The sequence below is a fragment of the Nicrophorus vespilloides genome, unplaced genomic scaffold (genome assembly GCF_001412225.1).
Source record: "Nicrophorus vespilloides isolate i.1.1-1 unplaced genomic scaffold, Nicve_v1.0, whole genome shotgun sequence".
Lineage (NCBI taxonomy): Eukaryota > Metazoa > Arthropoda > Insecta > Coleoptera > Silphidae > Nicrophorus > Nicrophorus vespilloides.
This window is the reverse complement of record NW_017099948.1, coordinates 1-68,382: the sequence shown is the minus strand read 5'-3', so window position 1 is coordinate 68,382 and position 68,382 is coordinate 1. Positions and strand designations below refer to the sequence as shown.

The window sequence follows — 68,382 nt, the reverse complement described above, 5'->3', positions numbered from 1 at the left end:
AATTTTAATTATTAACAACAAAAAAACAAAATTAATAAAATGCATCTTAACTTTCAGAAAGTTTTCACAATGAGTTTTAATAAAATTAAAAGTTTAAACACAATATTTCATCTATCAAATTGTAAACTTTGAAATAATTCCAAAAATTACTTTGGTAATTAATAATTATCTTAATATTTACGGATTTAGATTTCATATAATTGACATAATGGAATATTTGTACTCTCGCCCTAATTGAATCCAGGCTTCCCTTAATTTATTGGGCAACTTATTAAGACTTGAAACTTCGCGCATTCTTTTTTCGCTGTTTTAGAAACTATTTTGCCTACTATTCTCTATTTAGCAGACTTAAATAGAAATTAATGGATTTCAATTATAAAACACATAAATTTTAACTATTAACAACAACAAAAAAACAAAAAGTAATTTATAAAATGCATCTTAACTTTCATATATCAAATTGTAAACTTTGAAATAATTCCAAAAATTACGTTGATAATTAATAATTATCTTAATATTTATGGATTTAGATTTCACAACTGTTTTTTTTAATTCTGAAAATTAATATAATTGACATAATGATGCATTTCCAAAATGTGCTATTCCCTAAGTAACGTATGGAATATGCATATTATGAAGCAAATGGAAATGTACTATGACATATCGAAATACTAAAACGTTTGTCAATTAAACACAGCGATCCATGGAAATGGAGGGTTTCACGCTACGGAGAGTAATTACATTACAATGGCAATTTTTCCGTAATGGATCCTCTCATTCTCTTCGGCTCGGCCGAGCCGAAATGTATGTGATGCATGTACGTATTTATATTTCTCTTCGATTGCCGTTCGGTGGAAGGAACGTAGGGCAATGGAATAGAAAACGCCAAGTGCCCTGGGGGGGCTAGTGTTAAGGGCGGAAAATTGGATGCTTTATGAAATTTCATGTTTGATGCCATTCGCCCCCAGGACTCCTACAAATTGCAATAAAGTTAACCCGTATACCTGAAAGCAGGAGAGAGAGAGAGAGCTAGAGAAATGTACTGAACAGAGAGGGGAAACAGCGAGTGCGAACAAGCGTTAGACGAATTAACTAAACCGAAGTTTATTATTTAATCAATTTGAATTTCCCGCGAAAATGTTTCGTACTTATTAGTGGATCCCTAATGCCGTAAGCATATTTATTTTTCATATGCATACAAGTTATGAATAAATATGTTTTGAGTCAATATTATTAATTTAATAATTTAATATACAAAATCTTTCATATAATATAAGATTGAAGACTCAATGCTAAGAGGAAATTAAATATTCATTTAAGAATGGACGAGAAATCTTAAATGTAATTTTTTCGGTTGGGTTCAGTTTATTTTTTAATAAAGAAATATTTGAATGGAGGTTCCTGCGGCTGCTGAGGAGGCGAAAATTTCCGTATGTTTCATTTAGATTTTCTGCTTTCCATTCGGCGAGAAATTGCTTTTTCCTTCTCCCATTTTCGCCGGCATGAATCAATATAAATGTGGTTGTATTATTCAATAAGTGCTTTCCATAAGGAGGGAAAAGCGAACTCAATATAAGAGAAAGAGACTTCTCTTGCAGTAGATGTAATTGCGACATTTACATTGTGCAATAAGAAATTTGCAAAGTTTGATTTACAACTTTCTGTGTATATTAGGAGGTAACCTAATCTCTAACCCAAACTAACCTAAACTTATGTTTTACCCTAACATTATGTTTTGACAAGTTAATACTAAACTTTTTGTTTGCTCATTACTAGTAGAGGATTAGCATAAATCGGTTATGCAATTTGAATAAAATTAATCGTTTTGCACGTAGATATTTCGGATTTAACGTGCAAAAAAATGATGTATATGCGGATTCCTGGGAATACGTATTTGGAGAGCATTATGTAATGCGTATTTTCGGCTTTGCATTCCGAATTACTACATATTATATTTGCACACAATATAAATTCACAGCATAATTATATCCTTCGGGCAAACATCCGCGCGCGCTTTATTTATCCAAGAGATTATTAATTACAACGAAAATTCGTTATTAATTTCATAGTTGGAAATTTGGCTTTTCACAATATTTTATATATGAAACGAATTCGAATTTAATCTGTATTTCAATTGATATTTAATATACGCCAATAATTATTTATCAATTAGTCAACGTGTGCAGATATGCATTAATATCATCCAACATATTTGCTAATTGCTTGATTTTAATTAAAATTTATTTACTTTTACATTTACTTAGAAGTAATATTTTATTAGTTATAAAGTTTATTCAGTTTTACCATCGCAGTTAAATGTGTTTATTTATTATGCAACATCTAAAAAGAAACACTCTTTTTCAAGCTTGAAACGCAATCTTTTCAAATTATATTCTTTGATATTTCTTAGTTAACTTCTAATTTAATTACAATAAATTTTTCAAGAAACTCATAGTTTCTCTTAAGTTAATATTTAGTGTAAATAATAATTTTCGTTTGCAAAACAGGTGTAGTTTAATTTGTTCCGAGGCGAAAATGGTTGAAAATATATGCGCATTCATCCCTCTTGCTAAATTAAGCTTCGCGGCCGTAATTCATATTCATAAAAAGGAAATTATGCGTCCTTACTTATTTTTTTTTCCGTTTTCTTCCTTACTTTCATTTACATTTTGGCGGAAAGTATAATCTCGTTCTTGGCGGGGGCCTCTGGCCAGTTTCCTCCACCTTTTCCACCCCCTTGAAGCGATGTAAATCACGTATATTAATGACGGTTATAACTTTTCACCAGCATCTCTGCTCCTTCCTTCATCTTCCTCCATTCTATCTCCTTAATGATTCGTCCCTTTTTCTGTTTCTGCCCGCGTCTTCAAACCTCCTCCTCCTCATTTAATCCCCCGTTATTTATTGTAAAATTTTACGAGGCGGATCAACATCACTGGGCTGTAGCAAAACGGGGGGTGGTATCTCGGTTGGGGGGTGAAAACGTGACGTGACTTTATTAAATTTCAGAGATTTAATTCAACACACCAGACATTTCATAAACCCGAAGTGTATATTAAAATTTGCCTGCATTCATAACATAATACGATATTAATCGATAAATTCGTATTAAGAAGCTTAATTTCGCTTTAAATTTTTCAGCAGCGTGAAAGATGAAATCCCCTATTATAATATTACGTAATTTTGATCCAATTAAATGTTGTTCATACCATACGAAAGTTCTAGTGTTGTAATTGAACAATTTAACTTTTAAACAAGATACATATCGAAATGATCTTTAAGAGCTCACGGTTATCGTTATGTAAGGTCACGTTCCGAGCGGATTCAAATATGATCTCCAGTGAATTGGACGGAGGCGTTTCGCTCGGGTAATTTAAGTTTGGAAAGCAATTTCGTCTGGGACAACAAGTAAATTTTTCCAGATGGAAAGAAGTGGAAGAATTCAAATCACCGAGCATAGAGGACATATAAAAGAATTATAGATCTCGATTACCTGTAGAGCACTAAAAATACACGAATCCTCCAAGTTTATTTCATTTTCAGCCTGAAGTACAAAGGGGTGGAGCGTTTCGGGATTAATGGAAATCGTGTTTAATGTTCCGCAGCAAATGTCTTTAGCAGTTCTAGAGGTGATTAGCTCGATAAACCGCATAAATCAATTTGCAACAACGCTACGAAACAAAGTACTTTATCAATGTACCGAAATTCCAAATACAATTTATAATTGGCACAAGCTTCAAATTGGCATCAAGAACATACTTTAAAGCATTTATATAAATGTATGGGGATAAAAAAGAAAGTTGTGATACTTTGCACCTCACTGGAAAAGGTTATAGTGTCTCATCACGTCAAGTTGTTTCATCATTACTACGTGGAGCTCTCATCAAAATTAATGTCGTCGGGGACTTCTTACGGCCCCATTCGCCTCAGCCAAGCTACATCTTCACACTATTAAAATAATGTTAACGGCACCGCACTCAATGTTTCTTTTCTTATTATATAATATTCATTCCCCGGGCTAAATGGCTTTCGAGATGGTGGCTTTAAAACCCTTTAAAAGTTACATAACTGCAACGAAATGCGCACAATTCGGTGATGGTGTCCGTCATCATCATCATTATTGCATTATCTCCGGCATATCTAGTTCTCGCCTAGACTGTTTAACAAAGGACGGGCCATTAATTCGGTCTGGATTTGAACTTCGAACCCGTAAGATCATTGTTTCCTATTGATCCAAATGGATTGTCTGTGGGGTTTGTGTATGTCTTGTATAAATTCCTTTTCAGGCATTCCTGAATCCCCCCGTCTCTTGCGCGTTTCGGATTATAATGGACCGACGATCCGGTCATCATCCCTTAATTCACTATTCGCAGTAATTAGCGGCCCAACTCGAAAAGTTCTCTGACATCTGTCATTCCGTACTCGACGTTCGGTTACATTCAAACCCTTTACAACATTCAAACTTTTATTCTACTAAACCATTTAAAAAAAAAAAGAACAATACAATTATAAATCGCAACAGTTTTAATAATACAAATACAATTTTATATATTTATACACAATTATGAAATATTTGTTGTATATTCTGAAAAATGCAAATTTAAAACGTGCATTTTAATAATTCATTGATGTTAAATACTTGCTGCAGCTTCCTATTATTTTTTCTTTGCCATTTGCAAGCTTCTTACCTATTTTTCTTTAAGTTCGTTTTAAATCCAGGAAAGAACGGTCACAGATCTCAAGAACAGAGCAAACTCATTGAAATATTCTTTTTTTTTTCTTTCCAGAGAATTGCAGATACACGAAAGGACAGTGGTCGGAATGCGATTCGTCGAACAACATGCGCTCGAGGACATTGACGCTGAAGAAAGGAGAACAGACATGCGAGCCGGTCAAGACTATGCAGAAGAAGTGCAAGAAAGGTGAGTTGCATATCATCCATCATACATACCACTCTTTGTATACCATGAGGTTGCATTTTCAATATAAAAGTAAAAAAAGATTTTGCTTTTCTTTGTAATAATTACTTTGTTTACCACTAAGAAATTGATGGTTAAGACTACTATTGAAATATGCAATGTACCGTTAACCTCGATTTCTCAGATGAAATCAATATCTTAAGGGAACTGCGTTTCTGCTTCCTCCATTGAATAATAACATGTCTGGTTGGATTTCCATATTAACTGGATGCTGTTTATCGGATGGAACGTAGATGTTTGATCCATTTCGCTATGCAGATGTATCACGAGGTTCGGCCCCAAAAGGTTCCACTCGAATGATTATTTCGTTCACGTATTTACTTATTACGCGATTATTGCCAACAAGAATAGTGAATACTCCCAATTCCAGATTCAATTATGGTGGAATCGCAGCACCGAATTTCCCCTCATCGGTATTTGCATTATCTTTGTCATATTAGTTACAATCCACTGGGCCGGTATTTCCAACAATTGTTTCAACATGAAAGCGATTATAGCACTCTAAAACTAAGTTCCAATAACGTTTAAGAATATTTTTACATACATTTATTTTTTAATATTTAACTTTTCGTCTTTGCTCTTTTAGTAGTTTAAGATTATAACGTCTGGAGGATTATTGATTCTTGTATGTTCTAAGAATACCTCAAGAGACGGAAACAGATGTTTCTGCGATGTTTTCTCTGAAGCCATGCAAATACTCGAACAATACGTAATTTTAAACATCCTACTGGAACATGGTTTACAATGGAGCACATATATGGAATAGTGATTAATGTTAATGTGAACCTCAAAGTGCAAAGTTCAATTATGTGTATACTGAATAGTTGTGATATATATTTGATATATGAATTGTGTACAGCTTCCGTCAAAGCGATACTAGTATAATAGTAGAATACAATTAATATAGATCAACCAATATATCAAAGTCCTGAAAGAAAAATTGATTTGAATTGCAATTTACTGTTTATGATGATTCCAAATATCGATTTAATTATAAGAATAGAATGCAGCTATTGACATTTATTCATTCATAATTTAATCAAGATCAATATTTCATATTTTTTATACTTATACATTTATATTACAACAATAAAAAATACACTTTCTATACAATATTAATAAAACAAAAAGTTAATTGCTGCAAAGGACAATTGACCATAGATTAGAAATTAAATTTTATTTATTACAGAAAAAAATAGAAAATTTTTGATAATAGTTCAAAATCTAAGTAATTTATTATTTTCTACCGCATTATCGTATTTTTTTTATATGAAATATTAGATGATTACAGTTGATAATAGTTTATATATTGTTGAAATGGCATCTGAAATGCGGAAGTTTAATTGTGCTCTACCATTTGTTCCATATATTTGATAAATGAATGCTGTGGGGTTTCAGTTTAGACAGCGCAATAATACCAGATTTCAATGTATATAAACTTTCGGGAACAATATATCAAAGTTCTGAAAGAAAGCAGATCTCGATTGCGGAGAATCTGTATTTATGGTGAGCTTAATGAACTTTGCGTCCAGATCTGGAGATAGTCGGAGAGAGGAAGATATTGGAAATTTGCATGCATTACAATGGTATCAATTCCGAAACCCGTTTCAGGTCGGTTTCAGATATCGAAACGTCGATCAGGGTATGTGCTGTATGTGGCGGAGGTGTTTGTGCGTGGATAGCCGAAAGGGGTTGGCTCCGTGGTCGGGGTTAAACCTCCCCCCGTGCAAATGCAATTACCATCTCGATTAGTATGGACTTTATGCGATTACCGTGTGCTAAATTACGTGTCTTGTATCATGCATTGGAATCCCTTGTTCAGTCCTTCCTCTTCCTTCCTACCTCTTCCTTCTCCTCCACCATCCACAGTTTGGGCAATAACTCGCTAATATTTAAATTAGTCCACACTCAGAACCAAGATTATACACACAGTTGTGCAACCATCCAGACCGATCGATCCTCATCGCATTGCACATTCATTACGGAATGCCACCAGGCTCCGTAATTATTAAGTAAACAGTTAATTGCGTTCGAAGCCGCCGATGGCAATGATCCCACCAACCCCAACTCCTTTCGCCTACGAATTGCATTCGAATGAATATTAAGAGATCGTAACAGGAAATTACCCGAACTCACGAAACTCTCCCGCCGTTTACACAACTCCTCCTGGGCTTTTCTTTCATTTTCTTTATTCCCATTTACGTAACGATAAACGTTAATTAGCTTCTTAATGGGTACAAAATTTGTCTGCATTTTTTCTCATTATTTTTTCATTTATTACAAAAAAAAATCTCAATTAACTTTAATGCCTTTAATATTTTCTTTTACATGGAATAAATTCAGTTATTTTTTTATATTTTCAACAACTAAATTATATAGAAAGTTAAATGATAAATATCAAGTAACGAATCACGAATATACTTTTACCAAGATTAAATTATAAAGTAAGTCAATTAATACTTCAAATTCTATATTAATTAAAAGCTATTTCTATTTGCAAATTAAAACGAATTTAATTAAAATAATTTCACCCATTAATTACAAATAAATATTGGGACATAGAAACAACTAATTAATATTGTAATTAAATTTTCCTAATTATTACGAATTAATCAGTATGGTTCAAATGAAGTGCTCAAACGTTTGTGTATTTATTGCTAATGAAGCCTGACTAGTGATTAACCCAACTGAGTATATTTGCATAATTAACTAACAACTATTTTATATTTTAACAATAATTCATAGATTTTATATCGAAAAAACGATTTGTAATTATTTATTTCAATCAGATTTAGTACATAATTAATGAATAAAATAAAAATAATTTTATTGTACATGATAAACATATAATGAAACACAATTCCCAACAATAATTAATTATTATATAAAATATATAATTACAGAAAAGTCCGTTCAATGGTGACTGTTTTAATACAAATATAAAATAAATTAAATTTTAATTATTAATTAATTTTATACAAAACCAATTTATTTATTATATAAAATTAAATTGTCTAAAACAAACATCAGATATAAATTTGTAATGATTTTTTATAAATGAAACATGATTATGTCAAATTATATAATTAAGTTGCATGCATACAAAAACTCTATTATTCATCAACTTAGAAAAGTATTCTCAGACAGTTTTAACTAATTCTCCGTTTGTTTTCATTCAACGTCGAAAGAAACATTTGCGGAGCAACAAACAAAACGTGAATTTATTGCGCGCATTAAATTGCATCGAGAAAACCAAAAAAAAAGCAATGTCTGCACAAACAAACATGCTTCTAGCTAAATTTACCGTCGTCGTGTTGTTTCGGACATTTACACTCTTGTAAAACGGCTGCTATTTATTACACGATAAATCCAGACTTTTTGCACGAAAAAAAAAAATTTAAATATACAAGTTTCCTAGCAACAACACGAACGTGAAACTGAATTCCGTATTAATTAAAACTCTTGCTGTTGAAGTTATAATGAGTTGCATAAGCTTACTATATAATATTACATTATTAGTAAATTATATTGAAATTACTACAATTACTTACATAATTTATAAACATTTTTAAAGATTTGAAATGTTTCAATATTTTTTATAAAACATCGATGATCTTTAAGGATTTTTGAATAGGTTTTAGAATGATTTTCTATCTTACATTTCGTTTTCTTTCAAAACTTTTGAGTTTCCTAAACTTAATTTTAAGTTGCTACCTTTTCACTTCTTGTTGTAATTTTCCATATAGGTGTTTTACTTTGACGCTGGGCATTTTTGTTAAAAGTAGTCTTGTTCATTACTAAAATTTTTCTAAAAGTTTTCTATAATAGTTTCATATCGTTGTTTGAATTTATAGAATAGAAAGATTGTAATTGTATAAAATGTAAAATAGTTGAATAAATAAATGTATTTTTGTGAGAAATGCAATTATATAATTGTTGTATATAAATAAGTTTAAAGTGAATGTTATATTTATACAGGAGACGCAACGATACGTCTTTAAATAATTGCTTGGAATAATGCATAAACAAGCAATGAAGATACACATAAAATATGGCAAAAGGACATAAAAGCGGAAGCGCACAAAAATATTCATACATTTGAATAATACAAGTCGAGACTGCAGAAGTCCCCTTCAGTTTTCGCTTCCCCAATTCCGTCACATTGTATTTATCTTATTTCGCTCTTTCTCTCGAGGGTAATAAGTCATGGGTTGAGGAAAATGGGCCGAAAAATCTCCGCGAACATTGATTGATCCGATGGAAGGATCCATCCACTCTCCTCTCTCTAAGAAGGCAAACAAAGAACATTTTACACGAAACACAAATCTCGTCCTTCGAGGATAAATAAATCCCTGTTAAAAATGTGCTGGGTTTACACTCGTGGGTGTGTTTATTTATTTATTTTTTCGGGGGTTAGTAGGAAAGAAGAAAGTTTCAATCCCGTTTTGCGTCGAATAAATCGGACATGAATCGCGCAATAAATAAAATAGTCAAAGTCTCTTGCTCTCTGCCTCGCAGATAAATCAAACGGGCATCTCTTCAACCTCTTTTATCTTCTTCCCAGAGGTTACCGAAGGTGATCCGAGACGTCTGTATTTGTTCCCCATCAATCAACCGATGTAGTACTATCTAAAGCGACGCGTTGATAGATTCCGAATCAAGAATTTTTTATTTTACTCTTTTATCAATTCAATGGTTTATTCATTATCTCTGAACGACAACGCATAACTTAAATCGCTTCTCATTGACAACTTTTTTTTGGGTCAATAACTTCCTCGAGATACTCCATTATTTCATATTTAATTATATAAAACATCGCTACGCGATAAAATACAATTAAATTATAGTTACAAAACAAACAATTGTAGTCATTCATAATAAATACATACTAAAAAATATCGTACATATCGTTGGTTTAAAATTGGAAATTTTATAAAAAAAAAAACTGAAACTTTTAATATACTTTTCATAGTTAATATTTTATTAACTTTTGCTCAGGAAAGAATTTTGAAAAAAGAATGAAAAATTTTCAGAAAATATTAAGTTTAACTGCTAACAATGTTAAATAAAATAAATTATAAGAAATTTTCGAAAAATACGTTTTTTTTATTTAGTGCTAATGAATCCTGACTAGAAGTGAGTATATTTGCATAATTAACTAACAACTATTTTATATTTTAACAATAATTCATAGATTTTATATCGAAAAAATGATGTGTAATTATTTAATTCAATCAGATTTAGTACATAATTAATAAATAAAATAAAAATAATTTTATTCTACATGATAAAAATGTAATGAAACACAATTCCCAACAATAATTAATTATTATATAATATATATAATTACAGAAAAGTCCGTTCAATGAACGAATTATTAATTGATTTTATACAAAACCAATTTATTTATTATATAAAATTAAATTGTCTAAAACAAACATCAGATATAAATTTGTAATGAATTTTTATAAATGAAACATAATTATTTCAAATTAAATAATTAAGTTACATACAAAAACTCTATTATTCATCAACTTAGAAAAGTCTTCTCAGACAGTTTTAACTAATTCGCCGTTTGTTTTCATTCAACGTCAAAAAAAGGATTTGCGGAGCAACAAACAAAATATTTTCAGAAAAGATTAAGTTTAACTGCTAACAATGTTAAATAAAATAAATTATAAGAAATTTTCCAAAAATACGTTTTCATTCAATTTCACAGTGCAAAATGAATAAAGAAAATTGTGTACATGAAGTATTTAGTAGTGATTTAGTTCTATTGAACATCTTTGTTATTAATCAAATTATTTTAAAAGCTTCTGTTTTTAACAAATTCAATCAAGTGATAGTGCATTATTCTGAAGTTACTGACATCCGCAAGACTGGAAACCGACTCGGCCCATCTGTTTTGCATGCTGAATTACGTAATGTGTTTTTGCGTATTTTTTCTCCATTATAGTAGTCTGCGAGAGGAAATGATTTCCGGGGCGGAGGCGGCGCACTAGGGGGAATAGACGGCTCTCTCACATTTTCCGCCTAGGTTGGAAAGTGCAGAAGCACAGAGTGACGAAGAAAAATGGTACCGGAATGAGATTGGGCTTTGCTTTCGTCGTCGTCGAGGGGCGATATCGCGCCGTTGCAAATTATTGTTGCCCCATTTCCCGTTTCCATTCCAACGCCCCTTTTTCACTGTGTGTCTCGCACACAATGCAGGCAGCACATTCAACCCCCCAAAACCGGGGGCGGCTGTGTTCCATGGGACTGAACTGTTATTGGGCCAGTTTAAATCGTAATGCAGTGAAAACCGCAGAGCGTTAGGACGGACCGGAAAAAAAACGAAAGGGTTTTGTATGCATGCTGGTGATGTGTTGGAGGAGAGAAGTGCCGGAACCTAAACTGGAATTAGTTCTGGCCAAGTTTCAGACACGACCCCGGGGGGACCTAAAAGGGGACGTGCATCCCAAGTGGCGTCATTATTTCAAGGATTGTCTCCACCAAAAAAAAAGGGACAACATCTCCAGTTGGGAATTGCTAATTGAGAATTAAGATAGTATTATTTATACCTAATATTGGTCAAATTTGAACTGAAACTAAATAATAAGTATCAATAAATTAGCTAGGATTATACAACATTTTGAAGATGAAATGAAAATCCAATAATTACATCCTTTACTAAACATAAAACAACTATAAAAATGTTGTAAAAAACTCGAATTAAATAAATGAAAATAAATTCTGCTGATCACAAATATACATAAAATTTGCTACAATTATTTGAAAACTTGAAATGTGTGTGTGTTTTATAATAAGAATATAGCCAATTTAATTAATTTATAAAATGTAATTTCATTAATAATATTTATAGGCCAGAGATACATGTATGTAAAGAAATATAAATTCCAGCAAGTAAAAAATAAAGATTGTTTTTATTTATGAATAAATATTAATTTTGTTATTGTATTTTGTATGGAAAACATTTTTTCTAATGGTAAAACTTATAAGAGTATGTGAAAATTTGACAACTTCATTCGCTTATCTACGTAGTAACTTCAAAGCGGTTTCTAAAAATTGAATAGCAAATTCGCTTAAAATTATCAAAAGGCATCGCTCTTGCGTAAAAGTAATCTAAAAGGAAATTGCTGTATTTCGTCGGAAAGGGAGGAAGAGGAGTAGGAGAGTTCACATTGTGCTACATTGCGATATTAACAGTTGGCTTTCCACGCGAAATTCGAGAGGGGAAAAAATATGATTGTTATGCGAAACCCGTAATGGCGCCAATAACAATATCCACCCTTGTCATCCGTTGAAACATCCATTTTTGCGGAGCCGTCGACGCACGTATAGCATTTAATACCGCGTGAAATTGGAAATGATATATCATTTCGTCCGAAAAGTGGAGCGCGAATAAAAATATATACGTATATAGAAAGCTTTCTTCTCTTTCTTTTTTTCTAATAAACCTCTTCGCTTTCATTGAATAATTGAATTTATTTTTATGCAATTTTGAGTCGTGAATCGGGGAGATTGGAAAATGCGGTGAACGTCTATTATGTAAGTCCATACAGATGGAGAGAGAGGCTCTCTCTTCCTTTCGAAGTCCTTGCAGAAAGCCTCGGAGTGTGATTTTCCAATAGCAAACAGGATTTCGTCGCACGCTCTCCTTTTATATATCATCCCCTCAACGAAGATCCTCAACATGTGGAAACGTGCGGATCGATGTGTGATGCCTTTGAAAATAAATATTGCCGTAAATCTTTTTCGGCAGGACTATTTGTGTTGTACACCTATACACATCCGGTTTTCGTTTCCTCTCGAGGTGGCTCTTCGCCAAAGCGGAAAACATGACGGATCCAGAAATAAATCCTCCATCGAATCCTCGCCAGAACTGCGAACGCTAATAAACCGGATTTATGATCTAATTAATCCTGCATATTTTCGCTGCCGAAAATTTCGCGTTTACCTGTATTAGCTGGGATTACGATTAATCGTCTACCGCCCCTCGCATTTCATCTAAGCTCGTATATTTCATGCATAGATTTTAAATTACATTTGCACCAAAATGGGGAAACTTGATGTAATATATTAAATCATATATGAACTTATAAACAAGAAATTACTTATATAAACACGTTACGTCTCTCATTTTCACCATCAAATTTGATGTGCTACGAACAATTTCCATTATACATTATTAGGGTTATGCAAAACGAATTCCATTTCCATTGGAAGCACTTCATTTAAGCAAGAGATTTTTTTTTTCATGTCGCTCCGACCTTTTTCAATTAGGCGACTAAATTCAACCCTTAATTAAAAGGAGGAGGGAACTTCACTTCACTTGTACGTATATTTCGAGGAAAAAAAACGCGAAAAATGCTCGGCTCGGCTCAATTAGTCCTGATGTTTTTTCGTTTATGCATAAAAATATGTATTTAAATGACTACAGACTGGAAAAAAATAAATGAATAAAAATTGTGGGGCCTGGCGCATCCGCCAAAACTCGATTTTCCGCTTCTACGGTTGCGCACTTTTGCATTCAAATGCGAGACCGCATTTTTGTTCTCTCCTTCTTCCATCCTCGGCCACTTTCATACGAATGGGAATTATTTGCGTGGAAACGAGATTGAATCTATGGTACTTTTACCCTTTGACGAGTAAATACTACAACATTTTTCGCTCCGATTTCAAAGGCCGATGTTCCTTTTTTTTTGTAATTTTCACAGCTCACTAACTGAAATTTCATATTTATCCAGTTATAGCACTGAAATCCAATATTTTTATTTTTACAAAATTTTGTTTCAAGTTTTTTCTCGTTACCAACACTAAATTTACAGAACACTTGAATTTAACATATTTTTAATTTCTATAATAAAATTAATTTAATGAAAATAAATCTCATTTAATTATTTATAAACTATTAATTTTTACATAAATTATAAACAAAGAGAAGCAAAATCATTGACATTTTACTTCAAATGATTACAGACATACAAGTAAAAATAATATTTAAGAAAGCTATATTATATAACATTGTCCAGTTTCTTATATAAATTTCTTTGTGGTTGCAGCTTGTAGATACGAGAAGGGAACTTGGGGTCCTTGCAATGCCCAAAGCCAGATGACGCGGAACGACAAGTTGAAGCCCAACTCTGATTCTTCGTGCGAACAAAACAGGCAGGTCACGAAAAAGTGCAAATCGAAGGGGGGAGCCAAACCGACGAAAGGTAAAGGTAAAAACAAAGGTATTACACATTTCATTCATTCCATTTCATTTACACATAATCAAGCGATATAAATAACTTATTAACAATTACATATTTACATATATAAATTGATAAAAAAATAAATAATATTTATATTAACAAACACTTTCTATTTGATAAGTTATATAAGAATTTAGGAATTTAAAGGTCTTGAAGTTTTATTCAATTTAATGCTTGACCCAAAGCTATATACTAAATTTTGTAGTTCAGAATTTGTGGAGACCGGACTCTGTAGCCGTCTCAATTTTCTTGTCAACGCCTTTCACAGTGGGGTTCTCTACATACCGGAAAGATTAATGACCCATATATACGATCCCTTGAAGATCACCGACTCGAAAACATTGTCCTTGCTGAATTTCTGAATAGACCATCCACCCAAAACGCATTACACTCAATTGAATATTTATATCAATAAAGATTGACTTAATCCAAAAAAAGTGTAAATTCAACAAAAATCATTACAAATGCAATAAACTTTAACCTGTTTATATATATATTATATTTTGTACTGATATTGACGTTTCACATTAATTAATATAAATGAAAATGATACTCGATTGGAAAGATGTGATTTCCTGAAAGGTTCCATCAATTATTGCATTTCCCCTTTCTGTTTCTAAGTATGCCCACGCCCTTCATCACTCAATATCAAAGAGTGTAATTGCAATCCCATTTAAACGCGAGTATTTCTTTGCTGATCCTACCTCCTGTTTTTTTCCCGTTTTTCGTTTCCGTGTCGACTAGGAAAGAAGTAAATCATATCTGGATGAAAGGTCCCAGCACCGAAAACTGTCAACGAACGCCTTAATAGAGAATTTATTTTGCCTCCCTTTCATCCACTTAATGCATTCTTAAGCGTTTCCATAATTTAAGGGCTATCCTATACCGCTTTTCCTCCACGTAACATTTTCTTATTAAGAGTATCGATCGATTTTAGATATACACACTGAACATGAGAAATACAGTGTTTCATCTTGTCTTTGAAGGATTCTAATATTTAATTAACGCGCGTTGCCGGTGGAGAGGAAATGAATAAATAGCTTTGTTTGTTTCAGTTTGAAGCGAAGCTTTACAAGTTAATTTAGTTAGTTATAACATAAGATGGAAAATTCCCGAGAATCGTATTGTCAATAAGTTGGAAGATGCTGTAGGAAAGGAAAGCTCTCTTTCTCTATCGAGTATAACTAAATTACAACCCCTCGGGCGCGGCTCCCTTAAGATTTATTTCCCCATTTGTTTAATTGACGGAAAATAACGAATTTAAAATGCATTGGACTGTTGCTAGGCTCACGCTCCCTTAAATTGCTAGAGCGTACCTTACAGGAAAATTTACCGCCAACCTTCAATCAAGTTCCCAACCCCTATTAAATATTCAACGATTTTTTCAGTCTGATTAGACACGTTGAAGCTCTCTTTTTATTTCCAGGTATATTTCCAACATTTTATCAAATAATAGAACTAATAGCAAACTAAAAGAATAAGGAAGGTTAGGTTTATAATTATATTAAATTATTATGACGGAATTATACATTTAAATTGTAAAGCAAAAGATTCAAGTATATTTTCAATATTATATCAAACAAATATACATAATAAGAGAGCATTTCAGTCTGGATCAGGTGAACTTCTATCGATTTCAAAGTAAAACCAAAGGGAATAAGATGCAATATACTTCAATTAGAAGTGGATGTCCCCTTTGCGATTGGGTAGTTTTGAGAGCGCAGCGACAATGCCTCTGGTTCGTCGTAAAAGAGGGGCTCCCTTTCATTAATCGCTTCCTTTGAAACTCATCTTCTATTTATCCGCCAATGTAATTCAATGCATTTGCTCGAGTTCTAATTTAAGTTGAAGAGATTTAAACACACTTTATTTGCTTATAGTCTTTTCGCCTTCTCGTAAAAAAAAATCCTTCATCTCATTCGCTTCATCCATTAGGTGTTTGCAGGGAGAAACTTCTAACCCAGTTTTATTACTGCTTTCGCTATTTAATATAATACGTGGGGCGTGGGAAGTTATGTTTTCTGTCATCCAAGAAAACCGGAAATCGAGTTTCGATAATACCATAACCCCACGCCCTTCGCTAGTTAAGTTTTTTTTTCCGTGCCAGGAAGAGCTTCCACTCCTTGCCCTCGCAGAAGAGAAGCTCATTCATTATGACCCTACGTGATTTTCGGCGAGACGTGACGTCACGCCACCCTTAGCTCGCCTCGTCCTTCTCCTAATGACGGGGAGTTTTTCTATTTTTTTTTCTACCACCCCCCCTCGACGAGAAAAAAAGGGTGGCACTGGATCCCGAGAAATTAATGGCGGAAATATCCGACGATCGGAATTCATTACGGGCGATTTTTTTATCCACAAATAAGAAGACGGGAAAATAGCGAAACAGATGTGGATGAGAATACTGATTGGATTCATATCTTTTCCGTGACTTGCGTTTGGTATTTAATATTGAGATAGTTTATCTTGAGGAATAAATCTTACATCAAAATGGAAAGAGTCTAAAGTTTCTTTCAAAACATTTTTTAAGAAATTTAAATTCTTCATAAATTATTAAGAAAATATATCAAACTATATGATTAAAATATCAATAAAAAAAGGGGAAATAAAATCAATTAGTTTCGTAATATTTGATATTATTGAAGAAAAGTATATAAATCTTACATAAAAATGGAAAGAGTCTAAAGTTTCTTGCAAAACATTTTTTAAGAAATTTAAATTCTTCAAATTATTTAGAAAATATATCAAACTATATGATTAAAATATCAATAAAAAAAGGGGAAATAAAATCAATTAGTTTCATAATATTTGATATTATTGCAGAAAAGTATATAAATCTTACATAAAAATGGAAAGAGTCTAAAGTTTTTTGCAAAACATTTTTAAAAAAATTAAATTCTTCAAATTATTAAGAAAATATATCAAACTATATGATTAAAATATCAATAAAAAAATGGGAAATATAATCAATTAGTTTCATAATATTTGATATTATTGAAGAAAAGTATACAAATCATAGTGAAATATATATCTTATTACATATATTTGAGAATATTTATGGAACAAACGATAAGTTTTAAATCGAATGTCTACTGAGACTACAAAGAATACTTCGATACGAGCTAAAAAGCTTATATTATAAAATATTTCCATAACAATGTTTTATTTACAAAAGATTCCGCTTTTAACCTTTAAGATTTATACAAAGGCTTTACGTAATAAATTATATTTAAAGCAAACAAAAGCCTGGTTTAATGCACGTTTCTTTTTAGTTTCTTTTTTCTCCTGCTTTTTATTTACATCGTGAATTTTGTCTTTGAAATGAAACTATATAAATCCTCTTGAAATACAAAGAGTATTTCATTTCATTCATATATTTTTAAGAAACAAATTCCACCTACATCCTATTAAATTAATATTACTTTTACAACAAAAAATCATAAGATTAAATCACATAAATTTCTAATCTTATAGTAATAGATTTTTTTATTGAAACCAATATAATATAAAGTTTAAAAAAAAAAACTAGAAATAATGAACAGTATATATATATTATATACATACCAATATAAAAGGATGAAAATCTTATTTGTACTGTGTAGCAGACCGGATTTTCTATATTTTCTATACATTATATAATACCTGAGCCCTTCTGAGAACAAGAAACCCCACCGGAGTCGTTGCACGGTCCAGATTAAAGCCATATTCAACGTGTTCGGGTCTCCTATTTTCAGATTGGGGATTTACTTATATGGCTCTTTTGAACTACTTCTATCTGACACATAGTGCATATCGATATAGCATAAACACAATATCTTAAAACATATTTACTCTACATTTGTCGCAAAATCCTTTAATCCGTCCATTTAATAAATTTGATATCATCACTAAACTAAAACGTAAAATCAATAAAATGGAATTAAAATGAAATTAAATATATCTAAGAAGTAAAATATTGCTTGTATAATAAAGTATGTACATAAAACAAAATGTTTGTGAAATAGTTTTTTAAGCTTTGAAGATTCTTTATGTAATATATTTTTATAAAGCAAAAGTTTTAATAATTTAAAATGCATTTTCAGTAAATAAACCATGAGTTTGGCACATATTGCTTGGGAGTACAGAAAAATGCTGCTCGTCGCGAAAATTCGAAACAGATATTGATACCTTCCTGAAAGGCGGATGATAGAATTTTCATGCGACGATGATCGATACGACGTGGTTCTTATTTACATTCGAAACAAAGATGGGGTGGAGGGATGATGATTGATCTGAGCGGCACCGAGGGTTGTGGGTGGATATGGTTCTATTTTCCCTTGACGGAAATTGTTAGTTTTTCATTTTCTCTCCACGGCACGCTTCACCAACAAAGATATATCGCTTTCCAATATTTACAATACGAATTATACCCACATCATATCAACATACGCATACCCAATTTCATCCCCGTTTATTTTTTTCTAAATGTATTTCTTTCTTCTGTTTCAGCGGGACGTCGCAACAACCGCCAGTAAAGAGTCAACTTAACCAAAAAAAAACAACAACAAGAATATAGAACCGATTCCTGTTATCCCCAACTGTCTGGTATTTCCATCCCTTAACATCTACAACCTCCCACCCCCTCTCATCATGAATTAAACACACGGGACTCCATTTTATCGTCGTTTTCTTCCTGTGGGATTCGGTTCACTGCCACCACGTATTTACCATTCCCCAGATATCGCACGTCAGAGTTTCAAAAATAAAGAAATCACAGTTAATATCCAAAATAATAAATTTCACTCAAGCCAATTCCCAGCCTCCTCCCTGTATATACCAGTTTTTTGTTCTCACTACTTTCTACACTAGGATGGTAAAATCAAAAAAAAGAAAAGAAAAGATGATTAAGAATAAAAATAAACATATGCTATAACCACAAGTTTCTAAAATATGAATGTTTAGGGCGCGTATAAAGGAACCCGATCTACTAAAATAAACACTTCTCTATCTCTCTAGTTTCGTGTCAAATAACATATGTAGTGTGACCCTTGACCCAACCGCATTTAATAAGTGTATACCACCGAGTGGTCCTCCTAGACCACTCGCATTTAGTGTCTAAAAAGAAACCTTTGGTCTATGCTCCAGTCCCCCAGTTCATCCCCCTCCGATTCCCAACTCACATGAAGTGTATAGATGTTCTCGTTGTAGGGTGTACAATAGTATGGAATAATCATCGAAGCAGAATACTTACTATTATTATATTGATGTAATTGTTAGTTTTAATGGTAAAAAAAAATATAATAACACCCCACTCCCCATTTAGGATTTATTCTAGTTCAGATTTAGGAAACACGCATTTATCAAAGAATATACATTAGAAACAGAATCTTCTCCCATTGAGAAATAAAATAATAATAATAATAATATGTAATTCCCCTCACAACAGTTTATCCATTAATTGATATTTTTTACTTATATAAATGTGAATGTGGTTATTCATAATAATTATAATATAATAATAATAATGATATATCATGTATTTGACATATTTAAAAAGACTTTCGAAATAAAATAAAGAGATACAAAAATAATAATAATAATGAAGTTTCAAAAATCTAATCGATTCCCGTTCGTTTTTCTCGATTAACTCGTGGAATTTTAATTGAGCATTTCTTGGGGCGTCTCGATATTGTTTCATGCGTCCAATTAGATGGCTAATTAAAAAGTTTCGTGCTAATATTGATGGAGAAGTTTTTCCGCTTCTTCGGAAACTATGGACGCGGGCGGCGCGTTTTTGTACTTATTCGCCAACGCAGCACTTCGTAAATACTTCCTCCCATCCAGTCATATAAAGTTCTGCATTTTATATTGCGAATACTTGCAAATTGGAGCCCTTCTTGTAGCGGCGGTTGAGTAATGGGCAGCAGGAGGAGGGCAGATTAAATTCTACGAAATTATCAAGTTCATAATCTCATAAGTACACGTTGATAAAGTTATAATTACCAAAGTAACATTCAATCCTGTTATAGACTTAGTCGGAAGCACATAACGATGTGGTAATGATAAGAAGCACGGGCGCGGCCTCATCAATTCTTATTATTATCAATGGAATATGATGGAGAAGGTAAGTGATTACGTAATTACTGAACGATCATTTAGTATTATATAATTGTATAAACAGTACAAAATTTCCAGATTTTTACTCGTATAGTGAAACATATTCAAAAACACACATAATATGTGTACAACAAATTTTAAAAATGATGTAGCGGGAACGCAATCTGGGACTTCTCTTCTCATCCAATTTACTCTTTATGCGAAACGTCGCTCGTTAAGCGAAATGCTCGTTATACGAGGTACTCATTAAGTATTGTATACTGTTTATACACTTATAAAGGGTGTCCCAAAATTAACGCAAGATTTGAATGAAATAGAAGTTCTTAGTCTTCAGATTGTGATAAAAACTGTGTTTTCTATTTAATTCAAATTTAGCGTTAATTTTGGGTTACCCTTTATAATACTAAATGATCGTTGTGTTATTATAATTCCCAAAAAAAAATTGTTAAGGTCTGTCTACACATCTTCACTAAACAATAGTTACATCATTCTCATTTAATACTAAAGTAATCCAAATCTTAGGTGTTATTATTTCTGTATGAAATTTGTTATATACAACACACTACTAAAACTACCTAGCAGCGACCACCATAAGGAATACACATATACCAGAATTACTGAATAAAGTTTTTAGACTAAAGCTTATATTTAATATCTAGTAAAATCAAAATAGATAATTAACAATGCTCCTAGAAATAGATTTGAAAAGAGTAAGTATTGAAATGTAAACTAAACTAAATTCCTCAATGATAAAATAATTTTAAACAAATAATTTTGTTTTTGTATACAAATATATAGTTAATTGAAATTGTGTATAATAATATATGTTTGTTGAATTCCCATGATTTGTAATCACTAAAATAACAAACAACCCTATTTTTATTTACAAATAATAATAATAATAATGAACCGATTCGAATAATTTGCAACTGTTTGTTAATTGAAACCAGTATTTAGGAAAGTTCATTTTCCGAATTCCCGTTGTTGTTTGTTTGAAACCGCTGAAATAACTTTGTCGAATGCTGCGGATGCACGTATTTTTTGTTTTATATATAATTCTATCACAAAATACAGTTTCGTTTGCAGAATGTAATTAATTGAAAACGCATTATCGGCTTCACCAATTATTAATTAAACAAAAGTAATTACAACACCTTTTTCACTGTATCAATAGTTTATTAGTATTCATTAACAAACATTTTAATTTTAATTAATTAGTTATTTTAATTTAAATTAATTAGAATTATCTTTATTAATTTATTAAGTATACAAAGATTTGAAATATTTAAATATTTCATCCAAAGTTTTTGTTAATTTTACTAATTGTACATGAAAGTAATTATGTAACCTTTCTGAATTATATAGAAATTCTGAATAATTGTTACAAATAAATTAAATATTGCAAACTTGTTGAATTCGATTTAATTTACTAAAATGGACTAAAGTTTAAATGAATATTTATGAAAGTTTTTGTCCTGCAACATTTCTATTGTTATTGAAGAAATGTTTGCGTCTTCCAAGCACTAATACAATGTAATAAGAGCGACCGACTGTTTTTAAGTCCATCGTAAGGACCGATTTCAATCCATTAAAGTATTCTTTCGCAACGAATTGGCATTACATATTTCAACGTTCCGAGAGCCAATATAAACTTATCCAATATTTCGTCGGGATGAAATGGTTCTCCGAAAATTTATACACGCATTAATGTGGTAGCAAACAAATCCAGTTACTTGAGTTGCGCAATAAAAATGCAGATTCGAAGAATTTCGATATACGAAATAAAGATTTACCGTGACAAATGCATCTTCCACAAATGGTAGCTTCGCATAAAGCTTCATCCGACCGAATTTTTTATGTTGTATTTTACGTGTTAGACTCTAAATTTTAGGGCCGACGCTAATTCCGGACGCAATTTAATAATTAGTACCTTCTGCAGTTGGCGCCATTACCATACGAGAACTGGGGAAAACAGTTTCCAGTTGAAATGCGTTAATATAGCAGTATGTTGCTTACATTAGAGCCGGCATTTCAGAGGGAATACATAAATTAGAGCGTTTCAAACATTAATGTTGCCGATGTGATTAAAATTTAGGGGATGATAAAGAGGATGAGAGGCATAGACATCCAATATATGTAAATACTTTTGGAATGAATAAATTCTGTTGGAAAAAGATCATCCGTTCCGATCAGGGAATGTTGTTGAAGGAAAACTTTCTGTTTCCATCTCTTTCCATTTCACGTGCTATGTGTGTACATCTCGTTTCGTTGCCGGCAGCAGCGCAAGTCAATTAAAATCCAACACAACGAGGTTTGCTGAACGGATCCCAGCCACTTGCGAATCGAATTTGTAAAGGAGCAATTTCCCAGTTCCCTCTTATTTGAACAATTAGAGTTTCACGCCTGGAAAATCGATCTGTCCTTCTACTCACAGCAGACGCAAATTAATTTTTGCGAATGAATATACATATATAAAATATACATATTCAACTACAAAAAAAAAGGGATGCATGTACCCGGCGCATACGTCCGAGATTTACTCTTATTTTCTCCTGAAATTATTTTTTTTTTCTCCCCAAGCAAAATACGGTTTGAATTTTAATAACGTTTCGTATATCATGCTCGCATTAAATTCCGTCTGAAAATTGCCGTAATAAATTTTAATATTTATTGTATCATAAATAGGAAATGCGGATCGGCGCACTCTGTGCACGTCGCAATGTATTTTGCAAAATGGCGCGCGTTATCAATAATTGACGATAGTCTGCGCGACTTGAAAAGTGCTGTAATTGGTATACAGTGATTAATATTAATATGTCACGGGATGCGATGATCCTGCTGCTACTCGTTGTCCTCGTTCTCATATACGTACTCATCCGACGCGGATCGTTTCCTCCCATGCATCAACGTGTTTTCAGGTATAAATATTATATGGAGGGTGACTATAATGAGCGTATGGGGTGGTCCCAAGCGTGCACTTTGCGGGGACGTGAAAATTGTATCATAAATTGATGACCCGTGCTTCGGATTAAGCTTTGTCACGCTCAAAATTATCCTTGGCGAAAATATTTTCTATGCTGCTATATATAAATAGGATTCTTTATATAGTCGATGTCCCTTTACAAGAGCTTTGTATGTTGAAGATTAAAAATATATACTACCAACGACAATTTATACTTCAAACATTTTCACCACCAAGACCTAAATATATTAAAGTATCATCTAAACTCTTTCAAATATAAACTTCAAATTAATCCAATAATAACAAAAGTATCTAAAAAACAACTCATTCAAGAAACAATAATACTCAATTAATACAAACTATATAAGTTATAATAAGAAGAGGTTTCGACCTCTTATCACTTATCACTTTGCTTAAGAATTGTAGATAGTAAATGATCCTACCGATATGTGACTGGCAAACAGATCGACAGGACCCAGCTAAATGTGAAGAGGTTTCCAGAAGGAAGGTCATTACCGGAAGAAGAAGAAGGAAGTTATAATAAAATACAGAAAATTCATCCATGAAGTAAATGAGTTGTAATATGCAATAATCAACATTATGAAATATTATACGTGATGGGTCTATATCGCAAGTCCGACAACCGAAATCCCGACGTTCGAAATCCCGACTATATCAAAATCTCAACAACCATAATCCCGACAAACATAATCCCGACTATATCAAAATCCCGACTATATTGAAAATTTTTACAATAACATTTTTAAATTATTTCGGAGCGTAGTCACATTGTGCTACACTTTTATTATTAATAACAATAAATTATTATTAATTTATTTGATTTTGTTGATTTATTCATAATAAACCTTAACATTATGAAATAATTTCAAATACAATTAGATTATTAATTGTTATTATTTATTATTTAGCAATTTAAAAGTCACTACGCTCCGGAATAATTTAAAAATGTTATTGTAGACATTTTAGATATAGTCGGGATTTTGATACAGTCGGGATTATGGTTGTCGAGATTTTAATATAGTAGGGATTATGGTTGTCGGAATTTCGATACAGTCGGGATTTCGAACGTCGGGATTTCGATACAGTCGGCATTTCAATCGTCGGGATTTGTATACAGTCGAGATTTCGAACGTCGGGATTTCGATACAGTCGGCATTTCAAGTCGGATGATACGCGAGATTGATCNAGTTTATACAGCGATTTACGTCAGAATTTCTGATGTACGGGGGCTGCGATTACGATTGGATTTCGATACAGTCGGCATTTCAATCGTCGGGATTTGGTATACAGTCGAGATTTCGAACGTCTGGGATTTCGATACAGTCGGCATTTCAAACAGTCGATTTCCAATAGCGGGATTTCGATACATTCGGCATTACAAACGTCAGGATTTCGATACAGTCGGGATTTCGAACGTCGGCATTTCAAACGTCAGGATTTCGATACAGTCGGGATTTCGAACGTAGGGATTTTGTTACAGTCGGCATTTCAAACGTCGGGATTTCGATACAGTCGGGATTTCGAACGTAGGGATTTCGATAGCCGGTATTTCAGTTGTCGGGCTTGAGATATAGACCCAATGTGGTTGCAGGATTTTAATATATCGGGATTTTGATAGTTGTGATATAGTCGGGATTATGGTTGTCGGGATTTCGATACAGTCGGGATTTCAAACGTCGGGATTTCGATACAGTCGGGATTTCAAACGTCGGGATTTCGATACAGTCGGATTTCAACGTCGGGATTTCGAACGTCGGGATTTTGATACAGTCGGCATTTCAAACGTCAGGATTTCGATACAGTCGGCATTTCAAACGTCAAGATTTTGATACAGTCGGGATTTCGAACGTCGGGAATTTGATTGACGGTATTTCGATTGTCGAGCTTGCAATTGCCACCGATACGTAATGACCAGCAATTAACACTGAACCTAATGACACTTCACGTATACCTATTAATATCACGACCGTCTTCAAAACAACTTATATTTATTAATATAGAATAACAGTGAACAAATAAAGCTTCTTTTATTTAGAAGTAAATATTGTAAATTTTATTCGTTTATACCGCATTTTTAATTATGTTTTTAGACAATTGATTATTTTCCATTTAAGGTTAAAAATGTAATGGTTTCAATGAAAACATATATTTTTCAAATTTATTGAAAAGTAAATATATATAACTATTTGAAATAGTAATAGAAAACAATAATTAATTCTGGATAATTAATATTTAGATTTAATTTTATTGTAATTAGTAATACCATTGATTAAATTAATGATGTGTGTCGCATTAGATTGTAAAGTTAATTAAAACAAATCAATATTGAACTAATCAAATGTTCAGCATTTCAAATAATAAACCTATTTGATATTTACAATGAAAATCATACATCATACACATATTTATAAAAAAAATTGTGTGCGATGTTTAAATATCTGTATTATTTATTACAAATTGTATATTTTTATAACAATTTGTTTTACCAAACAGAAAATAATATTATCCGACCATTAAAAACTAACAAAAACTAATTGGGTAAAATAAATAGCGAGTTAAATATAATGTCCATACAAATAACGATAATAACATCATTCACAAAACAGAAAATTATAACTACATCAAACGAACCAATCGTATATTTGGAATGCGATGGTAAAAATGAGTTGCAATTATGCAACCAACGGCCCCCTCCTCACTTACGCGCAACATTAATGATGGTTTTAGTTCGGACGCAGCGCACTTCAGTAATGAGTAGTGAATATTTTATCAGAAGCAACGGCGGTTTTGTTTATATAAACGGGGATTTGATAGTGGGGTAGGTTCGAACCCTGGGTATTTGAATGAGAAATAATCAGTTGGCTATGTGTTTATCTCCAGTGGTAATCCAATGAGAGTGCATATTGTTTGCTGTTTTGGTTAGCACTGCATGACCAAAACGGCCTTACGCTGTGTAGCCGTGCAAACGACCGCCGTACAAATGCACAGTGGATTACAGATGAGAGTTCAGGTGTACTATTAATAATTACCGGTTTGCTGAATAATGCACAGATTTAAATGGGAACGCATTGTTTGCTTGCGGCCATCCCTATGTTTATTATTTCTATGTTTTACACGCTGTTTCTATGGAATATAAACAGAAGCGGCTACAAACAACAACGCGTGTCCCATAAACGCAGGATTTAATACAAAATCAATAGAAACTGTATAAATCCGCAGTGCATATTTTTTTTCCTCTATTTATCTGCAATATGCACTAATTCGTTGTCGGGTATAAACTTTGGAATATCGTTATATGCGGTGGCTGTAAACATTATTGGATTCATAAAGTGAACCACATAAAATATGGCAATTACTCATGTTTCACATTATTTTCTTAATCTAATTTGAATTTAATGATCATTAAACCATGTCTGCCTCATTAAATTTAAGTATAAAAATGAAAAATATTCTACATAAATTATATAACTTTAGTTATTATTATAAACATAACTTATAGGATATACATAGCAATCATAAGAGATCATTAGCTACTTATGTAGTGTAAAGTAACCGTTCTATGTATATTGTATCTTATGTTTCAGACCAATGATTAGATTTATAGCAACCATATTCGTTTAGTAATTGGTATATTCATAACAAGCGCAGCTGTCCTTATAAACTGTAAGAAGTCCATTTAAATAGAAGGCGTCTGCAGCAACTGTAGTCCATAACAATATAAGCATCCTTAACACCTGCCACTTGATCAATAGCAACCATAACGTATCCTTAGCAACTGGGATGTCATTCGTAACAATCAGAAGCATCCTTAACACATACCTTGCAGTCAATAACAACTAACATTCGTCCTTGTTAACCCAGAGGACAAATTCTGGTTGTTACACACGAATATTAAAAATTGCCATGGAGCTATGTTGTCCATAACAACTAAAAAGCTGTCTAAAAGCTATAATTAGTAGATACCAATCTACTTATAATATCTTTAAATAAAGAATATTTTCTATAATTATAACAAGATTTGAAAAGTTGTTTTAGAGACAAAAATAAATGTCTCAATTTTTAATATTTTTTCAAAGTAATTAAACATAATTTAACCATTTCTATTTGAAATTAAAGAATTTACTAAGAATTTTTTAAAGTTTTTAAATTTAAAGAAAAATCAATAGTTCATTTTTCTTGCTGAAGAAATTTCAGTTGGTAACATTTATAACTGCGGTAAGTTCGAATCATTGGGAGCGCACAGACGAGTAATTGAATAATTGAATTATCAATTACAATCCAATTGAAATCGCGATTTCAAAAAGGAAGTTATCATCTTATTAATTCAATCATTGTGCAAATATTAGTGGTTGGAAAAGCATATACATTGAGATCAGGCCATTATTCCACGTTGGCAACACACCGTTAGTGACACTGACAACTGGTGAGTTAACCAAAAAATATTTATTTAAATTTTGCATTAACGAAGATCGGATTGTTCATTTTGAAATTGAATAAGACTTGACGAATTTCGTTCGAAATGAATTCCAAACCGAACGACAATAAAAACCCGTGGAACAAGAACACCAAATCGAAAATACCCACTGCAAAGAACAGCAAGAATCCTGAGGAAAAATTCAAGGAGGCCCAGCAGAAGCTCCAAGCAGCTGTACAGAAATTTACCAAAGACTATGAATCCTCTGAAGAGGAAGAAGAGTTGGAAGTAGATAATGTTATAGGTATTTTTTTTATTTACTATTTTTTTTATTGATGAATTGAATAGAATGTGTACTGACTGATTCATGTAATTTTAGGAACAATTTTGAAAGACTATGATACAAGTGGTGCTGGAAAGGAATTGTTAAGAACCCGAGGATTCTTAGAGGAAGCATTTCAATCTGGAGCTTGCACCTGCCTAATATGTATTTCATCTATTAAAAGAACTGATGCAGTAAGTATAGTAATTTACTTTATATATACTGAGTTTTATTATCATTTGTCTTTTTAGATATGGAGTTGTGAAAAATGCTATTGTTTCTTCCATTTGATGTGTATACAGAGATGGTCGAAGGATACCATTTTCCAACAGAAACAGGCACTGGAAGCGCCAGTCCAAGTGCGTCGCATTAAATTAAAATGGGGTTGTCCTAAGTGCAGACACGAGTACGAGCCGGAACAAATTCCAAACGAGTATCGGTGTTTCTGCAAAAAGATCACAAATCCTAAGTTCCAATCACTGATAGTGCCCCATTCTTGCGGAGAAACATGTCGCAAGGATTTGCAGCCGTATTGCGGCCACGGCTGCTTATTGCTATGCCATCCCGGACCATGTCCACCCTGCCCGGTGATGGTTAAAGTCACCTGCTTCTGCGGACACTCCGAACCGAAAATCCAAAGATGCAGCAACAAAGAATGGAGCTGCTCGGCACCTTGCAACAAACTCTTGAGCTGCGGCAAGCACAAATGCTCTCAACCTTGCCATGCGGGTGATTGCTTACCCTGCTCCAAGAAAAGCGTGCAGAAATGCGTCTGCGGAAGTACTCAGAAACTCAGGGATTGCTCCACGCCAGTCTGGCAGTGCGAAAAGGTTTAGTTATTATTAACTAATTTATCTCAAACAAAACTCAAACCTTTGTATTTGTTCAGGTGTGTAGGAAAGATTTGAAGTGCGGTTTCCACAAATGCGACGAGATATGTCACACGGGCGTTTGTGGTTCCTGTAAACTTTCCGAAATTAGAACTTGCCCTTGTGGTAAGTCCAATTACCAGCTACCTTGTACCGAGGATACTCCGACCTGCGGCGACACTTGCGGTAAAGTTCTGGAGTGCGGTATGCACATTTGTAATAGAAGGTGTCATAAAGATAAATGCAGTCAGGTAAATATTATTCAACTCCCGGCATGAATAGATCTCCTTTATTGCATTTACTCTGCATTATATAATATAACTTTAATGGTTGCAGTGCCTTGAAACAGTTACTAAATCATGTAGATGTGGTTTGCATAAAAAACAGATCCAATGCTGTAAGCCTTATGTATGTGAGACGAAATGCAAGCAGATGAGAGACTGCAACAAACATCCATGTAATAAAAAGGTAAGTTAAAAACAATTATAATCAAGTATTTACATTTGTTTTGGATAACATATTTTTACCTCTTCTAAAAAAAATAATTAGAAATATATAGAAATTAATACTTGATGAATATACTACAAATATTTAAATTTGTTTGTCTAGTGCTGCGATGGTAAAGATTGTCCATCGTGCGAGAAACCTTGTGGAAAAACTTTGACGTGTCGAAAACACGCGTGTGCTTCGGTTTGCCATCGAGGTCCTTGCTATCCATGTAACTTAACAGAAACTCTGAAATGCTTCTGTGGAGCCACATCGATTGTAGTACCATGCGGTAAGAAGAAATCCACGAAGCCACCAAAATGTTCGAAGATATGTAAGAAATCTACAGAATGTCATCACAAGAAGAGCGTGCCGCATAAGTGCCATTTCGGCGACTGCCCACAATGCAAGCAAATATGCGACAAACCAAGAGATACTTGCTCCCACAAGTGTCCGTCCACTTGTCACTCCTCGGTTTTGATGAAATTCGAAGCTCCAAGAGCGTCAACCCCTTGGGAGCAGGAAGCTCCAACTATAACTAAATGTGCGTTACCATGTCCCAATTGTATCGTCCCAGTTCCTGTTACGTGTTTGGGCGGCCACGAAACCGCGGATTATGCGTGTTACTTAGCAATACCTTCGAGTTGCTACAAACCTTGCAAAAGAGAGTTACCATGTGGAAACCACACTTGCTCAAAAGATTGTCATACAGTTGAAGAAGCCCCAAATAGTTTAAAGGTAATAAATCTAACGCAACGTGTTATTATACTGATCGATGGTTATTTATGTTTAGGCTGGTAAGAATTGCGAAGAATGCAACAGTGGCTGTACCAAGCCAAGACCAGAAGGTTGCACTCACCAGTGCCCCAAACCTTGCCACCCAGGCTCATGTCCACCATGTCAGTTGATGGTCAGGATCAAATGTCATTGTAACTTGAGCCAACCGTACGTTTCCTGTAAAGACTGGACAACGGGAGATCGTGATGCTCTGCAGAGTTGCGGAAATCGATGCCCTAGCAAGGTTTGTATATAACAAAAAGAACAACTTTTATAAATATTCTGAAAAAATATTTGATGATTAAAAACTGTATTGTATTGAGAAACGTCTGCTTTTATAGTGTTTATATGTTTATTTTAGTATCCGTGCGGACATCAATGCAGAGCAAACTGTCACCAAGGCGATTGTCCGAACGCCGAAGATTGTAAAAAGAAAATGAAAATATCCTGTCCGTGCAAAAGGATCAAAAAGGATATCACCTGCGACGTTCAGAGAAAGACCGGAGGTGTCTTGGAATGCGACGAAGTTTGCGCCGAGAAAAAGCTGGAGGAGAGAAAGCTGAAAGATTTGGAGAACGAGAAGCGGAAGAAAGAGGAGGAGATAAAGAACCAAAAGGAGTTGGAGAAGTACGAGAAAATGATGCAAGGCAAGAAGAAATCCAAAGAGCGAAAAAACGTCGAAATCGTCGAGCAGAAAAGTTTCATGCAAAAGTATTGGATGTTTATTGTCGGTTTTGTTGTTGTGGCGATCGGTATTTATCTCAGTCTTTCGTGATACGTGCAGTGAGAAGGTCAGCTTCTCTTGTTAGACTAAAAATAATGGAGCAAGATTTATATGTGTTCGGTGGTAACTTTTCGGAAATACGTTATAAAAATGTAATACACGTTTATACTATTTTGTATTTGTTTTTTTTTGTTGTAATATTGATCTGTTTTTCTTTTTGGACTGGACCTGTAGTTTCTAGATTGGTTTGTACGAATTTCTGACATTAAATTACATTGGAAACATGAACCCAGCTATTTAATTGCCCAATTCGCGTTTATCTTTGGAGCTGCTGTTACAGCAATTCACGGTTAGTGAATCCAATTTTTTATTTATATTTTAATTTGCAAAGAGAGTTTATCCGCTTTCAGCATTTTCCAAATGCAACAGATTTAGGTATTTGTGGATAGGAACTCTTCTACATGGACTTGTTGTGGAATCAATGTCTTATTTAGTACCAGACATCGATAATTTCTGGCATTCGCAGACGCATGTTGTGTTTTTTGGACACAGACTTCCATTGCACATAATATTTTTGTGTAAGTAAAATTAGCATGCGATAAAAAGTTCATAGAGTGCTTTGAAATTCGATAACCGTAAAATCATTTAGTATCACGTATAAATATAAATTTAGACTCACAGAATTAATAACAGCACATTCCATTAATCTTGTCGCATAAAATCACTCAAACACTACAAAAGTTCGAAAATATTCTGATTTGAGCTGAAATCACGAAAATCAAATGTTTCATTCATAATCGCGACGTTTATAAACTTTCAAAATAGTAACTATGGAAAATAAACAAAAAAAAATCTTGCATTCTTTTGTTTAAAAAGTAATAGAGAACTTTGATCTTATGAATATTATCAATGATATTATGAAATACATGAATTATTTGCATCAAGTAATATTTTTACCATTAAAAAATAGATTTAAATTATTCGTTATAATATTTATGTTTTCGTCACAATCCCAATACAAATTAGTTATTGTTGTAAGAATATATATTTGTAATTGATGCTTTACTTGATTATCCTGAAATCCTTTTTGCAGATCCTTGCTTCATATATCAAGCATCTGTAGCTGTAGCCAAACTGAAACTACCCAGATGGGCTGAGCCTTTCGCCGTGGGTCTTTGCACAGTCCTAATAGACATACCATACGACATAATAAGCGTCAACTTCTTGCATTGGACTTGGCATGATACGGATCCCAATATTGAAGATCGCATGTTCTGGGTACCATGGAACTCCTACTACTTCCACGCCTGTTTCGCCGCCAGCTTCACATTCTGGTTCCATTTCATCCCCAAAACGATCTGCAAAAGCAAAGATAAATGGGATTGCCATAGGTAAATCAAATAACATTTTAAACTTGACGGTATCACATCAATTATTTTACAGTTTTTCAAACGAAATGTTAAGCACAGCCTTTGCCAGTGTATTAGGAACTCCCTTCGGCATTCTTCTGTTCATACCTATATATCATCCCTTGCACGATATTTACGGAGTGCACAGCTCCATCACTTTCTCCATAATCCTTTTGATTTTCCTTGTGGTAATTGGGTTTGGTTGTAAGAATATCGCGAGGAATGTTACGAATTTCGCTCGAGTAGATTATTTACTTGTAACACATCTAGTGTTGCATTACCTAACATTCTTAGTTATACCAATATTTTTCGATCCCAAGAAGGAAATTTCTGTAGGTCTTAAAGAACCTATTGGTCCGTGCGATGAAGTGGTCTCTGTTAAAACAGCGTTTGGAATGATGTTACAGAAGAAGAAATATTTGTGCGCCAGGGATTTCCATGAAGGGTACTTCAATTGGGATTGTTTGAGTGAAGTCCCGGCGGATGGTTCAATTTGGTATACCGCATGTGGAGCGGCGTTGAAAAATCCATTAGGAATGATGTTTACAGTTGTCCTGATGGAAATTCTAGCACTGATCGTCTTTAGGTTTTTGCATTTTCATTCTGTCGAGCAAAGATCTAGCAATTCACAAAAGAACAAACGTCGATAATAATATGAAACTGCTTTCATCTAAAACAGAAAATGTTAAAGAATTATCTGTATTTGCTTATTGGAAGACTTACTTTTTGCTACTGCAAATTATGTAATGCTTGATATTTCTAGATTTTGTTCTAAATTCCAACAAACATAATTGATTTGTCTTCGTTTTCTGCTTATAATTCATAAGGAAAATCGTCCTCAAGAAAAATATTAACAAAAGCTTGACAATACTTCTATAAAAACAAAGAAAATCACTTTAATCTTAATAAATAATGACTGAAATGCCAAAAAAAAATCAATACAAAACCATTACTAATTTCTTTAAAGAAATGAAGATAATTAAACAATGATAATTAATAAATTAAAGATTGAGCTTAAATAAGGAAGTAAATATTATACAGAATCCTTCAGGACAGTATTTTGCAACCTATAGTAACTTAAATGTTGATAGTCTTAAGTTTAGAAAGTTGTAAAATGTAATGAGTGAATAAAAGGATTTGGAGAAAAGCAGAGTTTCTAATGTAAAAATATTTATTGCAAAATAAGTCTACTTAAACATATTTAAAAAAGAGAATTTAAAAGTTAATTCTTTCATATTATCTTTTGTAATTCTTTCATAATGCATTTTTGTTTTCCATTACTTGTTTAATGTTTTTAAATAAAAAATAAATGTTACGGGGAGGTATTCCGTTTTCCATTTCAACGTTGACGTTCAATATGTATTATTTATGATTATTATTATTAGAGTTTCTTCTTCAGTTTTAGTTATATAGCAAGATAATCCTTATAATACAGATTTTTATACTTAAATTTACACATATGAGATTAACAATATTTAATATAAATTTTGTGTGTGTGTATTTTGTTTGTTGTTGTTGTTGTTATATTTTTGTTTGTGTGTTTATATTGTTTTATAATGCGTGGAGATGGAAACTGGGCGTCGTGTCTGTCGTGGCACGTTTTGTTTAGTAGTAGTAGTAGTGTCCTCCGGTTTGCTGTTGGTAGACTTCGATTGTATCGCCCTCCTCCATCTCTAAGGTAGTTGGTGTGTCAGTTTCGTTTATCGGATTGCCGTCGAATCGAAACCTCACAACGTTTAAACTCAAACCCTAAACGCAAAAAAAAAATTAGTAATTAAGGTAAATTGAAAATTATGTTTTATAATTGTTTAATTATAATACTTACAGCCCGGTCGCAGTACGCGCTCATTAGTTTCCGAAGAGGCGTGTGCTTTTTAATTTTAAACTGTACAACGGCATTGTCTTGACCTAATACTTTCAAATTGATGTGCTCAGAATCGGAGGCCTGAAAATACGAAAAAAAAAGAAGATCAGAAACAATACTCGCAAAATCTATAAAAAGTTAGTGGTTGTTAATTACAGAGTCTCTTGACTTGGTCATGATTCATTCATTTAGGATAAGCGAGAATTTGTTATCACTGTAACTTGCAGAAAGTATTCGTGATTTTGCTGTCATCTAGACATTTAAACAATCTGACTAGATTATTTGCATGAATTAAAAACTGCATTAAAGTAATCAATCATCAATTAATACTTTGTCTTGATCCTTCAATATTTACAAAACATTATTAATATTTGTTTAAATCTAATTTAAAGTGTGATAACTATAAATTGAGATTGTAAAGATTAATTGACAAAATTTATAAATTATGTAACAATGGTCATTACAATTCACAGCATGTAAAAATAATCATCAATGTCACAGAACAAATTTAAGTGCTTAAATGGAAATTATAAGCAATTTTAATGATGTACTGCATAATAAATTATGAATTGAAATTTGATAACTATCTGATGAATGATTACAATAAACTTTGACTTATCCAATGTGTTGAGAATGGTGCGATTAAATAAATAATTAAAAAGAAAATGTAAATGAAAACCAGAAGGGTTATCTTTGTTTACATTTCTTTTCATTAAACAATGTCGGAAGCAATTGCTTATTGTTTATTTTCTACTACCATTTGGCATTGTTTGAGCACGATTACTAATCCCCTCAACTCAATTGAGTTTTCCATCCTGATTTGGCATTTTTCAAATAAGAAACAATGGGTTGGTCTTATCACAAGAAAAATTGATATGATGGTGGGCAAAGCTTTGGTGGTGGTTCAAGGAGAGGGGGGGCCATTCCAGCAAGTGTTTATCCATGCAAATGAAGCTCTGATCCAATGAGTGGTTGAACCCAAATTGGGATAAACATCAAGATGTTGATGATGTGATAGAGGATAGAGATAAACAGGAAGGGCGAAGGTGTACAGAGATGAAGAAACAACACACAAAAAAAAAAACGTTGCTGGGCGCACGCTAATTTGGGTTTCTCTTTTTTTTTCCACTCTTGGTATACACACTTACACACACACACGCACATACACACATCGAATCCGAGTGTTTTTCTTGTTTGTTTGTTTCTTGTTAGACTGTAGCAAGCAATGAAATTAACGGATATTTACCTTCTTGTCGTCGCTCATTGTAACGAAGATTGGTTTTTTGCGAACTGATGAATCTGCAAAGGGGATTTCTGATGAATGCAATGCCTCGCCTGCTGCTTACGCCAACTCCAACCACAAAATATCAATAACGAACGAAACCGGCTTGATGCTACAACGAAGCTCTGGTGGCAAGAACAGAAACCAGAAAATCAATACGATACGCTGCCAACCTAATCCAAAACCAATTAGTTTCATACCATTCCTATCCTTGTATACCATACATTTATCCATTAATAACCACCAATTCAAATAAAAATAAATAATTTATCAATTTACTTTAATAACGTAACAAAATAATCATTATAAAGAATATTACTTTTAAAAATATTTAATCACTAAAGACCTACCAACATAAATCATAACTATTTAGTATGCGGTTGGTAATAATTGTTGATGTTAATGTTCTTAGTATTGTTCGCATGTCATTTTAAGTATTTTAAGGTTGTACTTTGTTGTGTGCTGTTCTAAGTTCATAAAAAGTACGTATTTTTTTCCAATTGTCGTTAATATTCATTGTAACATTTCTTTAATTTTAGCATGATCATCCCGGTGAGGTGTTTCACCTGCGGAAAAGTTATTGGCAACAAATGGGAGGCTTACTTGGGACTTCTCCAAGCAGAGTACACTGAAGGTGATGCTTTGGATGCCCTCGGACTGAAGAGGTACTGCTGCAGGAGAATGTTACTGGGACATGTGGATCTCATCGAAAAATTACTCAATTATGCTCCTCTAGAGAAATAATGTTACCAATACTATTATCTTGTTTTTTGTAATAAATGTGATTTTAAGATTTTGTATAAATATAAGAAATATAATAAAAAATGTTATAGAATGTAATACAGTTTGTATAGGTATTTTTCATTTTGATTGCTCTTCTACACCAGATCTTCAGGTTCTCTTGAACTGGTATTGAGAGTGAGCTGCTTGTAGCCTTTTACTTTAGAAATTCTACCAATTTGGTTTGAAATGCTTTCATTCTTGTTTCCTCTTTTACTTCATTTGGTAATCTGTTATATACCATTAATCCCCATTAATTATATAAAATGTCTATAGGAAAAAACTAAACTTAAGTTAATAGTAAAAAGTAATTTATAATTATCTAAAAGAATAGATTTCACTATGTTTTACTAAACTATTGAGCATTTGCTGAGCTAATGATCATTAGGATAAAGTTCAAATGATTTAAATAAAAAGTATTAATTATCAATTATACGATAAATTGGTAATAAAACAATGAATTTTTTTAAATCAACAAAATTTTGCGCAAAAAATAGGTAGACTTGGATCAGGCATTTGCATTTACAATTTGCGTGGCTAACGTCAGGTTGTATCCAAGGTGCGAAGTCTCAAATACTACAAATAGTAAGTAAAACCCTATGCCTTATTTGCACCAGAGTTTCTAACCATCCTGACAATTTAATTGATGGCTGATGATCAACTGCAATTAACTTACTAATTTGATCAACATAACCTCCAATCGACTAATTAACTAGATGGAAAACCCGGTGTTTTAATAACCTTTTTCGCAATGCAAACAATTAAATAACACAAACTTATTACGCAATGAAAATCTGCTATTTCATGTTTATTGTTGTGATGTAAATAAATAAGGCTGCATAAGGTTAATGAGATCAAAAGCTGCGTTAGGTCATTGATTAACTATTAATTATAAATAAACTATTGTAATTTAAGTCATTCATGACTCATTAGAAGTGGTATGCAACCATTTAGTAAACAAAGGGGATTCCCACTATTTCTTAGTATGTAATTATTTATTACAGAAATCTTCAATTTATATAAAATATTTACTAATTTGTTCATACAAATTTCAAAGTTTAGATGTAACTTGACAAATACAAATTAAAGTAAATCTTAGTATTTGTTTACTGTAGAGTAATTCTATTTGTTTCTTTTGCTTTTATATTATTAATAATAGTTAATGACTAAAAGCGTTTTTAAATGTTTTGTAGATTAAGAAGAGAAATACTGATGCGTCTGTTTCTATCGCAAATAAAGAAAGCAGTAGTAAATTCCGTCAACGCACGAAAATACGTCGCGTATAGCAGGTATTTAATAACTTCTAATCTAGTCAATTCCAATTACATAACATTGCACTCATATAACCGATGACTAATTATTGCGTCGTAGTCGCATGTCCTTATCTCATTCAGACTATAACATAGTATAAATAAAATGCGACGATTGTGAATCGAGTTAATAGTAAACAAACATTCGCAGCACTATGGCAGACCAAATGCAAAATCCTCAAGACCCAAAGAAGGCCTCCTCCATCTTCGAGTTCAACGCGAAGAACATCAAAGGCGAAGTTGTGCCTATTTCCGACTACAAGGGTCACGTGTGCATCATCGTAAACGTCGCCTCGCAATGCGGATTGGCAGGAAACAATTACAAGGATCTGGTGGATCTGCACGAACAGTACGGCGAGAGTAAGGGCCTGAAGATTCTCGCCTTCCCGTGCAATCAATTTGGAAACCAGGAAGCGGGAAACACCGACGAGATCTGCACGTTCGTGTCGAAGCGTAACGTCAAGTTCGATATGTTCGAGAAGGTGGACGTGAACGGTAGCAACGCTCATCCCCTGTGGACGTATCTGCAGAACACCGTCAAGGGTACGATCTCCAATAAAATTAAGTGGAACTTCACCAAGTTCATCGTCGACAAGGAGGGAAAACCGGTGGAGAGGCACAGTCCGACCACCAACCCCAAAGATCTTGTCAAACATCTTGAAAAGTACTTCTAAATTTAATTATATTTCTTCAAACGGGTTTAATTTATTGTAGCATTTAATAAAAATTAACTAGTTTCATGTACATGATGATGATTCACCTTTTTTACCTATGTGTATTCCCAAAAATCAAACGATCATTAATTTATTACTAATTACGAATGACAAGCATAAAATAATATCTCCTGACAATTACTGAAAACATTAATCAAAGTTTAATGAATCACGATAAATCAATAATTATTATGTTTACATGTTGTTTTGTACAAATCTCAAACTACTTTTTTTTTACCTATTATTCTTTTGTAATTACAAAATATCCATCCAGGTTGCATCATTGTTTTAAACGGACTTTGAACTTTGGAACGAGCATATAATTAGCGTAGACTTAATTAGACGTTAAATGAATCATTAGTTTATAAATATATCACAAATCTATGTTAATTAGATTCTATTTTTAACGTTTGTCCAATTTGTAACACAACATTTTTTCTGATATAATAATATTTACCATGTTAATCTTCTATTAATAAATATTCTATATTTTTTAATAATTTTGCAAAATTTTAGTCCAATAACTTCCAGTTATGTAATTTCCAATACTTCTATCAGAATTTAACATGTAGGTCATATACAGTATTTAGTTTTTTTTTAAGATTAGAAAAGGTTTGGATATCTAATAGATATTAAATAAATAAACATAATTTTGTATATGTCATTTAATTGAGCAAATCGATAAAGTATACATAAACAATCAAGTAAAACTACACGGCCTAACTAAACAAAAATTCATTAAATCACTTAAAGTACAGTAATGATATGTAAAAAAATGTATTTGATTTGATTATAATAGCTATATTAATTCATTTTCTTTTCTTTTTGTACTTTATTTAATTGCCGTATCATGATTTACACTAATATCAATTTAAAATCAAAATTTATTGCACTGTAAATTTAAACTAAATAATATTTACCTAAACGATGATCTCAATATTAGTGTAAATAATATAGTATGCGTAGAAGCCTCTTAAATATACATATTTCTTTTATTCTTAAGATCAACTTGATTGGTGCATTAAGGTATCACGATTATTATATAAATTTTTTCCTTATCTTCCATAAAATTTTAGAAATTACAGACAATCTTTAACCAATAACAATTTATAATTATTTGATACGACTTTTAACTTAACAATTTCTTTAAACTTTCTTCAAATTTTTAAATAACGATTGTCTATAATCATTGATAAATGATAACATGCAGGGGCGGGCGAATGCCTTTCATTTAATGTATTTGTAATTCTATTATAGTACCACTTTACAATCGCAAATACTCATAATATTAAGAATTTTTAGGACAGAAAAACTATCAAATTATTAGGGCCAAAATGATCAAATATTTAAACTATTACTGAAACTAAAAAACATGACTGTTTGTTGTTAAAAACCTGAAATGTTAAGTTTTAAAGACAGTCGCCCAGCCTTGTATACAGCATTTGATTAAAGTTTAGATTTAGAGTCGTTTATTTTAATAGTTTTTCAAAGTTATTATAACGAGTCTAATTCTAACTTGAGGGTCAAATGCTGTATAATAAATAACTCTATATATATATTTTTTTTATATAATATACAGTGTACACTTAATTTATATATGTATATACTTATATAATTGGAGTTATAAAGAGGTGAGGTGATGTAGTAATGTTGTATATGCATTTACGCCCCGATCATCTTCTTGACGGAGTATCCGGGGATGGCGTAGATGAAGAGCAGAATGATGATTGCCAATGCGAGTATGATGAAGACCTTCAGGATCTTCCATTTGTAGTTGTGCCAAATAATGTAACGGATAGATTTCAGAGGATTCAAGAACCACATGAACGATGCGTCTGGTCGGCTAGATTTATTATAAATTTATTAGTACATGAAATAATATTTCATTCAAAAACTGATAAAAATCTTTACTAATTTCTTACTTTGGTTTTTCCAATGCGTCTGGTTCGCTTCTGCCAAGTCCGACGGGATTCTTCTCGGCTTCCTCTTTTGATAGCAGATGTATTTCGGCTTCGACTTTTCCTGTGAGCTCCAGGTCTTCGTTGTCTTTTTTCACAAAGAAAGGCCACCAGCCTTTGACGCGTTTCTGCTTGAAGATGTTGACCATCGGAACGGATCCATCTGATTTGAGCATTTCCAGCGTGCAGAGTTTGGAGGATTTAGCGCCTCGAGGGAAACGGTTCAAGTCTAGAGTGATTGCACCCAAGAAATCATCTGCAGAGAAATGATCGGCGTCCCAGACTTGCAGTTCTAGTCGAGCCGGAATCTTGCATTCGGTTTCGTCCCAGGAGAAGAGAGATTCCTTGCGAGAAATGACAATCTTCTGCTCAGCAACCATGTAATCGAACGGATAGACGAAGCGCCAATTGAAATTGCCTTCTCCTGTTAACGATCTGTAATGGATATCGGTGCATTGGCAGTCTTCAGGCCCTTTCAGCCACCTGTAATTAAAGTCAAGTTTTAATTGAGTTATAGAGAAAAGCGTGTCTCGTGTCTACCCTTTCACGTAGATGTCTGACATCTTTTCGCCGGTGAAAAAGGCGTCGTCCTCCAAGACGACGTCGTCGGTGTTCCAGATGATAATCCTCAGCTCGTAGCTCTTAGGTTTACGAGGGGAGATATCAAGAGGAGGTCCCGGTAACGGCATATCCATTGGGAACATGTCCACCCACATCTCAAGCTTTCCCTGCTCGATCCCCGGTTTATCGGGATTATAGAGCGGTCTCGTCTCTATGTGCTCAGGGATGAGCTCGCATCCGATGCGAGGGAATTCCTGCCATCGGTGCAGCACGCTCAGAGCCATATGCTCCTCGACATCCTTCGTCGTATAGAAATCGTAATCGTCCATCTGCAAATGGAACGAATGTCTTCCAATTTTCACCTCGCCGTCCGAGTAAATAGGAACGTCGACTTTCCCATCCTTGCACAGCTTCGCCAATATTTGCGTCGGCTTCGTCGCGTCCCTCCAACTGTTGTAACCGCTCCTGCAAAAAACAGTTTATTTATTATATTTACCCTACAAACCCAATAGTTCATCCTCACTCTTCATATTTGAGAGGTAACCCGCATATCGCCCTATGTCTACTGTAAAATCTATTCTCCAAATCGATTTTCGTTTCGCCGACCATATCATCAGATCCGACAAGGTCCCAATCGTAAATCTGCACGGTCAACAGAGAGTCCTGAGGGAACGTGGCCTCGATCTCGAAACACCTTGAACGTATAATCATATCATTCTTTAGATGCACGCTAAAAAAAATTCATTGTCCTTGCTTACTTTCCGAAGACTGGATTCAATTGCTTCGAAATGTAATTGTCCTTGTCGCTGATGCGTTTCGAGCCTAATTGCAGGACGACGTACGGATCTGCTTTTCCATTCAGGTCCATCGGATGAAGGTCGTTCGCTTTTACCACGTAAACCCTTACGAGAACGCGGATCGGATCGTTCGAGGGTAAACCCTGGAAGAATCCGTATTGGGGATCGAAACCCATTATGGTGTGGTCCTCGATATCCCGGGGCAAGGGCCATTTGTACACCTTTATCGCACCCTAACAGAGACGTAATTGCATTGCTTCAATAAATATTTACAATGAACGAACAGAGAAAACCAGCGTTTTTCAACATTTTTAAACCAACGACACCGGCGAAAATATGAAGAAAATTTTGTAAATAATTTAATGCCATAGAATTACATTTTTCGCGAAAAATTTTACCTAAATCGTAACTAAAAAAAATCTTTCGTTGATTATTTAATGTAAGCTTTCAATTTTTAAATATCATGAAATTATATTTCTAAAGTCTACATTTACAATAAAAATGTGCACAAGCAAACATTGATTGTTGATGTTCAATGACGATTATCTGCATTTCTGAATAATTGTAGACGCTATCATAAATTGCCTTGTTTTATGAATAAAGTAATGAAATAAATACTATGATTCTTACCTTAAACAGCCCTACTATTCTGCTATCATCCTCGGTTTCATCTCCAGTTTTCTTGCCTCTGTATAGTTCGAACGATTGCAGCCACTCTTTGAACCCGTTAAACTCGGAACGCTGCTCCAATTCCGTTGGAAATATCTGCGGCAAAAGTAAGATGAGACGTGACGTAAAACATCAAAAGAGATCAACGAACCTTGCAGAGCGCGGTTTTCTTCCTCAATCTCCGTCTCATACTTTTCGGGCTGATCCTCGAAACAAACTTAGAGGCGTTCGCCGTAGTCTTGAAGCCAAACCGTCGCTTCGGCTGTTCGTTAGGACTGACGCTATTCGAAACGATGCCTCCTTGCACCTGCAGATTGGCCTCATCGCTGGAATACACTTCTTGAATAATATGCTTTTTCGCCTCTTTGCTTTCCGTGATCATTTCCTCGACTGATTCGAAATATTTGGTCCACCAGTCTTTGCTTCCCTCCTCGTCGTCCAGTTCTTCCTCCAAGCTGAATTTTCGTTTCCGTTGATCCATTCTGGGCCGCTTCATATCCTGAGTGCCGTAATTCACTGCGATTGTGATGTCTTTTGGTAGGAGTGGGCTTTTCTCGCGAAAATCCGGCTGCCCGAAATGGTTTGGTATTGTTTGCAATTCGCCTCCGTCCAGCGGCTTCAAGTTCATGGATCTCTTTCGCTCCTCCGCTTCTTTTTTAGTTAAAGGCGTGTAGATGTATTTGTGGATGGAGTTGATCATGTGGGTGCCTACCAGGGTGTATCTGCCGAAGCTCCTGCAATCCACAGCTCTGATCGTTAATGGTGGCCTATAAAGTTCTTGCTCCGGTAAATCCAGCTCCAAGAATTTAACAGGAGTACTGAAATTTGGATTCTTCCTTGCGTTCTGTATGATTGATGAGTACAAGATATGCCCGGCGCATTCTATATCCACCCTTGGTTTATCCACCGTTAACAGATGGATTCGTTTCAGGTCCCTCAATCCCCAAAAGAGAATCTCTATTCTGTAACGAGACAATGTAGGCCTGATTCCTCGAGGGACTGGAAGGATGGGTCCAATCTCTTTCACGTCCGTCTCTTTGTAAACAGGTCGTTCCTTCGCAGGCGGTAGCTCAGGCAAAGTTCCTTCACCTGAAGGAAGTTCGAGTAATTCGAACGCGGCCAGAAGCTCTCCAGCGTGATCAGTCCCTCTAGTTATATCGAACCATTCCAATTTCGTTGGAAACTTAGGTTTCGTGTACGGCTCTTCCAAGAGTTTAACTTGCGGTTTCGCTATAGCTCTGCCGATGAACTCCGATTTACCTACTTTATCCTGATCGAAGATTTCGATAATCACCGTTGGCGGATCGTTTATGATTTCCGCTCCTGAACCGTACACCAAGATCTCCTCGAAGATGAGCAGCTCATCCCAGGTGGGGCTCAATGTTTCGTCTATTACCTGCGTGATTTTGCTGAACTCTCCGGCGATGACACGAGCAAACGGATCCGAAAGCCCCGAGGCGTCGGAACCGATCAAAGAGCGAGCTTGATAGATGTTTGCACGTAATTGGAATATCTGCGAAACCAATTTGTTTAGAGATTACGAACATCATTCAAACAGTTCACGATTTGAAGTGGTTGTATAATTGAAATCTTCAGTGCGATAATATGATGCATATGTAATTTGCACTCATGTATAAATTGAAGCGATTTGTTAGCAAACGATTACATAATTACATATGTTTACTTCAAAATGGAATTACTATAGAATCTTGTTTGAATAGTAGAAGGAATTAGTGTTGAAAATTACGTGTTTTTCGGTGTAGTGGATGACGCAGGGCGGAAGCGCTCGAGGCCTCTCCGCATTTCGAATCTCCTGAGAAATTTCGTAGCCCTTCGGAATTCCATTAACGAAATACTTCTTGTGTTTCAGCATTCCCATCCACAGGTAAATCTCGAGTTTGGCTTGGATGGCCCAGCCGCTCGGACCTTGGCCTTTCTTCCCCGGCAACTGCACCCAAAAAGTCAATTAGAACTACTTGATAATCTTGAGATTTACAACATTACTCTCAAGAACATGGTCTGCACTTTTCCGCAATCCCTGCCGCTCTCCTCGTCCACGATGGAATAAATGATGTCCCTCGCCGGTATCCTCTGATAGGCCTGTCTCTTGCCTCCGCTTATAATCCACAGGAAGACGTCCGGGAGTGCGTGCTGGGGCTGAAAATAAAATTCAATTACGTTGCGAAGGCCTCGATAAAATTACAAAACGCCAGCGACGACTCACATCCTCGATCAGAAATTTAATTTTCCCCAAGTAGCTTTGAGCCGTTTTGTAGCGTTCCTTCGACGAGTTCTTCGTCACCAGAGCCCTCAGATTTCGAGCTGAATTGCCAATGTTTTCCTGAAAATTATAATACAAATCTCAACATAATAAAGTAGCATTTTCATTACATTTTAGTAACTTTATCAACTTTCAGAGAATTATAAATCACGTTAAAATTGTAAGAATAAACGTTGCTTCTTCAAAGTATTTGAGAACTTTATTAATCTTCTGAAAATTATAATACGCGGCAATAAACGCTTCATTATCTTTCAGCATCTTTATTAAAGTTCTAGAAATTACAATTCGCAACTAATTGAAGCAAAGTAATTGTATTTTCAGTGTATTTGAGCATCACAAGTACTGCTTTATGAAAATTTGATCACGAAACAAATCACGTCAAAGTATGGAACAATAAGCGGTGCATCTTCCGGCGAACGTCGATCACGTAAATCTTTCAGCCACTTATCATGACGTAAGCGACGGACGAACTTTATCGCCCGCAATAAAGCGTTCCATTATTTATTGTTGCGAGGTTTCAGCTCGGCAAGAACTTTTCACTTTACGACTCTTTTATGCTTCAATTTGTTTTTACTCTGCTGAGACACACACAAATCTTAAGCTTCAAGAAGTAATTGCACAATATCTTTGGAATTATATCAAAGCATTATATAACTTTCATCATGCGAATTCAATTAAAGCTTTTTTGAATTTTCTTAATCTTAATTAATAAAATGCATAAAAAAACACATCCGAAATGGAATTTTCGATCAAAAATTACTGATAGTGAAAGAAGAATCAAATCAAGTTTCGGAAAATAATAATTTGAAAAATAATAGAATAAGGACCTAAGACTTAATAATACAATGACAAATCCTCTACTTATTTCCAATTAAAATTTAACGAAGACTTACGATTTCTCTCTGACAAAGTTTCAAATGCTCCTTGTCCAATTTGGTCTTGCCTGTGCCGGGTCCTGTCGTGGCCCCCTTCGTTATAGTGACATACTTGTTGCATCCGATCGTCAACTCTTCCAACACCTGTTTCAGATGTAGCTCGGTTTCGGGATCCTCGCAATCCAGCATGGAGTGCACCTCGACCAGACCTTCCTCCTTCAAATTAATAGAGTTAAGCTTTATTAATTACGCAAGTTTTAATTTCCCCAAAGCTTAGCTTAATTTCGATTTATGTCTGTTATTATTCATATTCAGTTAGTTTCCAAGAATTTCTTTTTGCTCTTTTTAATTTGGGTTTTCTAGATTATCTTTTAAGTTGAATTATGCAGAAATTACCAATTTATCAGCTATTTTAGAGATGATGTTCGAGTTGTACATGCGTCTCCTGTAATCCGGCCAAACGGAGCGAATGTGCATACAAGGTTTGTTGTCCCAATAAGGGAGAAAATAGTGAAGACGGTCATGGGTCATCGGTTTCGTTGGGGTTGTAGTGCTCTGCCAAGAGCCGCTATCAACTGTTATATTCTCTATAAAATCGAACCAAAATAAAATAAAATTATAAAACCAACATCCCTCAAAAATAAAGCTATTACCCAATTCATCACTGTCATCATCATTGTAAGATTCTTTAGCCGACTGATTGTGTCCATCTATAGCATTCCCAGCATTCCCAATGCTGATCTCAAAGTACACCGGTTTCTCCCCTAACCGTTTATCCATCATCGAAGCATCCAGAATCGAAGAGAACAGAAAGAACTCTTCGTTCTTCCCGTAGGCTGATTCGTTGACGGGAACCGCCGGCTCCAATTCAACGTCCGTCGGTACAAAGTCGATGGTGTCGGTGATCTCGGTGCGAATGGCTATAAGTAAACGTGCTCTGTAGGAGACACCTTCACCTAAACCGGAGTTCAGGGAGGAGAGTTCGTCTATTAAGCTGTAGTCTCTCGTCGAACCGTAGAGATGGACAAAGGCCGGTCCGTAGGTGGGCAGGAATCCTGTAACCGGGTGGATTGCAACGGTACGATCACTCTATGGACGATTACAGGTATACCTGGATCTCTCACCCTTTTCTCCATCGTTCGCTATCTGCTTCAGGTCTATGAAATGTGTTCCTATCACGGTCGGCTTCACCGGATCGTTATCCCTCAGTTGTATCTTAATCCTTTGGCAGAGAGGTGGGAACATCTCGGTGAATACCAGTTGCTCGTTCCACACCGGTGCGTAACTGTGCTTCTTCACGCTCGTTTTACCCTTTAATTAATACTTAAATGTTTGATTTTCCTACTAATTTACACATTATTTATCACATCATTATATACTACATAATATAAATTAAAGATGAAACTATAGAAAAGAAAACTTTACAAAGAATATTCTAACTAAATACACTAAGTCTAATAAGGTTGTAAATATTAAAATTAAAAAAATGGGATAATTAATTAAAGATGTAAATAACTTTAGAAATTTCAAAAAAATTTGTAGACTCATCAAATTATACCTAAAACTACTGAAAAATATAAACTTATTAATAAAGCATTAAATACAAAGGTATTACTGTATAAAATATGTAAATAAAAGTTAAAATTATAAAGAATAAAATGTATGTAGTAAAATTTAATTATCTGGATGTAATTCGTAGTTAAATTTGAAATAATGGAATACGAATCCTCGTCTTTACATTATTGTACATTTCTCGAAACCTAAAGTAAATGCAACAATGATTGAGTAAAATATATGATAAACGTAGTGATTCTAAAAGAATAATCATATTTGTCACGTTTCGTGCAATTTGCTATAAAAATTGAAACAATTTACCATAATGATGATTGAACATGTATATTAGAGAAAAAGCTTTATGTTATTTTCATATATTTATACTTATTTTGAAGGACTTGCATTATTGATAATACATCAATAAATATAATAAGAGTTTCGTATAATTTTCTATGTAATTTGAAGTAATGAAAGGTTTTTAATACAAAAATAAGACGTGAATGTATATATTCTCTTAAAATATGATGAAATTTATAGAACTTACCATTAAACCAGCAAAGGAAACTTGCACGTATGGATCGACAAGATCGTTGACTTCACCTGTAAACGCCTTCTTGACGTTTGCCATAATCGAAGAGTTCATTTTGGGAAGACCATCAGCTCTGTAGATCTTAACGATGAATCGCGCCCTTTGCCTATCGATAGGGACTCCATCCGGTAATAGCAAATTACTAAAAATCAATAGCTTTTACTGGAGCATCCTAATAATCGAGTTTAAACTAAGTACGCTTCAATATCGTCTTCGTCTTTTTCGCTCTTCGGGGGAACTTTGACGCTGTCCCCTTTCCCAATAACGCTAATATCGCATTTGAGGTAACCCTTAGGTCCACCGGCTATATCATCAGGATCCGTCAGCAAAGCCCATTTGTGGTAGAACTGATGATCTAAAGAAGTCATTTCAATTAAAATTCGGATATTGAAAACTTAAGAAAGCAACATCAAGAGAAATATAGTCGAAAAGCTCATGCGAGTGCCTCCTCTTTTATAAGCGGCAAAGTGTGTGTTTTTTTTTTTCTCTCTGGAGAATAATTGCATGCGACAGCCCATGCAGAAAGAGTACAGAGTCAAGACTATCTGGTCCAGTTCGGTGTGGTGCTAGTCATGACGGGAACATCTAAATTGAAACCTATCGAATTGGGGGGATTCAAACATGGAGTGGAGAGTGTGGATGAATATGATGTTTTATGTATTATTGGTAGGTATTCGATCGTACCTGGTTGCGACCAGACAGTGGCCACATCCAACTTAAAGCTCCCCAATAATTTGTTACCCCGCAGAATGTTCCTAGACTGGAGCACCTAGAGTGGCCAGACAAAAGAAAACAACATAGCACGGGAAAAAGGCGACGAAAAGTAAAAAACAATACAAAGAAAGAGAAAGATGGAACAAAAAAAAAATATATAGAAAACCTTTCCAACGATCTGCGTGTATTCAATAATTACAAGTATAAACAAGTCAGCACGATGCATAAGAGGAAGTCAAAGAACTAGTGCAGTTATTATATCGTTACCGGTTAACAGATACAAATATTAGATTCAATATATATAAAAAAATATGCAGTAATAGATTTTTTAAAAAAATAAGAAGTAATTTAGATAAATTTGTTGTTTGTTTCGTGTTTGTGATTAGTTTGTAAGAAGTGTACGAGAATTAAAAAATATATTTTTTAGGATTTTATAGGATTAAAGGGTAATCAATCAATATTTAATAATTTGTCTTTAACAAACAGCCCTGGAAATATGTATTAGTAAATCTAATATGCGTAACTTTTCTCTTGTCAAGTGTACCAATTTGATATTATGAAATATAATATTGGTACATCTGATATAACTTAATTATTTACCACATACATAGTATACATAGTATAGATTCAACGGTGGCAATCGCAAGCCCGACAACCGAAATCCCGTCTATCGAAATCCCGACTGTATCGAAATCCCGAATATATCGAAATCCCGACAATCAAAATCCCAACTATTTTGAAATCCCGACAGTGTCTTTTATTATTATAAATTTCTACAATAACATTTATATGGTAGTCGGGATTTCGATATAGTCGGGATTTTGAGTGTCGGGATTATGGTAGTAGGGATTTTGACATAGTCGGGATTTCAAGCGTCGGAATTTTAATAGACGGTCTTTTGGTTGTCAGACTTGCGATATTGACCCAGATTCAACATTCAAAGGTTTTATCTCAAAGAATATTCCTAATAAATTCCTTAGACTTGTTACTTCAATAGTACCAATTATGACGCAATGTTGGAAAATCTGATATAATTGCTTTTTTACATCATACATAGTGTGGATTCAGCATAAAGTCTAAAAAAATACATCTAAATTCCTTGCCAATAGTACCAACTATTGGATATTATGAAATACGATGACCTAACACAATGTTGGTAAACCTGAGATAGTTGTATTCCTCACATCACGCATAGTGTAAATTCAATATAAAAATCTTTACCAAAAACAAAAAGGAATAGAAACAACCAACTATCGGTTTTTATGGTAACATTACATAACGTTGGTTCACCTTACATAATTATTCACATTACGCATTTAGCACAAAGCCTTACAGTTGTTACTTCAATAGTACCAATTATGACGCAATGTTGGAAAATCTGATATAATTGCTTTTTTTACATCATACATAGTGTGAATTCAGCATAAAGTCTAAAAAAAATACATCTAAATTCCTTGCCAATAGTACCAACTATTGGATATTATGAAATACGATGACATAACGCAATGTTGGTACACGTGAGATAGTTGTATTCCTCACATCACGCATAGTGTAAATTCAACATAAAAATCTTTACCAAAAACAAAAATACGAATAGAACAACCAACTATCAGTTGTTATGGTAACATTACATAACGTTTGTTCACCTTACATAATTATTCACATTACGCATTTAGCATAAAGCCTTTTTACAATACACTTACAAACTCTTTGAAGAAGAAAAAGAAAAACACATTACGCGTCGCAATATTTCTTTGCAACTTTCCTTTATACTTTTCAACTCTTTACACAGTTTCCAGATACACGCCAACTATTTTCCATAATAGTTTCGTAATTTACTCGGCGTAATGGAAATGTCGCGCTTTCAGTCTAAAACTTATGCATTAACCCAACTCATTTCATAACGTTTGTATGGAATTACAGACAAAAATATTTAATCGACGTTTCCAGTATTAATTACAAATATTGTAACGTACTCTAAATTTATTAATTTTGTGTTGGTATTATCATAAGAATATCAAAGTGTGTATGCCATCAACATTTTTTTAAACAAAAACATTTTTTATGAGTGACGCTTTTGACTGCTGCATTTTACGCAACGTCTGGTTTCCTCGACATCATAAAGCTACGGAGCATTAGCATAATGGGAAAGTTAATGCGCATATAAACTAGACTATGTAGTGGCCTTTCTGTTGCGTCGTAAATGAAATGTACTTCGTGATTTGTTCACTTCGATTCATTGCTTCAGCAAATCGATATAATCATGAGCTACGATTTCTTAAGCTACAACTATTTCCTTTCAAGCAGCGACACTGTTTGAACAAAAACAAAAAACACTCCGATTTTGATGATTTCTTAAGCTACATTTGTTATTTATATAATTTCAGTTTAATTATTGCGAAATTTCAATAGGAAAAAGTAAAGTTTAAATAAAATTTTACTTTGCTAATGAAAAAAGTAAAATTAATGAAATTTGCGAATTAAATAACCTAGTTTCTTAAGTTATTTTTTTTATGTTTAACTTTAAATAATTTGCGAGAAGCTCAGCGAGGAAAAGTTATAAAATTTCACTTTACTAATGAAATAAGAAATAAGTTTTTTTTCTGTTGGTATTTATAATTCCTACACTCTAGTGTATTTATGAAGAGTGTGCAATTACAAAGGGCGCTCATAAAGTTAAGAATTTATTTTTTCTCTTTTTAAAAGAAACCGTGCTCTCATTAAAACCATAAACAAAAAAGTCAAATTTACTCACGGATTGAATAGCAATAAAAAAATATGTAAGTTACAAGCAAATCAATAGATGTTTAAAATAATTGAAATGATATTCTGTATGTTATTTTATTAATAATATTGAAATATTTCAGTTAATTGTTTGCTCTAAAATTTAGAATTTTCTATGTATCTTAAGAAATTTTAGTTAAAGTAATGAAGTAAACAAATACTATGACTATTGTGATTCATCTACAATAATCTTTTTACAATTTACAACAATTTTTCGTTTATTAATTTTCGAAAGAAAGTGTATATTTTTTGTCAGAATTTGTATTGATTATTATATAATTTAAGAGTATTTTTGTTGTTTATGAACTTTCAACGGATAAAACTATATTATTAGTATGATTTGTATGTTAATAGACATATTTTTACAAAACTTTAAATGTATATTTTTCATTTTGTAGGAAAACAAAGTTATTATTGTCTTATTCAATTGCAATTAGTCAAATCAAATTTGTGTAATTAATATCGGAACTAAGGATGTAATAATTACAGCAATTTGTTAATAATGCACGAAGAGAAGGGCTTTGATTGATTGCGTTTGAAGGAGCGCGTTTAATTGGTTTTCGGACGAAGAGTCATTATCATTCTGGAATGGAGAGACTTCTGGGTCAAATGAGAAATTGCACATAAATGAGAGGACGGATGGAAACAACAAAAAAAAGGAAAGTATTGTAATCATTGATTTTCGAGCTGAAAATGCAGCGTGTGTCCTTGTGGAGCGAAAAAGTTTGTATTTTTATTGTGCATGCAGACTTCTTCGCTCTAAGGAGTTAAGTGTTAAGAAATGTTTAAGTGTGAATCGTGTTTGTGTTTTAGGCAATGTAAGTACCCGGTGCATCATAGACCGTCTTCACGTCTATCTTGAACGCGCCGACCGTCGTTCCAGAGCGTAAAAGCTTTCGTGAATGCAAAACCTAAAAAAAAAATATAAACCAAAATACACCAGTTTCCTGACTCCAACAGAGAAGCCCTCAAAGCATTTCACACAAAAATACATGTAAAATAACAAAGAAATATATGAAAATGCTTACTTTCATTTTCAATCCATATTCTTAAATACGTAAATGGAAAAGAAACTGAAAATACAAAAGCTTCCACGACTTCAAAGCGAATTTATGAATATCAACAGATATTCTACATATTTAATATTTAAAAGAAATTGATCAATATCAATACTTTATTGACTAATATTGATTGAATTTTGTCTGCTTTTATTACAAGAGTAACTTCAAATTGTTCAAATTAAATAGAAGATTGAAGACTTTTATGTAAATTAAAATTTCAATATTTTTGTCTTTTTCTTAAAGTATTCAAAGTATCTTAGAAGAAAAAAAGCTCTCTCATATATTGCAATAAAAAAAAATGAAACTTCGCAGAAAGAAAAAATTGAATAAAATAAACTCAATTCGGTTGAGCATTATTTCCACTCTAAGGGGGGAAAATATTTCTATAATCTAGTTTTCTTTGCGCTTTTCAACATCAAAGCGAAAAACGCAACCGAATTAATAAAGTGTTTTCATCACAAAAGTACTGATGATATCACAATTAAATCCAAACTTTCTTATATTGAAATAAAAATGTTTATTTTTGTCAAATTTTGATTTAAATTATTGTCAATAAATTTTAGTTTAATTATACAAAATTTTCTAAATCTGTGATTAGAAAAAATAAATTTGTTAATTGGATGAAGTAAAAAGTTTTGAGCTTTTTGTCACATACATCGAACTTCTTCATGAGGCCAACCTTATGCAATTGGTTCCAAATGGTTTTCTGCCTAATCTTCAGTATTAGATTTTAATTATAATCAACATATCAAGACTAATTATCTATTTCAAATCTTAAAACTAATATTAATTTATTGAATGTGCATCAAATGTAAATTATTAATTACATAAATGCGGGAAATACTTTTTTTTACTACATTCTATGTGAAATTATTGATTTTACCATGAAACGCGGACGCATTTACAATTATTTTCGCAACGGATTAATATCCGCGTCAGCATTATTTATTCAACGATATGACAAATTGTCCAAATATGAAAATCAAACTTGTGAGCACAATTAATACATGTCTGTAAATAATTGCAACAGTTGAAAAAAAAATAACTAAAAAAAACCTACTTGTTAAATAATTGAATGAGAATATCGTTTCATATGATTTAAATTTCAAGCATTTACTTTTTATTGATTTAATTTTCTGTCAGTTTAATAATTCACGTCATATAAAAGTTTTATCACAAAAAAATATTATGAAATTTATTATATCTATATACTAATATAAATTACTATTAAAATGTTGTTTCTATCTTTATAATCATAATAAAATAACGAATTTAGGTTTATACTCCTTTTTGTTATGTATAAAAATACGTTTCACTTTATTAACTAATTAAAATAATTAGAAGAACATTTGAAATGATGAAGTTTTAATTTAATTGTAAAAACAACACATTTTTTGTATGTAATTAAAAGTTAATTTGTATCCATGCTATAAGCTTTAACTAAGCTACAACAATTGAATTACAAACGGAAGTATTACTAAAGACCACTTGGGAATATTTATTCACGGTCCCAACGATCTCATTAATCCAGAAAGAACCCAGACAATTATAATTAATTCGGCGCTACGAATATACTAAAAAAAACAACAAAGTTTTGAAAACGCTTTTATATTCTGAGAGCGTATCTCTCGAGGGGTTGATATTCCATGTGTATACCAAAAACAATTGCAGAAGAGGTCATCCATCACGTGGATGTATTTAACATACCATTCTTTTTTAACAACGTGGTTTTATTAACAAATATATATATACGAAGCCTCAGGGATTTCGTTTTTTTTTTATAGTCGCATCGTAAAATTTGGATAGGTGTTAACGTGTTACACGACAACAGGTGCTCAGAAGGTTGAATTTACGATGAGGATTCTTCTGCTTTTAACGATTTTTATTTGGGTGAAGAAATACACCAGTTTTTGCTATGACGTAGACTGATTTTCAAAAAATTGTGTTACAAAATTATATTTTCAATAATTCATTCTTATATCAAAGACATATCAAAATTGTTTAAATTCGTAAGAAAACTCTATAGGATAATGAAGTGAACATTGAGAAAGTTATTTGAAATTATGGAATTCCATTATGAAAAATTAAAAATTATACTTTTTAATAATTTATTCTTGTAATAAAGACATATTAAAATTGATCCAAAGTATTAAAAATCAACATTTATGATTAAATTCTTCTGCTTTTAACGATTTTTATTTGGAAGAGGAAATACAGCAGTTTTTGCTAAGATGTAGACTGTTTGAATTTGTAAGAAAACTCTATAGGATAATGAAGTGAACATTATGAAAGTTATTTGAAATTATATTATGCAAAAGTGATAAATTGACCTAACGTCGAAATTTTTCAAAAAATTGTGATACAAAATTATATTTTCAATAATTCATTCTTATATCAAAGACATATCAAAATTGATCCAAAGTATCGAAAAACTAACATTTACGATGAAAATTCTTCTGCTTTAAAGCAGGAAATACAGCAGTTTTTGATAAGATGAAGACTGTTTGAATTTGTAAGAAAACTCTAAAGGATAATGAAGTGAACATTAAGAAAGTTATTTGAAATTATGGAATTATATTATGCAACAGTGATAAATTGACCTAACGTCGAAATTTTTCAAAAAAATGTGATACAAATTTATATTTTTAATAATTCATTCTTATATCAAAGACATATCAAAATTGATCCAAAGTATCGAAAAACCAACATTTACGATGAGGATTCTTCTGCTTTTAACGATTTTGCTAAGATGTAGACTGTTTAAATTTGTAAGAAAACTCTATAGGATAATGAAGTGAACATTAAGAAAGTTATTTGAAATTATGGAATTCAATTATGCAAAAATTAAAAATTATACTTTTTAATAATTTATTCTTGTAATAAAGACATATTAAAATTGATCCAAAGTATTGAAAAATCAACACTTATGATTATAATTCTTCTGCTTTTAATGATTTTTATTTGGGGGAGGAAATACAGCAGCTTTTGCTAACATGTAGTCTGTTTGAATTTGTAAGAAAACTCTAAAGGATAATGAAGTGGACATGAAAAAAGTTATATGCTAAATTGATTTAATATCGCAAATTTTCAAAAATTCTGATCCAAAATTCTTATGTTAAAGACTTATAAAAATTAATCAACAACCTATATTTTGGTCATAATAGAAAAACTCAAGATTCAATGATTTTTATACATTTCAAAGTTGTAATAACAAAAACTTCTGATGCAGAAGTTCACATTTAAATATGTATTATAATTGAATAAATTGAAGTTTAATTAATTTGCTTTCATTAAGTTTTTAACAAATTGTCATAAAAGAAGCGTTACTATTTAAATTTGCTGCCATTTTAATCATGCTAAGGTTATGTAAGTTTATTTGCGATTTTTCTACAATATGGATCTTCTAATTTAATTTGAATTCATTAAAAGCACTATCCTTCCTATATGGGCGCATGTATCTTGAACTTTAGAGTATAGATCGATTAATCCTTCCTAATGGCTATTAGCTAAACTAACCTGAAATCATATCGAATTACGTAAACTGAAACAGGCTTTCAGCGTTCTAGGATCAGTATACTATTACAAATTCCGTCTTTAAAATCACCTCGCTTCCGCTCTAATTCCCCATTGTTTCACCCATTCAGACCCCAACGAAATTGTATGATATAAATGATTAAAACTACATAAAAGGATCCAGAATAAATGAGAAAAAAACTAGTATTTTACTTATGAAAATTGTATTTTTGAGAATATATGTGAATTATTGGAAAATTTGTTTCACATTCCTTATATTTTTAGTTTGTTAATGTAATCAAATTATTAAAAAACTGAAAATAAATATTTTTTTAACTGAATGCGTGTCAAAAGAAACACAAAAAAAACTTTTATTTCAATTAAATTGTGTCAGAACAAATCAAAATCTCTATGAATCATGTCAAAATTGAAACAAACAAAAAAAAAAGAGAGAATTCCGTCAATCAAACTGAAATATTTAGAAGGTTGAAATGGATTTCCCAATTACAATTAAAACCAGAAACAAATGTTTTTAGAATGTAGGTTACCCATTGGATATTTATATTAATACTATAATATGCATTTCGGTTCGTAATTATGTCCGAAAGCTACCAATTCGATGCAAATCCTATAATGAATTTACTGAAACGGATTTAACTTTCCTGAAAACCAAACAAATGGAGCGACGTTAATAGTCGGTAACTTTTTCGAACGGAATTTCAACGTCCTTTGAAGCATTCAAATTGAATTTATATAAAAAGAGGAAAACAACATAGAACAATTAAAAAAACTGAACAACGTGCACTTTCGACGAATAAATAGTGGCCAGAGGTGTATAAACAAATCGAACGAACGCGCGTTTTCCATTCTAGAAAAACCCATTTCGGGCGTCAGGAATTTTCCACGCGAGTTAAATTAATGGATAAATTTCCATTTTAATAACAATGCGTACACGTATAAAAATATGAAAAAAAAAATCAAGCTCTGTTGTCGTCCATCGTTAAACCATTTCATTTTTTTGTAGCAGCAGCAGTTGCAATCAGTAAAGTATTATAAAATCCGAAACGATTATGTAAAACATAGTTTTATAACGTTGAAAAAGGATAATGTATTAAAACAAAGATTTATAATTAATAAAAAGAGAGTTAAACCATTTTTTTTGCAGCTGTTGCAATTAATAACGAGTTTAAAAATGGTTTATGAGAATTATTGATATTTTTTTACGTTAAAAATGAATAAAAACACAAATTTATAATTGATAAAAAGGAAATGTATCTGTTGTGAATTAGTAAAGAATTTAAAATTTCGAATCGATTGTGTAAAACTTAGTTTTTTTTAAGTTAAAAAAAGAGAATAAAAAGACAAATTTATAACTAATAAAGGAAGGAATGTGTACTCACCGATAGGGTGATGATTTTATCGAAGAGCATGATTGGCGGCATGTGGAAATCGAACACGAAATACTGAAAAAAAAAAGTGTGATACGTGAAAATCAAATGGAAATTCCTTGTGCAGTTCGTATATATCTACGGTCTGCTACCTCTGGATTCAAATTTGCATCGGAAATAAATATATGAGCTCCATACATTTCGAACACATTTCTGCCTTAGGGAGAAAAATGGGTCGGAAAATGCTATTTTGTGCGCGATCCTTTCGACGATCTTTACTTCCAACAGTATAATAAATTTATTGCAAAACTGGATTTCGATTTGATATCCTTTTTATTGTCACTAGTATCCCATTGTCATTTATTTTCAATAAGAATTTATCAACAAATTATACTTGGATAATTATTTTGTAAAATTATATAAAAGTAAAATTTGCTATAAATTATTTTTTTAAATAATAGATGTCTATGACAAATTGCAAATGTCTGCCTGGAAGAACAGCTGATATAATTTAGTATTGTTTTATTTTGACATATTGAGTATTTTCACTGTTATTTTTTGTTAATTCATAAGAAAATATGAGAATTCTTCTTCAATTAAATCATTGAAAAGTTAAATTATATATACAATTTTGTATTGTTCTATTTTATCAGTATTTTCATGGATCTTTAATCTATCAATTTGGCATCAAATGCACTAGTTTTTGTATGTATGTATGTATGTTTTGTATTTGTGTCAAATTGACATTTCTGTCAATAGTTATAGTTTATAACTTATCCTGAACATACTTACTTCATTGTAATATGGACAATTCGTGCTTTCCTTAACGCTGGTGTACTTCTTCTGATCCCCAACTTGGATGCAAACGACTGGATCCATGTTGAGTCCTGCAAGTTGTCGGGCTTCGATGATGGTCAGACAGACCTGGAAATCCTGGGCTTTGAGGACGCTCTGCACGCGAGATTTCAGATCCGATTTTAATCTGCGAACAAAAGGGGGGAAAGTGAGATATTCTCCAACCGTGCGAAATTAACAGAATGACACGAAAAAAAAAATTATATGCATACATCAGAGCACGAGCGGACACGGTAAGAATCTCATAAATATTAATGTCGGCCGTAAATATAATTTTACTTAAACGAATGCCGCTTCTCTCGTTTCGCTCACCGAAGAAAACCCATAAATATTTATCAAGGGATTTAGCAGTGAAACGAAAATCTGAAGATTATATCTTTACTATTTTTAATGCTGGACAAAATTTTACTTTTCTAAATATACAACAAACAATAATTAAATACTTGTCTATTTGTTACGTGTTTCTTCAGTTATATCAACAAAAACTTTAAAAAATATGAATAATCTGAATATAATAAAATCAGTTAGTAAATGTAATTAATTGAAGATCAAAAATTGAATTATGTAAAGGTTTTATAGAGCACTTTTATCTACAAAATTAAGTTAAGTTATTAAATTTTTTCAAAATCTAATTAAGTAAAGTTGTTTGGAAAAATAATTAAACTAATTATAATTTTATAAATAATACTGCAAATGGAAAAGAACTTTCTGTAGTATTTTTTTAGTTTTTTTCTTTCTATATTAAGTCTTTCTGTAATTATATTTGAATATAAAAAAATATACAAATTAACGATGTAAATAGTTTAGTTAAATTGTGTTTACATAAATAAAATCTAATGGATAATTTAAAAAAAAGAAGGTATAATTATGTACATAGATAATGAAAGTAATTAATTTGAATTTGCCGCGGATTATCAATCGACTCTGTTTGAACAAAGAACACTTGTAGAGGGCTCAGCTTAATCTGGAAATATGCTCTTTATATATGTGTACTTTTGGAAGCGTTCCTAATCTTAATCAGTCCTTTGATTCAACATCAAATATTGACTATCCTAATTGCTTCAAACTTCGAACATTCCCCTCGATCTTAAAGCTAATTTGCATTACTAATACAAACTTTCTTTTACTTCTTACAAATACTGAATTACCAGATTATTTTATGTATTATTAATGAAATAAAAAGAATGAAGAACTTATATGAGTAGTTATGAAATCGAACCATTGAATAGGAATTTAATAAAAGTGCTTTAAATGCCAGCACTTTCCGTTCCCAATAAAAATAATCATTAAATTCCTTTCTATAAAATGTGCTCTAACTCTGAATATCTTATTAGAAAACAAATCATATCGTTTTGTGAAATTTCAAGGTATTTTAACAATCAATTCAATTATTCGATCAAACTTTGTAAATTTCAATTAAAACTTTTTTCTTTTGTATAAATCGCAAATTAATTTTTAATCTTAATTATATTTTCCCCGTTGTTACATAATTTCCTTCGCTTTACTCCTTCTACCTGGCCGACTTTACGTTGCGGAGATTAAAACAAACAGAAACCCAAATTTACCAATTTATATTCCAAATTACAGTAAGAAAAAAAAGTATGGAACGAACTGGGGTAAATCAATTCTTCTCTTTCTCTCTCTCTGCATATATATTTCGCTCCCTCGTATCTCGCGGTAGTCCCAAAACTTTTTTATGAATACATTTCAATGGCATTACGTGACGACGACCAAAGAACGATTTAAGATAAAGGTGAGAGCATCTCTTAGAAATCATATAACTACTATAAATCTAAGCAGATTTGTGTTTCAATTATCTGCGAAATTGAACGAAATTAGGTGGAAGCGAGGGGTTTATTGAGTTTTTTCATGTTTTTCGTAAGAAATAACAAAATTATCAAAACGTAATTTGAGTTTATATCAAATATTATTTATGATTTTAGTAACAAATTATAAAATTAATAATATATAATCATAGTTTTATAAGAATCTTAACTGATTTATTGTTTAATTTTAGTCATGATTTTACGTAAAGAAAACTATTTTTTTTTTCAAAATATAATAAATATGCAATTATAAAACTTACCTAGTGGTTTTCCTTCCTTTTTCTGCGATTGAAACGGAAATCTGGCTGTCCGCATTCGAGCTCAAAGATGTTTGACTGCAGGCTCTGGAAAGTGGAGCGGATTCGCATTCGGAATGCCTCGAACTTCTACCAGATACATTAGGAACCAAAGGCGATTCATCATCCTCTTCCTTATCCTTCGGCGGCCGTTGCTTCCCTATAAAATAAACACGTAAACCAAACAAAATGTTAACTCTAAATGTTAATTTCAAAAACCTCATTAAGAGTTAAAGTAAACAATCAGCATAAAATAATAAACCGTTTCTATAATGAAATTATTAGAGCTTTAGTAATTAACAAATTACATCTGTTTTCATTAAACAAAATACAGTAACAGTAATTAAATGTTCATGTGTATGCAGAATTAATTCGTACTTCTGGACGAGTTCACAGTTGCGCTAATTTCAGAAAATCTGGGGTAATTTAATGAAGTTATTCCAGGAGTCGGCATTAATTGAATGTATAAAAACTGTTTTTTTTTCTTTATTGTAAGTTCTTTAAGCGACGTTTTGTTATTGGGATTCCGGAAGAGTAATAAATGAAGGGATTCCGTGCGAAGGCTTACTTAATGTTTCAAAGCTCGTCCGACCCTACCATTAAGTGTCCCATTTCACGCCGACCAATTTCAATCAAAATTAATTCGTAACCCACTGAAATTCTCTTTGATTTCATTCAGGTTATAATAATTAACTAGTTAACTTTGAAGTAAATGTACAACATTAAATGACTATGAAATATGATTGACATATGAATGCTAAGAATGTACAGAAGAAAACTTCAGCTTTTACAATAATTTGGATTTAAATGAAAAATATAAATTTATGTGTTTTCATAAATTTACTATTTCTCGACTAATCTTGTGGCTACAACTGATTTAATTTATACACACTAATGTTAATTATAATGATATTTAATTATTTGTAAATATAAACTTAGTAAATTAAAATTATGTAATTTTAATTATCAATAGTAATTTTATATTTTATGGTATTTCTCAATAACTAAGCATGTCACAATTGATATTGAATAAGAAAATTAAAGCTTAAACTATAACCTAGAGTATAAACTTAACTTTATGTGTAAATACTTTGTAATACTTTATCAAAAATGAAATTACTATTTTTCTATGATTTGTCGAAATTGCAGCAAATTCACATTTTATGAAATTTCTCGATAACTATACTTGACACAATTAATATTAATATTGCGTATTATATCTAATTTATTAAGAATCATTTAGAGTACATATTTATATCTTGCAGAGGTTTGGTAGTAAGCTGATAAAACATTTTCTTGATAACTATATGTCTTAGAATTGATATTGAGAACATATATTAAAGCTCAAACTATAAGAAATAATTGAAGTAAACATGTAGCTTTGTGTCTCTTATAGAAGTCTCATAATTCACTGTTAGAAATGATATTTCTCAAAAACTTATACTTATGTCTATGGTAGATATTTTGTAATACTCTATCAAATACAAAATTATGAAATTTGAATCTTCCATAGAAATAGATGCTAAGTATATAAGAAATAACTGGAGTATACATTTGTGTTTTTAATACATAATTTACTTCCTAGAAATTGCAGTATCATTACATTTTAGTGTATTTCTTAAAAACTACATTTGATACAATTACTACTAAATATGCAAATTAAAGACAAGACCATAAGAAACAATTTGAGTAGATATTTATATCTCCTACGGATATCCTGTAATTCGCTAACAAAATTGAAAATATTAAATTTAAATTGAACTAATCTTGTGGTATTTCTCAAAAACTATAATTGATATAAATGATATTAAATATGAAAGTTACTTAGCTAAGACTATAATAAATAATGTCAGTGCACATTTACATTTGAATAAGTAAATTACTTAGCTAAAACTATAAGATAAAATTTGAGTATATACTCTTACTAGTATCTCCAGTAGATTCACTGAATTCAAACTGTTATTTACTAATTGTATTATAAACTACTAATATTTTTTCCATTCAAAAACTTACCAATTCTGATTAAATTCCTCACGTTCCTAAACGTGGAGCTACGTTTCCTCTCCGGAGCCGGCGATTTTTCCTGCTGTTTCCGCGTCGAAGATCCGGATCTGGATCTTGTAGATTCCTGATTAGTGGACGATAAACTCTTCTCCAAATTAGCAATGTTCTGTTCGATGTCGATGAGCATTTGCCGTTCGTCGTCGATACCAAAAATCTGGCTGCTGCTCGCAAAAGAAGCGCTCGTTTCATCCGGTGCAACGTACAGCAGATCGAAATTTATGCTGACCTGCAAACGAAAAATAAAAAAAAAACGGATCTTTATTTACGGTGTACTGTATTCTTCGTTATAAGCCGTTGGAAAATGGAAAATTCTCTCGCACCCAAAATTCATATACAGCTTTCCAAGTTAATTAAGAGGAAAAGACACCTTCTGCGCGGAACGTGACAAATTTTAATTGCTAGTCTTTGTAATTCGATTTACACCTGCATATTTATACCTCCCTCAAGAATATAATGAATAAAGTTTTATACTCTTCTTAGAAATTGTTTTACGTAATAAAATTCTTGAAAAAAAAAAACAAATATTTTATTTCAAACATTATTTAAATAAACATGAAATTTTTATCTGTAATTAAATAATATATAACAAATATGAAAAAGTACTTGAAACTTTAAGAATTTCCATAAATTACTTTCGATTTTCTTATAGGAAAATTCCAAGTTTGCGACGTTTATGTGCGAAGTTTCGCAAAATGGAATTGAGAAAATTTAGTTTTAGCTACTTGAGTCTTTCTATTTAGCCTCGAGGAAGATGCGCAATAGCTATAAACTCCTCTTCTCTTCGTTGTCAACTTCATTTATCATTCGCATCGAATCTACATCTTACTCAGAGAGAACTGCAGCATTTTGCATATGAAATTTTCCATAGAAAACTCTATAAACTGCTTGTTATTATATAATGTAACGTATTCCTGTCATGCTGACGAATATAAATCGCTCCGTTGCATATTGCTACCTGCACATTTGAAGAATTCGTGCAAAAATGAGCCAATTAGTCAGTGACATTTGCAAATATGTTACAATTTACTAAACAATTCTTTGCAATAGAATTTCAACTATTCGAAAACAACATACAATTATTCTGTTTACAAACTAATGTTTATGTAAATCTAAATAGAAATTATTTCTTTTGCATTTATATAGAAAAAGTGTTCCAAATCTATTAAAAATATTGCTAAATATGTCTTTAATCTCTTCAATTCTTTTTTCATTTACAGAAAGAAACAAAAACATACATTTTTGCTGTATCTTGGATATGTAAAGAAGAAATTTAACATTCAAAAAATACAATTTAAATTGTATCCAAAAGTTGAATTAAATTAAACTGAAATTACCTAACGAGACGAGAATGTATCGAGAAGTTAACTTTTATTTTAGATATTTTAGACTCATACTTTTAAATTTCGCTTTTGTTCTAAGATCATCAAATATTTACGTAAAAAAAACATCTAAAGAAAATAAATAATTTAAGAGTTGTTTCAACTTTTAACGGAATTTACAAAATATTCTCGAAAAGTGTCCGGACTGTTTGAAACCGGACTAATCAAGGAACAAATAAATTGTACAAAAATAGTCTTGACTGATTTATGCATAAAAAAAATATGTATTAAGTTTGTAGAATTTATTGAGATTTATTTTATTTGTTCCTTGACTGTTTGAAACCGGACTAATCAAGGAACAAATAAATTGTACAAAAATAGTCTTGACTGATTTATGTATAAAAAAATATGTATTAAGTTTGTAGAATTTATTGAGATTTATTTTATTTGTTCCTTGATTAGTCCGGACTGTTTGAAACCGGACTAATCAAGGAACAAATAAATTATTCAAAAATAGTCTTGACTGATTTATGTATAAAAAAAATATGTATTAAGTTTGTAAAATTTATTTAAGGTTTGTTTTGAAATTTTCAAACTGTCTGAAGAAGTTTAGTAATATCTGAATTGTTCAGAAAAGTATAAATTTAGTAATTTATGAAAGGTATATTTCCTTTATTTTGATGAAAATGACATGAAAATGTTTAAAAATAAAATAAATTCTTAATATTTTCAGAAAGGTAGGTTAACATAACTTCTTTTCAACGCAATTTCCTCCTGCATTAAATTACATATGAATTATTTAAGAACCTGATGATAAATTGTTAATTCATTGTTATTGCAATTCGTGTTGCGTTCATTGAATTGCTCCACGCAAAGCAAAAAATTTACATGTTATTTATATTTATTTCGGACAGTGAAATTGTATTTTCCTTACTGCTGGAAAACGCAGGATTGCGAAGGTCTAGAAAAACCCTTGCGTCATAATTACACCTTTGCGCGATTTGCAGAGAGCCAGAAATAATGGGCCGGTGAAGGAATGCTCGATAAAAACGCGTTTTGTACATAATTAATGGGCAATGCGAGAGGAATAAAGGAGGCATAACAAAGGGGGGAAAAGCCGCACTTATGAATAGTTAAAAAGAGGGCTTTTGCATCAAAGGGTGTCCGCTGGGGGAAAGTAAGGGATTCCGGTGGGAATTAACTTACCGGCATCGGTTTATTGTTGGAATCGACGAGACAATCGTTGATGGACAACCTTCCATTCTGCACGACTACTTGAAGAACCACACCGTAATTGCCGATCAATTTGTCCGCGAAGAGTCTGCTCCTAGAGTACAGCTCGATGATGAGGACTTCCTCCACGTCCACCGGTCTCGCCACCGGCCAATCGAATTTCTGCAAAAGAACGAAACGACGTTAATCCAAAAAGCTCGTGAATATTAAAACTGAATTAGCCTACATCTAATCCCAGGTGAATATTCTCACAAAATTAAACCAATTACAAACTTCCTGATTAACTCGTAAGTTTTTAATGGAAAACTACATAGTATGTAATTATTACTTTTTTCGGACAATTACAGTTTCAAACAATGATATTTAACTTTCCTTGGTACAAAATTGGAAACACAGAAGGAATGCTTAACTAGTAAGTTTTTATTTAATGAAAAAACAAACAACTTCAATTGCAAATACAGAAATTTAACTCTACTTTCGACCAAAATAAATCTCTAAAAAAAAAGAAGAAAAATCTTAACTTCATTTTCTTTAATTTCGAGAAAAAAAAACATTTAACTTTTCTTTCCATAAAAATAAAACTTGAAAGAAATCTTCACTAAACAAGTTTTTATTATACATTTGAAAACTGTATAGTATATTACTATTTTCGCCGTTGCATAAATCACAGTTTGAAATAATATTTAACTTTCATTTCAACTATATAAAAAGTGGAGACTATATAAACTGGAGACGTTGAACGAAGTCGAAAGCTTTAAGAACTCGAACGCAATTTTCTTCCGCGCTAAAAGCTTCATGGAATTCTCCAAGAATCCCAAAATTCTTTTACGCTTTTGATGCTGTTACCCTAATATTTGAATTTAACAAGACCCGAACTTTCTCGCATTTCCCCATAAAAATAAAAGATATTTGCGAAACGAAACGATTTTCATAACAATGTTCACAATTCTTTCATCCCAATTTTTATTATTCATTAATCCTCTTCGTTTTTAATTAAGATCATCTACCCAAGAGATGAGTTGCTTAAATCACGTAAGATTTTAAATATAAACACTTTACTTGTCAAGTATCGCGTAACTTGAACAATATATACTTAGTTTATATAAATAACTTAGTTTATTTAGAAAATCATTACACTTCACACACTTATTGACAAGTACGTGTACAAGTGTTATAAAATAAACATATTTCTTAAATGTCTTTATTATAGTACTTAAACTGAAATAAATTTATTTTTATAGATAGAATTTAATAACTTTTTTCATGAAAATCTCAATTAATTATGAAAAAAATAAATAAATTTTCATAATTAACACAATATGAAAGTTATGTAAATTGCCAATAATTGTGTGTGTATGAGTTTGATTAATTTTTGGATTTGAAATCGGGAGATGTTGAAGAGATGAAATAAATGTGGGATAGGAAGGAAGAAGTCCTCCGTTGAATATAAACCGTCTATTTAGCATTTTAAATGCAATTTTCCTTCTGTCATGGTGGAAACAGCACAGCAATTTTCCCGTCGCTCTCGAAACCATTTCCGCGCGATGCACAAATACGAACACTCAATGATTTAGTCGAAATACACAAGAAACATTCAACTTTTCCATCGTTGCAGACGTATTGAAAATAATAATATAAATACAGTGAATAAGTTAGGTGTTACATTTTTTGTGTATATTATGGAATGAGAATTATACTAAAGGTAAGTTTCCTAAGAAATATATTAAGAATTCAACATTAAATCTACTTGTTAAACTAAACATTATCATGAGTTTTATTATTAGTAAGAATTAACTTAAAATTGAATATTGAAATGCGTTAAATTTCTTATTATATCTTGTTAAAATTAAGTTTTATTTTTAGCAATCTATAAAAAATAAGATTTGACTAAATCCAATTTCACGCCATGATTTTCTGACGCGATTTAAGTTATTTGCAAACTTTCTGAGGAGAAAATGTGTTATTTTTCTTTGACCTTCTTTATATGAAGATCTGCAAATGTTTTGTTTGTAATACGTTCTGTTTATATTCGGAGGTCCTTGCGTATCGATCCGACTCGTCGGGTCCATTGGGAAACCGGAACGCGCCGGAAAATTCCGGAAATGTGGACACATCACGTCAAGCGGCAAAAGCAGCTCTCTTTCTGTTTCTCTCTCTGTCAACTTTCTCATTTTTGTGCCACCCCATGTTCTTTGCAACTTCCAACCATTGACAGGACTCCTACAATGTTCACAGATTACGCTGCAAATTTCATTAACTCATTTCCTTTGAAACCGAGCTCAAAGTTATTCCCATCCTCATACTTTTTTAGGTGTCTGCATTCGTGATACAATCAAAGATCTGGAAGATTAACAGTAAAAGGAAGCAGTATTTACAAGTTAAAGTTACAGATAATGTAAAATTAAATGAAATCATACTGCTATTATTGTATCCAAGTAATTCAGTATTAAACTTGAAGAAAAAGTGTCTTTACATTCGTGCTTATTTCTCAAAAAGTATGTAAGATAAATTCATTATTGAACAACCAAATTAAAGCTAAATATTTACTCTTTGAAACATATGTACTGGTACAATTGTACCTTTTGTCTTTGCGACGTAATTCAGTCAAACTTGAGCCATGGAAAATCGATTGTCTTCATTGAGCACGAAAATTAAAGCTGTTTGAGTTTATATTTTTTTTGTTCATGAAAAGGTATAAATGTGTAAATATTTTCTTTAAGACACATATGCTGATATAGTTTTATAATTTCTCATTTAGACGTAATTCACAATCAAAATTGTGATAAAGATAATTTACGTATAAAGTAAATTCAGCTACGAGATTAAGCCGCAAAATTTTGCATAATACCAGATTACAGTTTAATTAGAGGTCGAAGTTTATCTATTAATTACGCAGTCACATTATTAATTCAAATTGCGGTAAATTAATAAAATAAACCTACACATGAATTTATAGTATCAGATATAACGTTTTATCATCATCCCTCTTCTCTCTATTTTATTTTCGTTCGTTTGTGTAATCTGGAAATTGTACAAACTACAAAACCGAACCCAATAAATTCGAGAACTGTATCGTATGTTAAAGGGAATTGGGCTGCGGCAATCCCAAAAGAGCAACACGCGTCCAGGGTAATTGGCATATTCAATCGATACAAAACAAACTCTTGACAAATTGGTATAGATCTGTTTGCTGTTTCGCAGCCTCTCCAATTAATTGATGGCATCACTCGCACTTACGATGATTCGAAGAAGTGGAGGAAGCAGTTAATTGGAAATTGTGTGAAATTATTATATTGGAAATGTTTTATTCTCGATGCTCAAACATTTTCTACGAACGTTACTCTATATGAGCGGTCGGGGAACCGGGGTAAATTACCCAAAATGGGGTAAAAATGATTTTTTTTCGGTAATTTTTCTAATTTCATCTTAGACAGCGGTTCTCTGACTACTTTTCAGATCTTGATGTACAAACTGTGAATTGGGTTGTAGATCCTTTTAAATGTGAAATTACTAACATACCAGAAGAACCTCCAGGTTTGGCAGAGGCAATTCTTGAACTTCCATCCAATACTGTATTCAATTTGAGAGCAAAGCAAATCTTGTCGTCTTTTTGGTGGTCAAAGGCTACAAAGGGTTTAAAAATTGCAAATCTGTCGTCTTTTTGGTAAAAAAAATTGCTGCCGGCTTTTCCACTCTAATGAACATAAAAACGAAAAACAGAAATCGATTAAACGCCGAAGACTGTATATTCAAATTGCTCTTACATCAAAAAGTCCCAATTTT

The 68,382-nt window shown here is 32.5% G+C and overlaps 7 protein-coding genes across 9 annotated transcripts in view; 5 read left to right on the top strand and 2 right to left on the bottom strand.

Annotated features, from left to right (window-relative positions):
* LOC108566267 overlaps positions 1-19,508 on the top strand; it is a 57,968-nt gene extending 38,460 nt beyond the window's left edge. The window contains exons 3-5 of the mRNA XM_017926069.1: positions 4,788-4,922; positions 14,042-14,215; positions 18,722-19,508. Coding sequence (XP_017781558.1) covers positions 4,788-4,922; positions 14,042-14,215; positions 18,722-18,747 — 335 coding nt within the window. The 3' untranslated portion in view covers positions 18,748-19,508. The remainder of the gene's footprint in view (positions 1-4,787; positions 4,923-14,041; positions 14,216-18,721) is intronic.
* Positions 19,509-27,568: 8,060 nt separating this feature from the next.
* On the top strand, positions 27,569-31,192 carry LOC108566261 (NF-X1-type zinc finger protein NFXL1). The gene is made up of 9 exons (XM_017926060.1): positions 27,569-27,735; positions 27,811-28,030; positions 28,106-28,242; positions 28,300-28,878; positions 28,938-29,168; positions 29,254-29,385; positions 29,527-30,141; positions 30,197-30,424; positions 30,542-31,192. The coding sequence occupies exons 2-9, from the start codon at positions 27,832-27,834 to the stop codon at positions 30,953-30,955; spliced, it is 2,535 nt and encodes an 844-aa protein (XP_017781549.1). The 5' UTR covers positions 27,569-27,735; positions 27,811-27,831; the 3' UTR covers positions 30,956-31,192.
* LOC108566262 lies at positions 30,981-33,194 on the top strand. The gene is made up of 5 exons (XM_017926061.1): positions 30,981-31,056; positions 31,139-31,253; positions 31,315-31,482; positions 31,998-32,295; positions 32,348-33,194. Exons 1-5 carry the CDS (start codon positions 31,000-31,002, stop codon positions 32,961-32,963), a joined length of 1,254 nt encoding a protein of 417 aa, XP_017781550.1. The 5' UTR covers positions 30,981-30,999; the 3' UTR covers positions 32,964-33,194.
* A 464-nt stretch (positions 33,195-33,658) lies between these two features.
* LOC108566264 (small ubiquitin-related modifier 2-B-like) lies at positions 33,659-35,591 on the bottom strand. Its single transcript, XM_017926065.1, has 3 exons — positions 35,424-35,591; positions 34,139-34,258; positions 33,659-34,062 (listed from the first exon to the last, which is right to left on the bottom strand). Exons 1-3 carry the CDS (start codon positions 35,439-35,441, stop codon positions 33,919-33,921), a joined length of 282 nt encoding a protein of 93 aa, XP_017781554.1. The 5' UTR covers positions 35,442-35,591; the 3' UTR covers positions 33,659-33,918.
* A 257-nt stretch (positions 35,592-35,848) lies between these two features.
* On the top strand, positions 35,849-36,283 carry LOC108566265 (DNA-directed RNA polymerases I, II, and III subunit RPABC5). The gene is made up of 2 exons (XM_017926066.1): positions 35,849-35,941; positions 35,999-36,283. Exon 2 carries the CDS (start codon positions 36,000-36,002, stop codon positions 36,201-36,203), a length of 204 nt encoding a protein of 67 aa, XP_017781555.1. The 5' UTR covers positions 35,849-35,941; position 35,999; the 3' UTR covers positions 36,204-36,283.
* A 451-nt stretch (positions 36,284-36,734) lies between these two features.
* On the top strand, positions 36,735-38,293 carry LOC108566263 (probable phospholipid hydroperoxide glutathione peroxidase). Of its 2 annotated transcripts, XM_017926063.1 has the most exons (3): positions 36,735-36,824; positions 37,433-37,528; positions 37,701-38,293. In XM_017926063.1, the coding sequence occupies exons 2-3, from the start codon at positions 37,452-37,454 to the stop codon at positions 38,221-38,223; spliced, it is 600 nt and encodes a 199-aa protein (XP_017781552.1). In that variant the 5' UTR covers positions 36,735-36,824; positions 37,433-37,451; the 3' UTR covers positions 38,224-38,293. The 2 variants fall into 2 exon arrangements, with proteins under 2 accessions (XP_017781552.1, XP_017781553.1); XM_017926064.1 differs by lacking the exon at positions 37,433-37,528 and having other exon boundaries at positions 36,739-36,824.
* A 1,097-nt stretch (positions 38,294-39,390) lies between these two features.
* Positions 39,391-64,761, bottom strand: LOC108566266 (otoferlin-like; the record flags this gene model as incomplete). 2 transcript variants are annotated; one of them, XM_017926068.1, is given in 22 exon segments in its annotated part: positions 39,391-40,105; positions 40,185-40,703; positions 40,761-41,246; positions 41,305-41,475; positions 41,540-41,811; positions 42,209-42,343; positions 42,399-43,760; positions 43,995-44,195; positions 44,252-44,404; positions 44,472-44,588; positions 45,422-45,619; positions 45,800-45,990; positions 46,057-46,458; positions 46,528-46,714; positions 47,502-47,688; positions 47,745-47,901; positions 51,871-51,955; positions 57,019-57,081; positions 57,799-57,988; positions 59,948-60,143; positions 61,997-62,273; positions 64,573-64,761. In XM_017926068.1, coding segments are annotated over 22 exon segments (5,919 nt in total), but the record flags the coding sequence as incomplete, so codon positions are not given.
* Between the last annotated feature and the right edge of the window lie 3,621 nt (positions 64,762-68,382).

Coding starts and splice junctions, on each gene's coding strand:
- LOC108566261 (XM_017926060.1), top strand. CDS start 27,832: ATGAATTCCAAACCGAACGACAATAAAAACCCGTGGAACAAGAACACC. Junction 28,031..28,105: donor GGAAGTAGATAATGTTATAG/GTATTTTTTTTA, acceptor ATGTAATTTTAG/GAACAATTTTGAAAGACTAT. Junction 29,169..29,253: donor ATAAAGATAAATGCAGTCAG/GTAAATATTATT, acceptor TAATGGTTGCAG/TGCCTTGAAACAGTTACTAA.
- LOC108566262 (XM_017926061.1), top strand. CDS start 31,000: ATGGAGCAAGATTTATATGTGTTCGGTGGTAACTTTTCGGAAATACGT. Junction 31,254..31,314: donor TGCTGTTACAGCAATTCACG/GTTAGTGAATCC, acceptor ATCCGCTTTCAG/CATTTTCCAAATGCAACAGA. Junction 32,296..32,347: donor GATAAATGGGATTGCCATAG/GTAAATCAAATA, acceptor ATTATTTTACAG/TTTTTCAAACGAAATGTTAA.
- LOC108566264 (XM_017926065.1), bottom strand. Junction 34,063..34,138: donor GCGCGTACTGCGACCGGGCT/GTAAGTATTATA, acceptor TTTTGCGTTTAG/GGTTTGAGTTTAAACGTTGT.
- LOC108566265 (XM_017926066.1), top strand. CDS start 36,000: ATGATCATCCCGGTGAGGTGTTTCACCTGCGGAAAAGTTATTGGCAAC.
- LOC108566263 (XM_017926063.1), top strand. CDS start 37,452: ATGCGTCTGTTTCTATCGCAAATAAAGAAAGCAGTAGTAAATTCCGTC. Junction 37,529..37,700: donor AAATACGTCGCGTATAGCAG/GTATTTAATAAC, acceptor AAACATTCGCAG/CACTATGGCAGACCAAATGC.